This window comes from Alosa pseudoharengus, unplaced genomic scaffold (genome assembly GCF_046254945.1).
Source record: "Alosa pseudoharengus isolate Yale_2024_CS ecotype anadromous, Long Island Sound unplaced genomic scaffold, YU_APseudo_1.1 YU_APseudo_1.1_scf_14, whole genome shotgun sequence".
In the NCBI taxonomy this organism is placed as follows: domain Eukaryota; kingdom Metazoa; phylum Chordata; class Actinopteri; order Clupeiformes; family Clupeidae; genus Alosa; species Alosa pseudoharengus.
The window spans coordinates 34340116-34412204 of record NW_027468609.1 but is presented as its reverse complement, the minus strand read 5'-3'; the positions used below and the strand labels follow the sequence as shown (position 1 = coordinate 34412204).

General features: G+C 41.3%; 3 protein-coding genes across 4 annotated transcripts; all 3 read left to right on the top strand.

Moving 5' to 3' along the window:
* The first annotated feature begins 13176 nt into the window (after positions 1-13176).
* On the top strand, positions 13177-17544 carry clic3 (chloride intracellular channel 3). Its single transcript, XM_076284784.1, has 6 exons — positions 13177-13562; positions 15078-15187; positions 15478-15603; positions 15837-15943; positions 16159-16334; positions 16615-17544. The coding sequence occupies exons 1-6, from the start codon at positions 13527-13529 to the stop codon at positions 16777-16779; spliced, it is 720 nt and encodes a 239-aa protein (XP_076140899.1). The 5' UTR covers positions 13177-13526; the 3' UTR covers positions 16780-17544.
* Positions 17545-18446: 902 nt separating this feature from the next.
* Positions 18447-68833, top strand: pnpla7a (patatin-like phospholipase domain containing 7a). 2 transcript variants are annotated; one of them, XM_076284783.1, is made up of 35 exons: positions 18447-18539; positions 19242-19337; positions 19641-19728; positions 20008-20090; positions 20399-20487; positions 20794-20934; positions 21273-21432; positions 21736-21816; positions 25711-25839; positions 28099-28179; positions 29056-29197; positions 29376-29456; positions 29899-29984; positions 30227-30379; positions 31192-31269; positions 31494-31699; positions 34428-34559; positions 34862-34985; positions 46994-47107; positions 47566-47632; positions 47785-47934; positions 49171-49234; positions 50595-50763; positions 53252-53434; positions 57232-57350; positions 59214-59370; positions 59861-59977; positions 60300-60369; positions 61273-61389; positions 62091-62239; positions 63004-63156; positions 63937-64053; positions 65111-65195; positions 65894-66006; positions 66825-68833. In XM_076284783.1, exons 2-35 carry the CDS (start codon positions 19242-19244, stop codon positions 66972-66974), a joined length of 4044 nt encoding a protein of 1347 aa, XP_076140898.1. In that variant the 5' UTR covers positions 18447-18539; the 3' UTR covers positions 66975-68833. The 2 variants fall into 2 exon arrangements, with proteins under 2 accessions (XP_076140898.1, XP_076140897.1); XM_076284782.1 differs by having other exon boundaries at positions 65111-65207.
* Positions 41849-43549, top strand: LOC143123489 (uncharacterized). Its single transcript, XM_076284943.1, has 7 exons — positions 41849-41951; positions 42035-42126; positions 42250-42354; positions 42492-42679; positions 42776-42940; positions 43081-43325; positions 43450-43549. Exons 1-7 carry the CDS (start codon positions 41849-41851, stop codon positions 43482-43484), a joined length of 933 nt encoding a protein of 310 aa, XP_076141058.1. The 3' UTR covers positions 43485-43549.
* Positions 68834-72089: the final 3256 nt, after the last annotated feature.

The following is a 72089-nucleotide window of genomic DNA, read 5'->3' as shown; positions in this document are numbered from 1 at the left end:
CATGTCATTCTGACCATTTTAAGCCCGTTTTCCCCCCTTTAAAGCTGTATAAGAGGCATGTAAGATTATTTTCATGGGTTATCTTGCACATATTATTTGTTAACCATCTATATATATATTAAATGTAAAATAATAAAGTAGCAGAATAAACCATGATGCCCAACTATGTAATGTTTTATTATCCTTGGGTCGTTTTAGGTGGCTATCTTGGATTTTCCCTTAAAAAATGACCTAAATTAACCAGAAATTTTGGGCACCCCTTCTGAAATGATGAGATACATCATAAAGAGTGTCTGTACCAATTTTGGTGCTTCTATCCACCGCGTAACGATTAGGCCCTTTTTTGTTGATAATCCCCCCTACTAATAATAGTGGGAGGCCGATTATGGAGGGGGTTGAGGGAGGCATTCGGTCGGATTCTGGTGCTGTGGAAATGTGTAGCCTTTATGTGCAGGGTACAGTAATATGACATTCAATTCAACAAGTTTGTTAAAATGGTGATTTTTATTTATTAGGCCTACTGTAGGCTATGTCCGATTATTTTAGGCTATTCTTGCTCAGATGTTCAGCATACTGTAGGCCTATGTCCGATTTATTTTCGGACATACAGTATTCTTGCATCACCGATGGAATACATGAATGTCCACGTACGGGCATTGCTATGAGACGTCTTCCTAGATCATCTGACAAAGATAAAGAATTCCCTCGGCTGACAATCTATATCTTCATAGAGAATATCGTCCGGGTAGGCTATATATATTTTCTGGCGGTCTCTAAAACCCCTCGCCCTGCGAAGAGAGTCCCTCACGATTTGCGCTCCAATGTCGTATGGATCATCCAGGTACGCCGACATGTCTCGGGAGAAATTGTTAGTGGAGGGGTGGTACTTATAAAGGGTGTGGTTAACGGAAACCTCGGGTTAACCAAGAACATAACCTGCTCGGAGCAGGTTTGAGATGCAGCGTAAATTGCCATGGCAGCATACCTCGGTTAAAACCTATCCACCTTTCGTAGTACGGGGTAATCGGGAAGTTACGCCACACGTGATCAAGTTACTATCGAAGTTACCCAGATAAGCCAGTAACCCCGCTTCGTAGTACAGGCCCCAGGGCAAGGAAAGGCTGTGTGAGTTTTAGCCTAACTAACGACAATGGACGACAGAGTGGGCGATCTAGCCCTACTTGTCCTGTGAACTCCAAAGAGCTCCGCGATCTCCCTAATAGGAGAGGTAACCGTCTATTCCCTCCAGTGGTATCCACAGAAGTTCTCCCCACCGGCTAGCGCCCATTAGCTGTAAGGCCTCAGAAATCTTTGAACGGACCACGTTGACATCAAATCGGACAAGTAGGGCTAGATAGCCCACTCTGTCGTCCATTTTCAGTAATCTGTCCGTTGAGTCAGACTCGTTGACACGGTGGTGTTCTACATAATCAGCCAGAGACCTTAGTGCAGCTGCAAACTCCTCCATTGCAAGCGCTAACTGGGTAAGACGTAAACACGGAAGTGACGTAGCCTAGTTCCCGCCTTGACGAGAGACTTGACAGATTGCAATGCGTTTGGCATATTGAATGGCCATTTGAATTTTGCAACACAAAGAGCGTGACCAAAGTGCAATGCAATCACGGGGGGCGCTATTTCTTTTCTATTTGAATAAAATGCCTCAAAACGGGTAAGAAAAGAGAAAAAAGTGTTACCTGATTCCACAGTCAATGTTCAGTATTTGGCCTATAATTAAGCCTATAATTTTTGGCATTTTTGAATCCATGAAAATTAAACAAAATCTATCATTTCCTAAGAACAACAGACCCCAGTAACACATGGAATTGCTAAAAATGTTGAAGGATCGAAAATAATCCAATCATTGGCTAAAGAATCAATATTGTATCGAATCGTGATGAAACTTGTGATTTACACCCCTATTCATAAATATCAGCTGATGTCACAAAGGTGTCCTCCCCTGACGTCACTCTCATTTCAAACTTGTCTGCCGCTATTTTGAGTACCTGTTCGCGAATTCTGGTCGCAAAGGAACTAGGATACCTTTAAGCTATGCCTTCAATATGTTGTGCGGTGGGGTGCAACAACAAAAAAGGAGACCCCAATATATCATTTTACAGACTGCCTCAGGACGAACAAAGACGACATCAGTGGCTTGCAGCCATCAGGCGAGCAGACTGGACACCAACGGCAAACACTTGTCTGTGCAGTGCTCATTTTGTCTGTGGTAAGTGGATCTAAATATTATTGTTAGCGAGCTAACGCTAGCTAGCTGTTCGCTGTCGCTAATCGACAAATTTAATTAAATATGATACAAATCTTTCCAAACAGTATTAATTAAGCAATCGGTGTGAATCGGTTCATATACTGTGTCTAATACCAGCATGAGTCTAGCGTCAAATGTCAGGTTATTGTTTTATAAAAAACGTTTTACAATATCTGGTAGACACCACATCAGTCATTAACGTTAGCTGAGGATATTTGTTCAAGCTTAGAACCAGTTTAAGCTGTGGCTTTGTAGCTCAAAAACACCATCATCTCTTTTTGTGTGTGTGTGTGCTTTCAATGGTTTTATGGTATAAACGAGTTAATGTCATAGCCTCCCCTCTGCTCTGTAACGTTGTTTACAACATATATATCACGGATATTATTCAAGTGCTCCTGAGACTGGTGACATTAGCAAGTGGTTATTTTGTTTACACCATAACGTTGGCAGCCTGGAGCATTGTTTGTAGGCTAATTACTGTTTTGCAAAAACATAGCACATGAGTTCTTCAGTCCTTTTTAACTTCACATATTAATATTAACTTATTTATTTTACTGACATTGTAGATTTCTTTCCAATAACATATTGTTCACATGTTGACTTTTAAGTTAATCACAATCTAAATCCTACCATGAAATCTTTGTCTCTCCAGGTGTGAAGAGCCAGAACCCTTTGAGCCCTGACTTTGTGCCAACAATATTTCCGTACCTCAGCTCCCCCAACAAGAGGAAGAGGATTAATCAAATGACGCGATTTCAACAAACACAGGAACTGAAAAGAAAAAGACTAGTTAGTTCGGACAGAGGAGAGACTGGAAAAGAAGAAGAGGGAGTGGATATGGACAAAGATGACCGGCAAGAGTTTGATGGAGAAGACATACATGGGTTAGATGATGAAGATGGAAAGGAGATTGACAGGGGAGATGAAGAGGGGTTGGGTAGAGAAGACAGACATGAGTTGGATGGAGAAGAAGAGGGACAGGAGATTGACAGTGAGGAGCCTGAATTGGAGACTAGCAGTGATGTAGGCCTAGCTCTGGGCCGTTCCTGTGGAAATGCCTCTTGTGAAGCTACAATAAAACAATTAAATGAGTGTATAAGATTGCAGACATAAATTTCGAAGCTGAAGGGTCAAGTGAATTCATTGTCTTTCAACCAAGAAAGTTTGAAGGACAAAGATGATAAAGTACATAAATTAACTGGCCTGCCTTCATATGTTAAAGTAATTGTTGTTTTCTCTTTTATCTCATCATTCCTAAAATTGAAATCCTGTTTATCCCCTTTTCAGCAGTTTCTGTTGACATTAATGCGCCTGAGAATGAACTTGCCACTTTTCTTTTTAGCTCATGTGTTTCATGTATCAACGTCAACTGCTGGTCGGGTTTTCAACAACACATTGCATGTTATGAATATCAGGCTGTGTAATATCATAAAGTGGCCAAGCAGAGATCAGATCCTCTGTAGTCTCCCAATGTGTTATAGAAACAGCTTCAAAAATTGTACTAGTATAATTGATTGCTTTGAAATATTTATCGAAAGACCAAAGGAAATGAGAGCAAGAGCACAAACATATTCTCAATACAAGCATCATAACACAGTTAAATACCTCATCTCCATAACTCCACAAGGAGTCATCAGCTTTGTTTCGAAAGGTTGGGGCGGGAGGACAAGTGACAAGCATGTGACTGAGAACAGTGGATTTCTTGAGTTATTGTCCCCTGGGGATGTTGTTCTTGCAGACAGGGGGTTTAATGTGGCAGAATCTTTGGGTCTTGTTAATGCTCGACTCAAAATACCGGCATTTACAAAAGGAAAACAGCAGCTTCACCCAGCTGAAGTTGATTCATCGCGGGGACTGGCAGCAGTGCGCATCCATGTGGAGAGAGTTATAGGCCTAGTACGGAATAAATACACCATTTTACAAGGAACTATACCAATAACACTGTGCTACTCAACCCCAGATGGACTCACACCTCTGGACAAAATGGTGAAAGTGTGCTGTGCCCTCTGTAACCTTTGCCCTCCTGTTGTTCCACCAGAGTGAATAAATCTATTAATTGTATGAATTGTGTTTATGTGACATTAATAAGACACACAGGAAACTGTTTATGGCTGATACAGTACAAATATTTTATTTATTTAAATATCAAACTTCTAAAAAACAGAAGATCAAGACCAGTAAAACTGTTGCTGCTAATTTGCACCTGGTATCATCTTCCAGCTGCTCATCTAGGCCCCATCAAAGAATCAGTTCAACTGATTGCACCTGTATCAACTGCTTTCTACTGAACTAGACCAACTCTCTCTGTGTTTCTCCATTCTACAAGGATATAAGACACATTTCATCCAACTTTCTATCCATTCATCCTCTTCAAACCATTCACTCATCCACCCATTAAACTATCCATCAACATCCATTAAACAATCTGCCTATCAACATCCATTACACTATCTACATTTAACTTTTAAACTATATACTCTGTCTCAGGCTTTAAGCATACAATATGGCTCTATTAAGACTGCCGTTAAGCAATTAGAATCCTAGGCCAGGTGGCCAGGCCACCTGCACCCTATCAGTTTCTCAGGCTAACCTTTTACACTATCCACCTATTTGACTGTTCAGTCAGTCCAACTATATTAAACCTCATCTACCTAGTTCAGTCATTTCAACTATATTAAACCTCATCTACCTAGCAAATAATTTAACCTTTTACACTATCCACCTATTTAACCGTTCAGTCATTCCAACTATATTAAACCTCATCTACCTAGTTCAGTCATTCCAACTATATTAAACCTCATCTACCTAGCAAATAATTTAACCATTTGAATCCTATGGCAGGTGTTCAGGCCACCTGGATCTCAACTGCCAGTCTCAGGCTTTAAGCATACAAACTGGCCCTATTAAGACTACACATCCTGTTCAACTGCTTCCTCTGCCAAAAACTGTTTCAAAATAAAAGTCCTCACTACAATATTTCACTGTTAAACAATTTAACCCTTTAAACTACTGAACTTTTTAACTGTTTAGCCATTATAACTGTTACTTGTCATCAACTATGACTCCTACCCACTGTAGCTAGTTAGCATGGTTAGCATAGTTAGCATGCTAGCATGTTAGCATGCTAATTAACATTTTTAGCAAAATTGCTAAAAATGATTAGCTAATTCACATGGTTAGCATAGCATGTTAGCATTATAGTTAGCATTTTTAGCAAAACTGCTAAAAATAATTAGCTAAGTTAGCTAAGTCACATGGTTAGCATAGTTAGCATGCTAACATGTTAGTTAGCATAGCTAATCATTTTTAGCAGTTATGTTAACTAAGTTAGCTAAGTCACGTGGTTAGCATAATTAGCATGTTAACATATTAGTTAGCATAGTTAGCAGAACTAATAAAAATGATTAGCTAAGTTAGCTAAGTCATATGGTTAGCATTGTTAACATTTTAACATTGTTAGCATGCTAGTTAGCATAGTTAGCAGAACTAATAAAAATGATTAGCTAAGTTAGCTAAGTCATATGGTTAGCATAGTTAACATTTTAATATTGTTAGCATGCTAGTTAGCATAGTTACTTGGTTAACATTATTATCTTTGTTAACATAGTTAGCATAACTACTAGCAAACATTGGAGCCATTCCAACTGTTAGTTATCGTCAACTATCTGCCTAAAAAATTAACCATTTCAATTATCAACCTATTTAACTGTTCAGTCATTCCAACTATAGTAAACCTTATCTACCAAGCAAATAATTTAACCATATGAACTCATCATATTTTTGCATTTTCATGCACTATATTTCCTTCAGGAAATGCTTTTCTAGTTATTCTTCTTCTTCTAACGCAGTTAATGCAGCTTCAACCGTTTAACGTAGAAACTTCATTCAAACTGCGTTGCGTAGGTCTTACTTATGACATGTGGGCTTTGTATTTTTCATCTTTGTAACTTTTATACTTTTTAAACTATTAATTAAAAACTGCTCAAAATTTCCCCATAGACTTAACATGGGCTGATGACATCACAATGGACTAACTAGAAAAGCATTTCCTGAAGGAAATACAGTGCATGAAAATGCAAAAAATAAGATGTAAAATATCATACAGAATAAAAACAAACTATATTGGTTGCTAGGTAGATGAGGTTTAATATAGTTGGAGTGACTGAACAGTTAAATAGGTGGATAGTTTATATGGTTAAATGATTTGCTTGGTAGATAAGGTTTAATATAGTTGGAATGATTGAACGGTTAAATAGGTGGATAATACTTAACTTAGTTAACTTAGCTAATGTTTTCATTTTTAATAGTTATGCTAACTAGCATGTTAGCAATGCTAACATGCTAATTATGTTAACCCTCTAACCGCCACAGGCGACTATAGTCGACAAGATGCGGTACTGAATAAAACGGCCGATTTAGTCAAATAGGGTGTCATATTTCGTTCGACTTCCACTCCACTAGATGGCAGACATGTCATACGTCATCCCCGAGTCCGAAAAAGGTCACGCTTTGAACAAAACTTTTGAGCTACAGAGCATTGAATCAGTGCGTGAAATACCGGAGCTAGTGTGCGTGTGAGCCACTTTGTCAGAGCGATATTGTCAACGTCAGCGAGTATTTGCATTAGATTATCGTCTAATGGCATCAAAAAAGTTTACCTGAAATGAAGTGTTGGGTCTTCTATTCGCGGACCCTGATTCTGAAGGTGAATATCTGCCTTCAGAAAATGACGGTGAATTGTTTAGTGAGGCTTCAGATGCGTCCGTGCCTTGCAATGATGCAGCTGGACAAAGTGAGAGTTTACTCCATAGTTTAGCTTACACCAAGCACAAACGTTGAATCGTTTGCCCAATGTCACTGGTGGGAATAATGTTTCACGGGTTAGGAGTGTTCATCGGGAAGTTAGCTGGGTGTTAGTGGTGTGGCGAACGAGGCTGGAGGTAGCATAGTGGAGGTAGCATAATGTCCATAGCGCTAGCTTCTGTCTTCTGAACGTGTGCCTCTCCACACTCGCGGCGACAGTAACGTGGTGGAGCCTTTGTCTAATAATGCCACTGGGTATGTTAGACGAGGTCGAAGTGCTCATAGGACAGTTAGGGGGGAACGTAGTGGCAGTGTGGGGAGTCGCAATGAGAATGACAGTAGGCCTAGTCCGAGCTGCGCAAATTCTCTCCACTCGGCGCGCGCGAGGCAGATCTTGCCATGCTGCTCGCATGGTGGAGGTGGTGACACGCTCTCTCCCTCTCCCTCTCCCACACACACACACACACACACACACATTAGGTCATGCATAATCTATCACAAGATGATGGGAATGCCGGCCCTATAGGGATAGGGAGTCATTATCTCTACAGCAAAAGGCCTGCTACATATAAAAAAAAATGTCAGCCATTTATTAGTAATGATTTACACTGTTGATTTGCTATCTACTTCCCTGATCATTTAGGACATACAGTACACTATGTGTTCCTTTTTGTGTGTTCATGTCCTTGTGATGTGTGTGTCTTTGTCAGCTAAGAAAAAAAAAAAACATAAACAAAAAAAAATAAAAAAAAATACTAACATTGTCTCTTGTCTTGTCTCATCATATCACTCCTGATCTGTGCCTTGCCGTGGCAAATGAGCTTTTGAACTAAACAGATCTTGTCTAATTGTGTTTGTGTGTCATCTGAATAATATATATGTGCCCCATACATGGAATCAGAGTGCCTACTGTATGTAGTAAATGGAAAATCTCTACAGCAAAAGGCCAGTCTACCGCTACATGCATTTGGTTTGTTTCTGCCATTTATTAGTAATGATTTACACAGTTTGTTCACTACTTACTATTTACCTGAGCATTCAGTATTGTGCAATATAGCATACAGAAGGTGAGGGACATTTTGGGGGGAAAGAAGTGGTGCATTTTATCATTCAAACATGCGACTTTTCATGAAAATTCTATAATCCAAGATGGCCGCCACCATATGACGTCATAATATGCAAATTAGATATAAACATTTAATCTCTACATAAACTTTGGGTCATCCTTAATATTTCTCTAATTTACAGAAAGTCTCTATCTCTTATCACTTTTAAGATATAGCCTTTTGAAATGAAGATGCCAAAATTGATCGTTTCAGAAAAAAACCTCTGGCGCCTAAAGGGTTAACCATGTGACTTAGCTAACCTAGCTAATCATTTTTAGCAGTTTTGCTAACTATGCTAACTAACATGCTAACCATGTGACTTAGCTAACTTAGCTAATCATTTTTAACAGTTTTGCTAAAAATGCTAACTAGCATGCTAGCATGCTAACTATGCTAGCCAAGTTACTTAGCTAACTTAGCTAACTAGCTACAGTGGGTAGGAGTCATAGTTGATGACAAGTAACAGTTACAATGGCTGAACAGTTGAAAAGTTCAGTAGTTTAAAGGGTTAAATTGTTTAACAGTGAAATATTGTAGTGAGGACTTTTATTTTGAAACAGTTTTTGGCAGAGGAAGCAGTTGAACAGGATGTGTAGTCTTAATAGGGCCAGTTTGTATGCTTAAAGCCTGAGACTGGCAGTTGATGCTGGTGGCCTGGCCACCTGGCCTAGGATTCTAATTGCTTAACGGCAGTCTTAATAGAGCCATATTGTATGCTTAAAGCCTGAGACAGAGTATATAGTTTAAAAGTTAAATGTAGATAGTGTAATGGATGTTGATAGACAGAAAGTTGAATGGATGTTGATAGGCAGATTGTTTAATGGATGTTGATGGATAGTTTAATGGGTGGATGAGTGAATGGTTTGAAGAGGATGAATGGATAGAAAGTTGGATGAAATGTGTCTTATATCCTTGTAGAATGGAGAGACAGAGAGAGTTGGTCTAGTTCAGTAGAAAACAGTTGATACAGGTGCAATCAGTTGAACTGATTCTTTGATGGGGCCTAGATGAGCAGCTGGAAGATGATACCAGGTGCAAATCAAGTTAATTAGTCCATTGTGATGTCATCAGCCCATGTTAAGTCTATGGGGAAATTTTGAGTAGTTTTTAATTAATAGTTTAAAAAGTATAAAAGTTACAAAGATGAAAAATACAAAGCCCACATGTCATAAGTAAGACCTACGCAACGCAGTTTGAATGAAGTTTCTACGTTAAACGGTTGAAGCTGCATTAACTGCGTTAGAAGAAGAAGAATAATAAGAAGAAGAAGAAGAAGAAGCCTAGGAAGAACAGTAGAGTGCATTTTCATGCACTCTAATAAGAAGAAGCCTAGGAAGAACAGTACAGTGCATTTTCATGCACTGTAATAATAATAATAATAATAAAATGCCTTGGAATAACAGTACAGTGCATTTTCATGCACTGTAATAAAATGCCTTGGAATAACAGTACAGTGCATTTTCATGCACTGTAATAAGAAATTTTGGAAGAACAGTATAGTGCATTTTCATGCACTATAATAAAATGCCTTGGAATAACAGTACAGTGCATTTTCATGCACTGTAATAAGAAGAAGCCTAGGAAGAACAGTACAGTGCATTTTCATGCACTGTAATAAGAATCCTAGGAAGAACAGTATAGTGCATTTTCATGCACTATAATAAAAAGCCTAGGAAGAACAGTACAGTGCATTTTCATGCACTGTAACTAGAAAATGCAATTCCAGGGAATTACCATTGCATGTAAATGCAAAAAAGATGCTGTGTATAACATTAAATTACTTACAGTATGATTATTCAGATTACATAGACGTGTCCAGTATTCTTGAAAACCACTTACTTGATTAGATGTTAGCTTAGAGTATATGACAGTCAGTAAAAATAAATTGTTAATTCAATATTGATCAACATTCTTTGTTTTAATACAGCAGAATGATACTCAGAATACACTAATGAACACTTAACAACCAATGTAAGCTTGAAGTAAAAAAAAAAAAAATCACAGTTGTGTGTGTGTATATACAGAACTTGATAGTGCCAATCATATTATCCTAAGACAGATCTATTTATCAGAGGTAATTCTGAAATGGCAGCAAGAGCTAGAGGTCTCAGTTAATTGTAATAAATAGGTCACTTTTGATGGTGATATAGACTGAAGAACAAGATTCAGCCCTTCAGATGATCAGTTTTAGACAGAACTTAGGTTAAAATCTTACTTTTCACACAGCACAGCTCAGGTCTAAAAACAGAGGTCTAACAGCACAGCTAAGTTTCACAGATGTCACAGCACAGGTATGATTCAAATGTATGTATGCTTCATATAGTTGTCGGCATAGTCCTCCTGCAACAATATAATACTCAGAATGTCTCAGTGTAGATCTCAGATCTACATCTATAGTTCAAAGGTATGTGCAGATATGTTGAGATATGGTCGCATGTTTTTAGGAATTAATGTTAGTGTTAATGTCAGCGATGTATGGTTGGCAGGATGTGCACACAGACAGGCACACACGTAATGTAATACACGGTCATCACCACACTGGTCTGGTCTGGTCCCTAAAAGACAAAAGCAAACAAGTTAGAGTTATACCAAAAACATGGAATGTGTACAATTGTTCAATACAACTTAGCTATTTAAGTGAGGTTGTTGCACCCATAAATCTGTAATGGTAGTTAAATATACTAGCCTATAGTATTTCACTGCAAACAAAGCAACATTTTGTGTTTTATTAATTTCTGTTTAAGGATAGTTGATGAACAGTTTAAAGTAAACAGCTTAGAACACTTTGTAGGCAAAGGGTGTGTTGTTGCTGTTGATAATCATAAACTGAGTCTTAAGGATGGACCATTCTGATATTAAGCATCTTGATAACCAACTACACTATATCTTACAGCTTGCTAGGTCTGTTATCCACATTTTTTCTACAGATTACGATGTAGGCCTAGGCCTACTTTAGGATGTAGCCTACAACAACTGGGAAGCTTTAATTTATAGGCCAGAATAATGCAGAAATGAGTAGCCTAGGCCAAGTAAACATACTCTGTAGCTATGTTGACAGCACAAACGTTATACCTCAACTTCTGTAGTGTGTTTTAACAATACTTTGGTCATATGGTCCGTTTCCAAACAGTAAGGTTTTCATCAGGTCCCTTTCCACAGGTTATCAAGAGCCAGATAGTATAACGTTAGTTAAAACGCTACTGGTTAGTGAGCAAATGTAAAGTTAACGTCAGTGCTTAGCTGGGAGCGACGTTAGGTTTGATTGTCGTTAGCTAACGTTATCGAAACCTACAGCCGGTCAATTTAAAGTGACGACTTATTAACGTTGATTAGGTGGGTTTCATAACTTTCCTTACATAATAAATATCAACGGATAGGATAAGTGCTAACGTTAACTATTCCCCTATTAGAACTACCGATTTTGGCTACTTGTGACCTATCATTTCATACATAGCCTATAGTAGGCTATAGAATGCTACATAATGTTTGACGACATAAATGAGTCAAATACCAAAAATCGGACCACTTACCTTGTCTGTAGTTAGAGAAATGTGCCTCTGGAGGAGAGTTTTAAGAGCAAGTAAAGTATCACGGCAGGCCAATTGTCACGTTCAGAAGATTGCAGCAGACCAGCTGTTGATTGATTTCAGGTGAAGGTCACGTCATAATGCTAAAAGTTGCCGCCAAGGCGGTCAATGTTAACTCAATGGGAATGTATTGCTCTTTTATCGTAAATATCTTAAAAAGTATAAAGTTCACAAATGTAAAAAATACATTGTACAATTGTCCGTTACAAGACCTTTGTAGGAGTGTTTGAATGACGTCAAACGGTTCAGTGGTTTTAGTGTTATTAAACGTCAAATTTGGTCGGAAGAAGAATAATAAAAGACGATAAGAAGAACAGTGATAATAGTCCATTGCATTTACATGCAATGCAATAAGAAGAAATCGGATAACAGTAGATTGCATTTTCATGCACTCTAATAAGAAGAAATCGGATAACAGTAGATTGCATTTTCATGCACTCTAATGAGATGCATGAATGGGAGAATGATAGGCCTATGACAGTAACAATGGCAGAAATTAGCTGTGTAAAATGATAGGTATGTTTGCAGACTAGTGCTAGTTGACTAGTTTTATTTACTCATGGAAACAGTTGATAAGGAGGGAAAACGTAAACAGCTATTTTCTGGTTCAAGCTCCAAACCAAAGTGCTATACGTTCTGAACCGTTTTTGTTTGGTCGAAATGCTCTGACTGGTTCAAATGATGGTTCGCAATCGGGAACGGAGCTGTTCTCTGTCGGTGGAAAAAGGCTAAATGAGAACAACAATAGATGGATGGGTTTCTGAAGTTAAAGCTGGTTTGCAAAAAATAGACATTATTAGGCCTACATCGAAATATATTAACATTTACAGTGTCTACAATAGCTTTCTGATCAACTTTTTCTTCTTCTTATTTTTTTTTAATTTGTTTTAACAATAGGCTCTTGCTGGCCTGTCACCTATGGAAAATAATGTCACTCTAATGCTAACCAAATTCACCACTAGAGTGTGCTGTTGGATAACAGTTTCCAATGTTGAACGCTTCAAGAGATTTAGGTACAGTAGCCTATTCTTCACAGTTAAATGCCTAGGCTACAAGAAATCAAGAGCGATTTTCATTTTGGAGCAAAGTTTTAACAAAGGAAAGAAATGATTTACAGAAATAGTGTTGACAAGAGTTTAAAAGAAATTATATAAATAGTTTAGAAACTGTCATTAAGACAACAACTTGCATCTTAAGACAGTTTTAAATTGAAATGCAGCATCTTGTTTGGTCGCATGCCAACTGTTTTCTGTTTAAAGCATCTGATTAAAAGCTCACAACAATGTAAATGATACCGCATGACAGTGAAGAATGTGTGTGTGTGTGTGTGTGTGAGTGTGAGTGAGTGAGTGAGTGAAAGGTTGCACAAGTTGGACAGGTTTGCCCAGTGGATGCATGCTCAAACTGCTGAAGACAGCTGGGTGTGTCAAACAAGGAGGGAAGAGGACAGAAAGAACGATAGAGACAGAGAAGAGGACAGCCTGAAAAGCATTCATTGATCTCGACCACAGTGTAGAGAACAAAAGGAGAAAACACCATACAGTGACATTGACCTGCACGAACGTTTTGCTGTCCAGCTACAGGCTTGGCCTCAAAAGGACTCGGAGGAAGCCTCAACACCAACATCCTCACAGGCCACTGGTGTATGTATCAAATTGGATGAAAGACTTTCGTTCTTGGCGTATGGTGTCTCTCTGAAGTGGACAGCTCATAAGACAAGCAGAAGTGGAGTAAAACGAGAGGAAAGGAGGAGGAGGAACACATAACATGGCAGAGGCACCCAAGATCGAACTGTTCATCAAGGTAAAGAGTGAAGTGTGAAGAGTACAACAGAGAAAATGTATTGCGTCTTGGCTCTAATGATAGACTACTTATGCATTACTTTCAACCATTCTGATCAAACTTACTTTTAGCCTCTTTTTAACATAACACCAAAACAGTTTCTTATAGTGTACTGACAATCACTACCTTTTTCCCATACCACCCTGTATCACATTTAACCTTAGCTGAACAGGAGGAGCTTTGTGAGATTCTTGTCTTTAAACTAAAAAAACAGGTCAAACCACCTATTATTCTTTCTTATTGCCGTTTCAAATACTAGAGGGTTTTAGGGTTTACGCTGATCAGTATACGTTTTGCATTGGACAACTTTAAGAAACAAAACAAATTAACACATTATTGTTAATTAAAATGGAGGGGTTTCAATCATATAAAATGGCATGGTGTGTGATCAGTACATGACACAAATAAGAGGGGCAACTTATAGTTTAATAGTGAGAGGTACCATTTCACATGTGTCCCATTCGTGTTCCTTGTTAACTGTATATGGGACAATGCAAGCTGAATTGCCATCAAAATTGAATTGTCCAAAAGGGTGTGAGCCTGAAGAAAGAGAGAAATCAAAGAAATCAAACACAGGAAGAAACAAAAGAAAGAAGAGTGTACATCATTGTGAGTGAGTCAACTTGAAAAGGGATGGAGAATGTGAGTGTGTTATCAGTATTGCTCATTATGTAAGCAACTAGCCACCCAATGAGAACAGGCTTGATCCATTTGTGCTGATGTGACTTATGCTCTTGGTGGCGATGCCTGTGCTCATTTTCTGACACATGAATAGCTTTTGACAACTGCGATGAAGCTGACAGCTACAGAAATATATAGAAATATATACCCAGGTATATGCATGAACTTTGTTGATCTGTATGATGTGCAGTGTAGAGTACACATCTATTTTAGTAAGCCAGGTGCAAACACGTGATCAATATATATGTTATTGATGAGTGATGCTTCATGACATTTTGTTTCTTTCAACTAACAAAGAATGACATCACATCTATGGATTTCCTTGCTTAAAAGCTCAGTGAAAATATGTGAAAATATTCAATCAGATAAAGAAGAAGTAGAGCAGAGGAAAAGCTCAATCTGGCACACAATTCCTCCCTTGAAATACTTTATTCAGTTTCTCACCAATTCAAGCCATAAAGTACATCATCAGACACCAATGGCAGTTTGGACATCACTGGAGTTTATCTTACTGTACTGACACTTGAAGGCCTGAAGGAAAGCCTACTGTATATCTAAATGGGTTTTTATCCTCACACCAAACGTGGCAAGAAGAATGTAGAAACAGCTGTCATACCCTTCAAACATGCACGTTGTGGTTACATTCCAACTATGGACTAAAAAATGAAAGGATTGTTTTTACAAACCAACAGGGAGTAAATTCATTGCAAAGCAATATGTTTGCTATATTATCGGTGGTACATGTAAATGCCTTTAACTCCAGTTCTTTGGCCTGTCTGTCTGTCTCCTCTGTAGGCGAGCGATGATGGAGAGGGCGTGGGAAACTGCCCATTTTGCCAGAGACTCTTCATGATCCTCTGGCTGAAGGGTGTTCATTTCACTCTCACCACTGTTGACATGAAGAGGTACATGCTGCTTTTACTGAGCAAAACCCATACCAGTGAATGTCATCACTTCAGTCAATACCATTGTAATGTGAAGAGGAAAATGATTGACAAAGGACATTTTTACTCAAACTTGAGTTAGAACTAAGGTTATTCTTATTCTGTTGTCTGGAAAAAAATAGGAAGCACTTAGTTTATCAGCTGTGTCCTATCACTGATTTGAAATACCTGTTTTGCAATCTGTTTCATATCTAATCAGTACCAGTAGTTCAACATGGTGTTTATAATAAGCCTGATCTCATTCATCAAAGGGCTCCAGAGGTGCTCAAAGATTTGGCCCCAGGGTCACAGCCTCCTTTCCTTATCTACAAAGGAGAGGTACGCACTGACACCAACAAGATTGAAGAGTTTTTGGAGGAGACTCTGGCACCCCCCCAGTAAGTGATGACTGACAATGCTGCCTTCCACCCCTGGTCCACTGCACAACACATGGTAGATGTTTATCTAATAGGATGTCTGTGGCAGAGGCAGGGAAGCATTTTCATTTACTAAGGGAAAATACACAGACACAGGCCTTTCACTGTCCGGCAACTCTAAACTGAAAATATATTAATCTGATTTCTTTCATGTCCTTTACCACTCTGACATTGCATTGACTTCTAATGGCCAGGTTTCCCAAGATGAGCTGTCGCTACAAGGAATCCAATGGTGCTGGGGATGATATCTTTCACAAGTTCTCTGCATATATCAAGAACCCAAATCCTGGACTCAATGAAAGTAAGGATCTCTCCTGTTCTGTTGACTGATTTAAGATATTTTGAAAATGGTATAAGGGTGAAAAATGTTTGTAACTACAGAAAAACAAAAAACACTTGAGCACAACAACAGTGAGGTATTGTTACCTCACTGTCACAAAAAGAAAAAGAAAATGCTCTCTAAAATGCTGATGCATAAGTATTGTGATTCTGAGATATTTTTGTATTCTTTATCAGTGTTGGAGAAGAAGTTTCTGAAGAGTCTGATGAAACTGGATCAGTACCTTCTGACTCCGCTCCCATATGAGCTGGACAAGAACCCAGACTCGTCAGTGTCGACACGAGATTACCTGGATGGAAACGCTCTCAGTCTTGCTGATTGCAACCTGTTACCCAAGCTGCATATAGTCAAGGTTCGGCCACAATACCCACAGTTGTATCCTCTGAGAACATGCTAAGATTTAATCTCTCTTTAAGCGGGGGCACTGTGGCGTAACTGGCTACAGCGCCCATACCACACTCGGGTCCAGCCTGGGTCATTTCCCAATCACGATCTCCTAGGCTACTTGCTTCTTGTCACTATCTTCACTGTCCTCAGATTGAAAGCCCTCCAAAATATTAAAAAAGAATGTGCAAATGTGAATTGTTTTAACTGCTTTACCCAATGTGCTTCTCTTACACTCTCTTTTATAGGTGGTGTGTAAAAAGTACCGGAGCTTTGAGATTCCTGCTGCTCTGACTGGTCTGACCCGCTACCTGGCTAAGGCTAACGAGCAGGACGAGTTTCGCTGCACCTGCCCCAATGACTCAGAGATTTTGCTGGCCTATCACTCCGTGGCCAAATACCTCAACAAGTGATTTAGGATCAGGGCACAGCCAGGCAGGAACAGGAACACTGGAATGTACAGGAGATCATAAACATCGCCACAACAACAATATACTACTACTACTACTACTACTACTACTACTAATAGTATATATTCTAGATCAAAATTGTAATTTATAACTGTCATCATGAAATTTACCATCACTGTATAATTAGGTAAAAACCCTAAGCACTGATGATCACACTGTAGTAGGCTAGGCATTTGCTGTGCCTGGTAGACTTGTGGCACCAACATTATTCTGAAAACACATTGAAGACACCTCAATATCAATGGGTACCTGGACAAAATGCTAAATCATTTCTTGCCATTGTTCCTAAATACATTATCATTGCAGTTTACAAGTTTTTATTTCTTTGGCAACAAATTGCAGCTTTAGATATATTACACCTTAAAGTGAACATTGGAGATTTCATAGTTTTGGAAATAATTTCACTGTGGCAAAAGCAATTTCTAACTCCTATTTTGGCTGATAAAGAGACAGCTTTCTATGGGTGTGATTGTTAATGCAGGCGTTGTCATTTCTCAAAGGAAAGGAAGGAGGTGGTAAGGTCTGTTCTCTCATCTTTCTGACTGCTACCTATCCAGAAAATCTATTCCTCTGACTGAGAAACAGCCTTTGAACGCTAACATAAGAAATAAAGTGAGCCAACAGAAAATATTTGTGTCACCTTTACTGTATTATAGACCTACTTATAAATCAAGCATAATAAAGTTTTTCATTGGCAAAAAGAAAAAAGTGCGTAGCCTATATCTCATTATTAAACAAAACTTTGAGTCTGCTTTTATTCTGTAGTTTATAAGCCTAGTTGTATACAGAGCTTTTTTCTTTGGGGCGTAAGAATCTTTGAACGAAAAGATCACATAGCCTACAACAACAGCAATAATTTCCACTTAAACACAGACCCACACTATTCGGTAGACCTACCAGAACCAGATACATCTATCAACATGCCATATTTATGGGCAGACATATAGACTGTTCGACCTGTATCTGGCTGTCTAACCTAAAAGGCACACACCAGTTGGTCAGTGCCTTTTAAGGTAGACAGCCAATGCCAGTGGTCCCCGACCATGCATTATATATAATGTAGCCTAGTTTCATTGTGAAAATCCTTACTTGTTTCTTTTCTTTTTTTTTTCTTTCTTTTTTTAAATTCCAGAGTGGTTAAGTTTACGGTCCCTGGTTTTTTTTCTATTAGGCTATTTTCATCTGATGTTTTTTTTTTTATTCATATATGGACCCTTTCAACAAGGTAAACAAAAACAATGCTTGAACATTCTATTTGGGCCCCAATCTACTTCCTCTGCATTAAGATAACATATGGAATGTTAAAAAGGAAGTCTTGTGGGGCCAACTATGATGCTGATAATGAAAATTCCATGAAAGGGTCTATGAATATATTCAAAATCGTCAACAATCTACTAAATAAATTAATTAATCAATTCAACGTTTGAAATGATAAAGGATGTTGCAGAAAGAAATATAAAGAGGAAAGAAAAAAAAAACTGCTTCCATCGCAACAAGGATCCCAACAAGCTTGACTCTGATAGGATAAGGCGCACCGTGAGTAACCAATAGCCATGCGACGTGATTTGCTACGTTCCACACTGACAGTAGTCGACATCAACAATTGCACACCGAGGGAGGGAGGGTGAGAAAGTAACGCTAGCCATATGAAGTTCTTTAATATCTGAAGCCGTGGGAAGAACTCTTTAAAAGGGGGTTGTAAGGTAAGGCAGATGTGTCAATATGGGAAAATAAGTAGTTAGCTGTAATGTCATGATTTAAGGAAGCATGAAAATAGACACTATTTCACTTGGCGTGAGTGAGTTAACACAGTGGCTGGCTGGCTGGCTAGCTATCTTATTAGCTCCGAAGGTGTACCGCAAGAAGATGCGTCTATTAGCTTTTAACGACAACATTAAGTTCAAACTGCGACTGGCGTGTCTAGATAAGATAATGCAAAATGACGACTTCTATGCATGGATGTTAATAATGTAATTCTTAGACAATGTGTTGCCAACACCACAATGAATAAAGAAGTGGAATTAGGGCATTGCTAGCTAGCCACCCACACATAGGATACACGCATAACGTTAATATGAAGATGTTACCCAGAAGGTTCTTATAACTCAATGTAGCTATATTGCCCTGTTAACGTTTCTAGCCTAATAAACAATTGCCTCACTGTAACATAGTTAGTCCTGTGTAATGTTAGTGAACATTAGCTGGCAAGGACACTATTTCATTCGTCTTTTTACTCACTGGAAATGTGTTACAGTTGCATACATGTTGGGAGCCAATAGAGAAATAGTACTTTACTACGAGGTAATACAAAATAGCTCGACACTTCAGTAAAAAGGGTTTCTTGGCCATTTTTTCATTGGTTACATGGTGAAGGATTGTAACAGTGTTCTGAAAACTTTTGGCAGATGTTGGCAGAAATGGATGAATGGACGAGTTCCCCAGGGAAGGACTTCGGACAACGGCTGCAAAAGTTTGTGGAGGAAAGGATGCAAACCACCATGGTACTAGCTCTTTTTGCTCTGGGTACTTATGGGGAAAAGATATGTGTTAAATGTGAAACTGTAGGTAGGCCTATTATGAACGTGGAAACACCAGTCATCACAGATTACATCAGAATGTTTTGATGGTTGACAGTAAAATATCACTCATTGTTCATGAGTCAGTTTACCCACACCAAGTCTATGATCAATAATGTTATATAATCTGTTCTAGTCTGTAGAAAACTAAGGTCCTCTTAATGATGTGTTGATGTTTGTTTGTTTGTTTGTTTGTGTGTGTGTGTGTGTGTGTGTGTGTGTCCACAGCTGACGGGTGTGCTGATTGGTGCAGTGGTGGCAGTTTCACTGATTGGGATCGCTGTGCTCTTTCTCTACCGGAGATACAAACTGGCTAGTCAGTGTCTGAACACCCAATCCCCAGACAAGCTTGTAGCATCTCATCCAATACAAATAATGAATAGATAATAGGCTAATCCCCATCCTTTCAAAAAAGCACATTGATTTGAAATGTTTTTCATCACATCAATTCTTTGAAGTTTTCAACTGAGCCAAACAAAACATTTTGGATGAAATGTTGTGGATTACTTTGAGTAGTATTAGTAGGCCTATACCACGATTTAATGTGGTTTGATTGCTGCCTCTTGTTCATGTTCTCGCTTGTGTTCGCAAACAGGTGGGCAGCAACCTGGAACCCCTCGATATCGTTTTAGGAAAAGAGATAAGGTGATGTTTTACGGACGAAAGATCATGAGAAAAGTAAGTAAAGCCCCCACCTCTGAAATAACTCCTCCGTTTTCTGTACTTCTGCGCCTCCCGCAGTGATGGGAGTTGGCTGCTTTGAAATAGCCCCTCTTTGCCTACCCCCCTATTGTGCAATTGTAAACCATATCCTTTGCAGCTCAGCCGGCTCCAACACATAGCATATTTTTTCCAATGTTACGCAATTCACAATTATTCATAGTCTTTTCCTGTCCAGTGAATTTCCATCAGTCTTTTTCTTACATCTGTATTGATTTGTATTCTCTTTCCCTAATCTCTGCGTCCATCTTTTACACCTCACGCAGGTCCAGACTCTGTCCTCAACCCCAGGGCCAACATCCATGTCCAAACAGCGTCCACGCAAAAGGCCCAAAGTCATAAGCATCGCCCGCAGGTATCCAGCCTCGTCACTCCCCGCCTCTCTCCCTTTATCCTAACCTGAACCATAGGCCACCACATTCTGCACAAGAAGGAAGGAGTAATTTTCAGCATTATGCATGATTGTCAGTGTGCTGCAAAGCAATGTTTAAATTCTAATGACCATCTCACAGTTAAAGATTCTGTCCCTTCCAACAACAAGCCTATTTGCCACAATGTCTGTCTTTGTCTTTAAAGAGGATTGGAGTGTTTCATATGAAGGGCGGGGTGTCCATTTTGTGTTTCTCTTTGTAGTTAGTCGCGTGGTTTGTTTGTGTTTCAGGATCCTGCGCATCAGGAAGGAGCCCCCCACCCTGCAGCCCAAAGAGCCTCCTCCGTCTCTGCTGGAGGCGGACCTCACCGAGTTTGATGTGCAGAACTCCAACCTGCCCTCCGAGGTGCTCTACATGCTCAAAAATGTCAGGTCAGTACACACATCTCCCTCGTACTTCCCCTCTCACTACTGTTGAGCCTTATCGATGGACATATTTAGGTACTTACATATTTACATATTTTACATATTTAGACACAACAGAACACAACACAACGACATATAGATAACGACAACATGCTCATGGATTCATTTAAATTGTTCTTGATGTACCCGAGGTTGATTTTGAAAAGGATCCTTCTACTTTGCTTTAATAGTTAAGGTCAACATGCAGTGTTTTGTACATTGATGACTCATTCCATACATGCAAACATGAAGTACATTATTTATTTGTGTGTGTGTGTATGTGTGTGTGTGCATGTTTGCTATAGAGTGCTGGGTCACTTTGAGAAGCCACTGTTCCTGGAGCTGTGCAGGCACATGGTGTTTGTTGAGCTGCAGGAGGGCGAAGGGCTTTTCCGCCCAGGCGACGACGACGACAGCATCTTTGTGGTGCAGGATGGACGCCTCGAGCTGTGCATCCATGAAAATGTGATAACCCAAACACTAGTATAACCCGGACACATGGGACATGCACATCTTAACAACAGCATGCACAGAAAATAACTTGAAATGAAATGGAGCTTGTATATGATGATAAAATGTATTAGCTGGATTAGGATGTACAGTCGGGCATATAGATATCATCATCAACTGTCACAGCTGTCATTTCTCTCTCTCTCTCTCTCTCTTTTTCTTTCTCTCTCTCGCTTTCTTACTTTCTCTGTCTTTCCTTTTTTCTTTCTTTCTTTCTTTTCTCTCTCTCTCTCTCTCTCCCCTGCTCTGTGTTTACAGGACGGCACTGAGGCAGTGGTAAAGGATGTCCACCCTGGAGACAGTGTGCACAGTTTGCTTAGCATTCTGGACATCATCACTGTGAGGCCCTTTCTTTACTATGCAAGACCTTTCTGTGTCTTTGTCTTATTTTCATTTAAATAAAGAACAGTCAGGTGACTGGAGACCCCTTGTCCCTAACAAAAGTAAAACTGATTCATAATTACATTATCAAGTAGGAGGATTGAGAAATGGTGACCCTCTACTTAGAGAATTTGAAGTAAATTGCACCAATAGTGATTAAGTTATCTGCGTAGACACACACACACACACCCACACCCACACATACACACACACACACACAAAGAAGGACCCAGTTAACGTACCCTTCGCTGACGGTATCAACTCACATGATCCGTCCGTCACTCTTGTCCTTTGATATTTCAATTTCAATAGCCTTTATTGGAATTGGTTTTAATTTGTAAGGTTGTATGTGTCTGTATCTTTTGTTGTCTGTTTGGTTTGATATCGCTTCGTTTCAAACCAAACAGACAGATATTCTGATCTTAAACATGCCTTTCATTTGTCATTACAGTGCATGAAAATGCACTGTACTGTTCTTCCTAGGCAACTTCTTCTACTTCTTCTTCTTATTACAGTGCATGAAAATGCACTGTACTGTTCTTCCTAGGCAACTTCTTCTTCTACTTCTTCTTATTATTATTCCGCTTACCACTTTTTCCGTACGCAATTTCTCTTGAACAGTTTAACTTAGAAACTTCATTCAAACTTTGTAACGTAGGTCTTCAAACAGATCGGGTTGGTATGACTTTTCAACTTTGAAACTTTTATACTTTTTAAACTATTAAAGAAAAAGTTTTTAAAAATCCCCATAGACTTAACATTGCCGATTATGACATCATAATACGGCCGTTAAGCAATTAGAATCCTATGGCAGGTGTTCAGGCCACCTGCGGCCTCAGGCTTCTACATTCAACTTTTAAAATATATACATTCACTAGCTGTCTATCAACAACTTTTAACTTGTCATCAACTATGTCAACACTTTTCATCAACTATGACTCCTACCCACTGTAGCTAGTTAGAATGGTTAGCATAGTTAGCATGTTAGCATGCTAGTTAGCATTTTTAGCATAACTATTAAAAATGATTAGCTAGGTTAGCTAAGTAACATGGTTAACATAGTTAGCATGTTATCATGTTAGCATGCTAGTTAGCATAACTGTTAAAAATGATTAGCTAAGTAACATGGTTAACATAGTTAGCATGCTAACATTGTTAGCATAGTTAGCATGTTTAGCAAAACTGCTAGAAAATGTTAGTTAAGTTAGCTAAGTAACATGGTTAGCATGTTAGCATTGCTAGCACTGCTATAAAACATTAGCTAAGTAGCATGGTTAGCAGAATTAAAAATCTTAGCATAACTGCTAGCAAACATTAGAGCCGTTCCAACTTTCAGTTATCGTCAAATATCTACCTATACACAGCCATTAAACTATTTGAATATCAACATTCATTAAACTGCTAGAAAACGTTAGCTAAGGGACCGTTTGTTATTTATAAACGGGGTCACCGGAGGGATTTTGAGTGCTTCAATCAAAAGTTACATGACCCTCCCCTGCCTGCAAGAAAATTTCCAACGACCCTCCAACAGTCTTTTAAAAAAAAACATGACCCTCCCCGGCCAATCGTCGATAACTAGCGCTATGGAGCGCTATGAAAACACATCGACGTAAGCAATCGTTTTAAACTCACCCTCTGCTTTCTGATCTTACACATCACACTTCACCAAGATGGTGGCCATTTCTGTAGATTTACTCACTAACATTGTTGTGGAAACACAATAGGCATGGAAACTAAATGCACACTTCCTGCAACTGCATTAGCCTACTTGAAATAATTTACTCCTCTAGTAAGTATTCACATGAAATAAAACAATAAAACATTGAGACCATTCAACAAAGCACACTGGGTAATAACAAATTCAACACATGAACTTGTTGCTATGGACTCGTCTCTAGGCTTCCTCAGTCATTGTAAAGCTGCCGAAGCTGAACATTATCCAAAACTCAATTTCTCAGACGAGCGTCAATTTGGGAGCTTGCTACACTCCTTCCTTCTCAAATGACTTGAAAAGACCGTTTGCACAATTTCACAAATAATCACAGGGACCGAAAAAATACCTAACATGCCAACTTTTTCCAGGTTTAGGCCTATCATTTTAACTTTTCCCCGCTGTCTTGCCGTTTTAATATTTTCCCGTAGAATATCCCATATTACTGTAATACTCTCATAACATTAGTCCTGCATTCTGGCCTGTCTCTGTGTTGTCCTGTTGTTACCCCTTGCCCTTCCAGAGAAACAGATGTATTCAAATCATCGTTTTGCTTGCTTGAATGCGAACTCAGAGTGATGTTAACCTACAGTAGGCCTATTTAAGTTAACGACGTGGTTGTTGTGAGCGCACGATTCATTGGCGCTTGCAGTGTTCGGCCGTAGGCTATGTCTACGTGCGCACCTAGGCTAAAGAAATCCCCCTGTATATTCACTCCAAGTTGGCCTACCATAACTTACCAACTCTAGCCTACACTGTAGACCATAAACTGGCTATTTATATGACCAATGCATTTGTATTCTGTATTCTGCTTTATGAAGCAGAAATACGCACTGCTACTTGGAACGTAACACATTTTTGTTGGCAGGAGAGAGAATGACAGCGATTAACAAATTGCACTTGTTGCTGGTTACCAATAAATAGTGCCTACTATATATTTTTTTGCAAACTACAAAAACAGAAATGATGGAGACAGCAAAGCTAGAGATGGGCAGGAACAAGGTCAATTGGTAGAAAAGCTTGTCAAAACGTTAGGAGCTGGATGTGTGGATGAATGAAGCACAAGTATGCTTTATAAGCATGCACACTGTTTAAAGTTAGGCTAGGCTACACGGTAAACTACAAGTAAACCAAAGTTAGCTTTTTTAGGGCTGGATAAAGTTGACCAAATGGATATAGGCTGTTAGGCGTGAATAAAGTAGGCTACTTTGTTGCTCCAACCCTTCCAACGTTAATGGGGACGGATGTTGACATTTTCCCTATTTTTGCGTGAGAAACCCGGGAAATCTCCCTTATTTTTATTGTTCAATATTGACAGAGCTATGGAACGAAAGAGAACGTTATATGGCGACAGAAATCAACAATCAAACAAGCCACTTTGATTTTTTGCTGTTTTCATTAATACAAAAGATGGGTGACCCCCCCTCCTAGACAAAAAAAAGTTAGGTGACCCTCCCCTCAACAAAGAATAAAAAGACATGACCCTCCCCTATTTTCCTCCGGTGACCCCGTTTATAAATAACGAACGGTCCCTAAGTAGCATAGTTAGCAGGTTAGCATTGCTAGCACTGCTATAAAACATTAGCTAAGTAGCATGGTTAGCATAGTTAAAAATCTTAGCATAACTGCTAGCAAACATTAGAGCCATTCCAACTTTCAGTTATCATCAAATATCTACCTATACACAGCCATTAAACTATTTGAATATCAACATTCATTCAACTTCCAGTCTGTCAACAACTTTTAAACTACTTACCTTCAACTTTTAAACGGTCTACTTTTAAACTATCATTAAACTATCTATTAAACTAGCTGTCTATCAACAACTTTTAAACTATCTACTGTCTATCAACAACTTTTAAACTATCTACATTCAGCTTTTAAACAGTCTACTTTTAAACTATCAACTTTTATTAAGCTATGCAACCACCATGTCTATCCTAGCATCACCGTAGTAACCATCTCTGTATTATCTGTTTTAACTATACATGATATTTTACATCACAACTTTAGCATTTTCATGCACTGGTAATTCCTTGGAATTGCATTTCTAGTTTTCCTTGTTATTTTGACTGCCTTTTAATATTGTTCTTTTTAAAAATGGGATAAAATGAAATTAATTTAAATATGTTTGTTGCCAGGGTTACCCAGCGCCTTATAAAACGGTGTCAGCCCGTGCCGCCTCTCGCTCCACCATACTGCGCCTACCAGCCTCTGCCTTCCAGTCTGTCTTCAAGAAGTACCCCGAGACCCTTGTTCGGGTCATACAGGTACTGCAAAGATGTGCACAAACACAGTGTGTGTAATTGCCCTTTCCTCTCTTTCTTTCTCAGATACAATCAATAGCCAAGCCTATTTATAATCAAAAACAATATCACCAAGAAAGCAACCTTTGTGGGGAAAAACATCACCAACAGAACAGCCCTAGAGACCATATCACTGGGATTATCAAGCAGGCACCTTTCTTCATCTGTGTTTTTTTTTAAATTAGGCCCGCAACACCTCCAGAAGGCTCAACAGGATTTGGAGGGTTAGCTTCAGCCAATTAGCATGGCATTTGGCTGCCTACATTTATAAAAACATGGCGTTACGTGGTTGCCACTTCCGGCACCAGTTTTTACATGCTGATTGGTAGATGACAGCTCATACACGATTTTAGTGCTGGGCACGAGTGTCTTCGCGCGTCCATGTTGGTTAAGCATTTTACAAATAAGCACAAATAAAACGTCTCCCTACTTGGATTGAGCGGACGGATACTTGACTTAATGCCTACATAGTTTAGGCTGTATTATACCAGGCATTGTTGTAAATACAAGAAAAAAGTAAATGTTGTTATATTAGGTTACTATTATTGGTTACACTTTACTTGAAGGTATCTACATAGGAGTGATATGACATTGTCATGAGCGTGTCATAAACATTATAAACAAGTCATAAACATTTATGACATAACGCTTCTTCTGTCATTAAGTTTTTCTCATGACAGGTTAGGTTTAGGGTTAGAGGGTTACACTTTACTTGACAGTGTCGACAGAGTGACATGAAACTGTCATGAACGTTTATGACATAACGCTTCTGTTATTAAGTGACATTCGGTTTTTGTCTTAACAAGTTAATGTTAGGATTAGGGTTAGGTTTAGGGTTAGGGTTAGGTTTCAGGTGTCATGACAGTGTCATGTGTTCACGACAGTGTCATGTCACTCTTATGTCGATACTGTCAAGTAAAGTGTTTTATAGTCATTTTCGTTGGATAGCCTACATATTGCGCACTTAATAGCCTAATACAGCTAGTCCAAAGCATTTAGGTATCATTATTTGTATAGCCTAAAGTGGATCCTTACTCAATATGCTCTGTGTTTATTATATTATCACATATGAACATCGCATTATAGGTTTTCGAGACAAGGGGCAAACTTCTGCACCACCATCCCCAAAATGTTATCCCAACCAATGAAATACATTTGCGCCTATAACAAGGGTAGGTGAAGCGCGTTCCTGAACAACTTCTTTTCCTCTGAGGGAATATCCGATCTTCATCAACGACATACCGTTGTACCTTATGTTGTCTCCATCAGTAACGTGGAACCTGATTGGCTAATTCTAGCTGGTCCAGAAAGGAGCACCCATGAAACGCCATTTTCATAAAGATGGCTACGGTCAATTTCAAACTTTTTTGTCTGAAGTAGCTAGCCAAGCATGGGCCATTGAAATGAATGGGGGCGGGACTTAGTCACTCTCTCCCAGTTATATATAATACCTCCATGTTCTCTACCAGCAACTACTGACAAATTCTTTGGTCATTGCTCTTTGTTGCTGTGGCCGTTTATGATCTAATCAGCAACATAACCACCAGACAAACTGCTAGCCCCCATAAATACCAACAAATTCATCAGTCTATACTTTTCGTTGCTGTGGCTGTTTGTTGTTCATCAAACTCTGCATGGGGAGCAAAACATCTTTGAGGTGTTTAAGCTGCTTATTCAGGCTATCATGCTATGCAGGTATAAAGCACTGGCAGTGTTCCAGATATTGCTCTCTTGTTCTTCAAGCATGAAAGTGTTAAAAGCCTAATAATGTATGTTATAACCGGCATGAATCATGGTTTTATGATGATGTCACAGCACAAAGTATTTTTCCATGAGAGAGGTTTTTAAGATGAAGATGAAATGGGGGATTTTCCTCAACAACCTCTCCCTGGCCTCAAAGACATGTAGACCTCTTCAAAGAAAGTCATTTTTAATCCATTATGACACTTAGCCGGCAGCCATGTTAGATCTCACAAGCTAAATCGGTGCCCTGCACATTTCCTCATTCCTCAGAGGTTTTCCTCATATTTCCAATAGTTTGTTTTCTTTTTGGTAAAAGGCCTCAGCTCTGATGTGTTACGCATGCATACGAATATGTGTGAGACACAGGGTCTCAGAGGTGTGTGTGTGTGTGTGTGTGTGTGTGTGTGTGTGTGTGTGTGTGTGTGTGTGTGTGTGTGTGTGTGTGTGTGTGTGTGTGTGTGTGTGTTTTCCTGTGTGTAGATCATCATGGTGCGTCTGCAGAGGGTCACCTTCCTGGCACTGCACAACTACCTGGGCCTGACCACTGAGCTCTTTAATCCAGTGAGTTACAACACACCTATACGAACGGCCACACACACACAATCTTTCTGTGTCATTATATTCTTCTATCTTACAATTACAAATCTATATTCTGAATGTTTGTTTTATACTAAACTGCTTTTCATTTTTTTAAAATGACACTCAGCATAAAAACACAGCACACACACACACACACACACACAAAAGTCTGTCTTTTCCTCCCTCTCACTGTTTTCTCTGTCTTTCCCTCTTTCATGGTCATTCCCCTCTCCCTTTCTCTTGCTCTGACCCACTCTCCCACACATACACACAAACTGATTTCATGCAACATTAAGCTCTGCACTATAATCACTTCAAGGTAAGTGTGACAAAGGACACAAAAGTGTGTCTTTGTGTGTAGTGTGTGTGTTTGTGTGTGTGTGTGTGTGTGTGTGTGTGCGTGTGTGTGTGTGCCCCCTCATTTCATCAGTATGGTTTATGATGCTCACACAATCTTTAGAGGACTCCATCAGATCTAAAGCATTGCGCTTCCAGTCTGTCAAATGGCCCATGTACACACACACACACACACACACACACACACACACACACACACACACACACACACAGAGACATACACACAGCTGTAAACTGCCTGGCGCACATGCATTCACCGTCACTCAGTAGAAAACATTCAGCACTTAAAACCGGAAGGTTCACTGAACTAGCTTTCAGCTATGGTGAACAGATTCCATGCAGTGATAAATCAGTTGTGTGTACACTGTTTCACTGCTCTTTAAGGTGGATTTAAGTGCATGAACAGCCCATAGGTATGTATGACCTCATGCACCCCTTTTAAGGTCATGTAAGCGTCTGTGGGACTGCAAGACTGAGAGGGCTTTGCTTGTGGGTTGGCAGGAGAGACAGGCGGTCCCCCTGACGGCAGTGGCCAGTGTCCTTGGAGAGAGCAGTCCCGCCAGGATGCCACGTCGACCACATTTCCAAGCCAGTCAGGATGAGGAGAGTGTGGCAGGGCTGTCCGAGTCGCCATCAGACACGGGTTAGAAACACACACACACACACACACACACACAAGCTATTCATTACCATTATGTTAAACCATTAACATTAGATTAACTCACTCAAACTCCATCGAATACAAAGCTTATGTATAGTTTATGTTGCAAAGCTTTAATGTTTGTGTACATTTTTTCTTTTGGTGTGGATGCATGCTTCAGATTCAGGTAAAGTTGGAGGAATGGGAGATAACGCATCGAATAGCCTTCGCAAGGTCCGCTCACTATCCGCTGAAAGCGCAGGTATGCCACAGAGACAGACACACACACACACACACACACACACACACACACACAGACACAGACACACCTAAGACAATGACTGATTGATAGGCATTGGCATGCCCAGATGCACAGTGGGCTAGACATGAGAAATGTCCTTGTAATTCATGTTTTGGCCGTGCAGGCCGGCCCAGTTCAGCTGCCACTGCCCTGGAATGAAGTGCATTCTTTGAGCCGTGCAATGTTGTTGGGTGGGGTCCAGAAGATACTAGCCCATCATGCTCATTATGTCAAGAGAGCTTTCCATCTTTGCCTGTGCACTCAAAGTCGACTGTTCGCCGATATGCAATAAGCCTCGCACACACACTGTGCAAAAAGTTCATTGTTTATATGCAATGTAATCAGAACTGTTTTCTGTAAACTGTAAACTCCTTTGTCTCCATATGTCTTGCTCTTCCCATAGTGTCAGGGAATGACTTGAACATGGCCTACGAACGAGCTCGGGTCAACTTGGAGGAGGCCCCTTCAAGCCCAGTCATCATTCATAAGGTACAGCCAGGGCGTCTGCCACCCATACTGCCCCAAGACTTGGCTGTGGTGGAATCACTGGTCAAGTATCAAGTATTGGGCCACAGTTTAACATTTAGCCATCCTCTGCTGCTTGTTGTTGTTTGTATTTATGTATTTATTTCTTATTAGTTTCTTGACATATGAGACTATGATTTTTGTTTTGTTCTGATTCTCTCATTCTAAAGCTCTTTTATTTCTCTCTGTGCCCCCCCCCCCCCCAGTCCATCCTTAAGAAGAGTGTGACCATGCAGCACACTCCGTCAGCTGTGTACCACTACACGGAGAGTGGTAGACGCCCGGACGTCCACCCCAGCAAGGTGGGCGCCATCTTCCAGGCGGCCAAGAAGGACCTGCTGGGCATCATCCCGCTGCAGGTGAGTCTCAGAGGCCTCCGACCCAAACCTCACGTCGCTCTCCCAACTTCACTTCCACTCTGACTGTCTGTGTCGCTCCTCTCTACACCTCTGCCAAGCTGCTCTCATTTCTGCACTCTACACACCACAGTGACCACCCCCCCACACACCCCCTATGCTCACGGATCAGCCTCCAATGTCTTCCCATGTCCAAACTATATTACGCGCTTATTACTTTTCTGGATATCCCTGACAATAAAGAATAGGGAAAAAACACACCAGATGGAATGAAGCAGTTGATATTGTCAGTCAGGTGAAAGTGTAACATGCAGTATTTTGCATGGTTAAATGAGGGGCCTGTAAGTTCCTTTGCATTCAGATTCCAAGCATGTTTGGTTCCTTTGTTTATTTATATTCTGTCACCAAAAGCAAATTGTATGTGTTTTGAGGTTTACAGCATGGGTTGGGGATGATGTGATGTAACATCATTTTTGGAATGTTTTGAAAGCTACGTGGTTCATAAATGGCAAGGGAGTCAAGCCAAAAGCACTTTCACAGCATCTGTCACATTCCTCACTTTTACATTCTTTCCACACAGTGCACTCTAGTGGGCAGGTCCTATATTGTGTACCATGGAAGCATGCATAATACTTTCTCAGATACTTTTACAAATACAAATACAAATGATAAATGTTGAACTCATTTAATGCAGCCACAGTACCACAGTTGCCATGGAGAGACTAATCGTGTGTGTGTGTGTGTGTGTGTGTGTGTGTGTGTGTGTGTGTGGGTGTGTATGTGTGGGTGTGTGTGGGTGTGTGTGTGTGTGTTAGGACCCAAGTCTGCTAGAAGGCAGGGTCACTCTACACCAGGTCAAAGCGGGGTCTGTGGTCGCACGTCAGGGAGACCAGGTGAGGTGACAGTAAACAGCGTGGTTGTTGTTCCTTGTATTAAGTAATTAAGTACTGTTACAAAAACATTTTGTGGGCCAAGCAAAAAACAATGGGGTTTGGCACATTTGAATTAATGTATCACTAAATTACGGTAACACGGTCCTTCTTTCAAATTAATGACTTTTTTTAGTAGTTAGTAATTAAGTAAAATTTCCGTGTGTGTTTATGGGTGTGTCCTTCAGGACGTGAGTGTGCAGTTTGTCATCTCGGGGGTGCTGCATGTGTACCAGCGCATGATTGACCGCGAGGAGGACACGTGCCTGTTTGTGACCCACCCGGGCGAGCTGGTGGGCCAGCTGGCCGTGCTCACAGGGGAGCCCCTCATTTTCACTGTCAGGGCGCACCGCGACTGCAGCTTCCTCTCCATCTCCAAAACACACTTCTATGAGTGAGTGCACACACACACACACACACACACACACACACACACACACACACACACACACACATATATACTAGAGGTGTTGAAATTAATCAAATAATCGATGCATCACGATGTGGACATGAACGATGCTGCATCGATGCAGTGGCCGACCATAATCGATTATAACGTAATAATGTTGCTCGTTAATTTTCCGGTCGCGCTATAAACATTCAAATGAAAAATAACATTCTCAGTCTAGTTAGGCTACAGATAATGTTATTTTTTGTCCATATTTTTTGTCCATGTTTTGTCCGTCTAGATCAGGGGTCTCCAACACACTGCCGGCGGGCACCAGGTAGCCTATGAGGCGCCTGCAGTGCAACTAAAAATAGCCAAGTCGCCTACAGATCAAGCTCTAAAAACATCCTCCATTATGAAGTTTTTAATAGATATTAAATTGTAGACCAGAACCATTTTAAGAATGTATGTAGCCATATAGTACATCTGTAACATTAACTTGATATTGGTGATGGGCTACCTTACAAATTGTAGCTGGGTTAAATTGTAGCCTTTGGCTCCGAATCCTTTTCCCATTCAATCTTTAAACAACAACGGAAGCAGAGCGCATACACGCTGCTCACACGCATAGACAGTAAAAGAAAAAAAAGCTTGTTCGTCTGGTGTAACCAATAGAAGCTCTTCTTAAGTATATATATACTCTTTTGATCCCGTGAGGGAAATTCTTCTATTGGTTACACCAATTAGATATCTTTGCGAATGTTCGGTGGCATTCCGTGTTCGTCCCATACGGTTCGTGCATGATTGTTCAAGGACTGAAAAACTTTAGGTCACAGACTTGAACTTTAGGTCACTAATTGAATCGAATCGGGAGATCAGTGACTATTTACACCTCTAATACACACACACACACACACACACACACACACACACACACACACATATATACTGTACATACACTACCGTTCAAAAGTTTGGAGTCACTGAGAAATTGTTTTCATCATTAATGTTGTAAATGACTGTTGTAAATGAATGTTGAAATGGCTGTTGAAATGGCTGATCTTTAATGCCATATCTACATAAGTATACAGATGCCCATTATCAGCAACCATCCATCCAATGTTCCAAAGGCACATTCTGTTTACTAATCTGATATCATTTTAAAAGGCTAACTGAGAAAACATAGGAGAACCCTTTTGCAACTATGTAAGCACATAATGAAATCTGAAAACTGCTGCCCTGATAAAAAAAAAACAATGCAACTGATCTCAGCTGGTATTCTGTCTAATGGAGTGGAATAGACATTTCAAACTGACCCCAAACTTTTGAACGGCAGTGTACACACACACACACACACACACACACACACACACACACACACATCTCCCCATCCCCCATCCCATCTCTAAATCCAGTTCTGCAACCGAGTAGGTCTGTAGAACTTGCAGTACATGCACATAGGTATGTATGTCTACATAAACAAACACACACAGCTGTATGACCTGACCTGACCTTACAGACTGTTAAAAAGTATTGTTGAATATGGCATTATGTAGTTTATTTGACGTTATCTGAAAATTATATTCATGTACATTTTGGCTGAATATATTGGCAGATTATATACATCAGAATGGCCCAATGTATTGTCTTGCATGTCCTTAGTGTCCTTATCCGTTATTTTTTACTTTAATGTTAATTGTGGGTTGCTGTTTTCACTGAACATCTATTAAGATGATTAACTTAGAGTGACACCTTCCACAAAGCATATATCTTTCTGTACTGTAGTGTTGACGAGCTACATTTAGATCACAGAGGAGAGGCTTGTCTCATTTATCAGCCACTCTCCTGCCTGGATCAGCTTGAGTTATGAGCACTGCCACCTTTCGTTGATATTTCACTTGAACGTCACTTCGGTGCCATTGATATGAATTACACTGGGGGCCTATTAATGTTGCCTCATTTATTGGTTAAATATTGCTTTCATTTGTATCCTTCCCTCCGCTGAAGGAGAAGGACAACGAGAAAGTATGAGCTCTGTATTTAACTGTGGGTGGTGCTGTAGAGATTCCAGGTGCTATTCCCCCATGGTCACTACCAGGCTGATTTATTATCAGTGGCTCTGGAGGGGTAATATTGACTGTCTCTCTTGTGCATATTGAGCAGAACCAAGCAGCGTACCAAACACATGCATTGTTCCGAAGGTCATTAGATAACGTTCAGTGATTCATCTGTGTCAGTGGTGGCCAGAGAGCATGTTAGTGAAGCGTAAAGGCTGGAAAAGTGAACATGTGTGTGCCATACACAGATAAGCATATCTATCTGAAGGGTACACACACTGGAGATAGGACACAGGAAGGGGACAAAAATCAGATTTTTCATTATTTTGGATCCATTTTGTTAAAGTGCTTACCGTAATTTCCCAACTATTAGCCGAGGTTTATACATTGATTTTTGCTACATTTCTTTAGCTATGAGGTTAATACATGGGGGCAGTTAATATTGTATTAATATGTTTTTTTTAACTTGCATAAAACACTGTCCTGTGTGGTTTATACACAACGCGGTTAATACATAGGAAATTAATGTAGTGCATAAGCAAAATGACCCATGCATTTGTCTATCCCTCAGTCAAACATGAAATCACCCCCATTAAAAATGTTGAAATCACATGAGGTCTTAATGCACAAACTTCTGTCTATTTTTTAGTAATTAAAATGTAAGTGTGTGTGTTCAGGGTCATGCGTGCTGAGCCGACAGTGGTGCTGAATGTGGCTCATACAGTGGTGCGGCGGATGTCCTCGTTTGTGCGGCAGATCGACTTCGCCCTCGACTGGATGGCGGTGGAGGCCGGACGGGCTGTCTATAGGTCAGTCATCTCACTCCCTCCCATCAGAGTGTTCTTTCTTTCTCTTTTTCTTCTCTTTTTTTTTTTCTTCTTCTGTTCTTTTGTTTGTTTGTTTGTTTGTTTGTTTCTTTCTTTGTATTATTTGAGTATGTGTGTCTGTAATGTTTTTGTTTGTTTGAAGGAAGAATTAGTCCACAGGTTATTTAACACTTCTGATTTACACTCGTCCACTTAAATACTTTTTTCATTTGTTAACTACCACCTCTAATTTGTCCATCTCTCCTCCCTCTCTCCATCCCCCCCCCCCTCTCTCTCTCTAACAGACAGGATGATAAGTCTGACAGCACATTCATCGTGTTGAGCGGACGCCTGCGTTCCGTCATCCTGAAGGAGGACGGGAAGAAGGAGCTGACGGGAGAGTATGGCCGTGGTGACCTCATTGGCGTGGTGAGCTCTGCTGCCCCTTGCTGGTGGGCTCTGGGATAAGCCCACTGCATTCCTCATCTACATGTGGCTCTCTCTCTCTGTTCTGGCTGAGATGCTTGAAAAAAGGCACAAAAAAAAGGGAAAAGCGTCAGATCCTGTAAATCCTTTTGTGAAAACCAGAGGACAGCCAAATGATTGCTAGCCAGACAGTGTATGGATTTAAAAAACTGTTAGATTAAGTGCTGTTATCCCTCAGCATGCAAATACAAGTAACAAGACAAATACTTTGGTAATTACCACCATTTAAGAGACTGTTTGAGAAATGTGGCTTTCTCATTTTTTTGTGACTGCTTGCTTGAAATCTTTGCATTAGCCAAAGCTCCTGTCCACCTAGTAGCATTCCAAGAGTGACCTCATCTTAGCGTTGATATCATGACCTTGACAGTAACTTTGGGGCCCACTAACTTTTAACGGGAGCTGGATGTTCCATTGGAGCTCACCCTTGAGCGACTGTACAGAGGGAAGTTACGTAAAGCGCTTAGATTAAGCCCCTGCTCACTGAATGCCACTGCTTCACACAGATGTGGAGATGAAGGCATTGATTGGCTTGTTTATCTATCTATTTATCTCTCTATCTATTTGTGTGCCGGCTTGACTCTCTTGGTTACCTGATGGTCCTGTGATAAAACAGCAATCATGTGGGCAAGATGGAAACATGTCACACCCCAAGTTAGCTGTAATATGGAGATGGGATTAGAGGTAGACGCGAGGGACAGCTAGTATGCTGTATTAAGGTTCATGCTGGCTATTGACTATACACCATCCAAATATGCTCAGCAATATCTCTGAAAGAACATTCTAGTATAATGATGTGTCTATAAATTTAAACACAAATAGGCTAGTCAATATGAATGGTTAACCTGAGGCGTAGATCTGGAGTAAAAGTTGACCCAAATTAGTTTTTTTTTTTGGCTGAGGCCTATCTTTATAAATCTAAGTGATTGCAAAACTTTTTACACATATTACACAGCCTGATGCCTATTCCTGCTATACTGGGGACTACACAGGCCACTAACGATGACTTTATAGAGGCTACGTAGGACCCATAGACCATAAACATATTTAATGTGTCAAAAATGTAATCACTCTTTTGAGCGTTTAGTTTTCTCCGCCATCTTTACTAAGAGCAGAGGCTCTGTGTGTCTAAACAAGGTGCTGCTGCAGTGTGTGTGTGTGTGTGTGTGTGTGTGTGTGTGAGGGAGCCGCTCCGCTCCGCACACAGCCTCCGAGGGAGAGAAGTTCTCCAGAATCAAAAACGGAATTGATAGCGTCAGAGCTCATCAATACTGTGGTCTTTGATAATTTAACTCTGGGGCCTGTTCCTGGATTACGGTACCGTTGGTTGGTACAGTTGGTTGAAGGCTCGCTATCAATACAGTTCCAAAGTAGCTTATGGTTATTCACATTTTCTCTCCAAAAGTAACCTTTCATAGGGATTTGATAGATAAGAATTTAATCCTTGCCATTTTCTCGCAGTAGTTATGATGTTGTTCCCATCACTCTTCCTAAAGTTAGCCTGCACAGGGCAACATCCACTGGGATTTGCCGGTAGTGGCAATTGGCAATTTGATTGACACGAGGGGCGGTGCTAGACATGTTGCACAGCAACAACACCAGCGCCTACCTCTTAATCGGCTTAATATACCCGAGCATCAGCCGATGCCTCTATTCTGGAGAATGCATAACTTTTGAGGTCCAAAGAAAAGTCAAATAACTGTTCATGGAAAATCACCAGGAACAAAAGTCAGTGTGACGTTTTTTTGCAGACATAATCCATCTCCTCTTGATAGGTCATATTGGACATTTGGAGACCTTTGGAGAAGTTTGGTAGTGTTTTAAACCTAAATGACTTTACATTGCTCAGACTGGTATTGGTGATCTTTACTAGAGCCAGCATGGTTGTTGCGCACCCTTGAGTACACTAGTTCTGGAGGAGCTCTTGTCTCTGTGGTGAATGGCGCCAATGCCCAGCCCTCGTGTGGCGTGATGTCACAGTGGTTAGGTAATCGCCCGCTCCCACAGGGCTCAGCACCTGCTCCTCTTCGCCTAGGCTGACGTCTCCGGTGTCTCCACGGCGACACCCACACTACCAAGAAAAACTGTCTGTGCCGATGCCATGGTTACGGAGCTCAGGAGATGGGGAGATTTAAACACTGTGACTTTACCTTGTGTGCGTTTGTGTGTGTTGTGTCTGTGTGTGTTTGTGTGTGGGTAAGGCCTTGGGAATTGAGGGCTATTCTAATGCAGTGGCGGTGTTAAATTAGACCTGCTTGCGTCACTTCTGACAGTCATCCTGCTAGGAGGTTTCACTTGTAAAGCCCGCTACTCCCAAAGGCCATGACAAATGGAAATTAACCTGCCAATCAAAGTCTGCAAACAGTGTTGCAGTGTTGCGGTGTTTGTCCACAGAGGTATTCAGAAATCAGAATAGAATGTAATTGTACGTTTTATGTTCCATATGATGAGATGAAGGCTGAGTGGAAGGAATAGAGAATTTGATTGGAGTAAAGCTAAACTGAAAGAAGCTAATACACTTGTTATGAAGCTGGTGTCTTTTTGTGAGTTATTCCAGAGTTTATTTGCCTGACTTATTTGTATGTATTCTAATAGGGGTGTAAAGATTAACCGATACGTATCGGTATCCGTTTTTAACGTGTAAGGTACGGCTACATCGATATGTGAAGCCCCGTATCGGAATAAAACTGAAATGAACCGATCGTTATATCGATTTACTTGTTACGAATTGGTTCACAACCTTTTCTGCTCGCTCAGACTCTCATTTACGTTGCAAGCAGCGCGTTCATCCCGTTTTGGGCTACATTCATTGCCCAAAGTTGTCAAAGGACTTCATTACCCATACATCTACTGCAACTTAAGCACGTGACAACTCACACTTGGTCGTTTGTTTGACAGTTTTTACTCTTTTGTTTTTCAAAATCCAGAGCGAAATTAAACACTTACTATAGCATTCCTAAATGGCAACGATAGTCTGTAGAGTAGCCTTACGTTTGATGAAGGGATTTCCTTAATGTTAAAGAATAATTTGGCCCTTGCTGCTAAAACGATGCACGAATTATTATTAATTTGTTCATATTCACTCAGACTTGGAACAAAATAGGCCCAGTTCATTGATATGTAGGCCTATTTTATTATTGTAGGCTATATGAGAAAAGGCCAAGATTGTCTTAAGCACTGTTTTATTTTATTTCGGTATTGTCTTACCTCAACAATAGGCAGTCCCTCCAGGAATTCGCGATGTTGCGATCGCAACAATTAACGCAAATTCAGCAAATCCTCGTGAATTCTGGGCGACCTCGCAATTTTGTCCAAACACTGCAACTTTTTCGCAAATTTGACCAATCATCATGGTTTCCCCGTGAAATTTCACCTACCACAACAGCCCCTCGCGCAGAATATTGACCTAGGCCACACTCACTTCTGCAGACACCAGAGACTGCCCTATAACTTGTTCACTCCTCTGCAGTTTTGATGACAATAAATGAAGGCTAACGTTAATGATCTGCTTTACTTGCATCTGTCATCTCAACCTAGTGTTGCTAACCTGCCTAAGCTATGAAAGTAAGTTAATTAAGGCCTACTTGGTTTACTGACATTTGAGTAGGCTACAATATGCATGGCAAACGTTTACACCTGGAGATGTCCTTTTAGCTCGTGTCATGTTTGCTAGCTTGTGGGCTCAGTTTGTGTAGTGCAGTGCTACCAAAATCATAGAAATTAATAACATTGTAAGGCATTTACCTCTTCTATGATCCAGGAATGATTTCATACGAGTTATTTTTTAACATTTATTTTAACTAATGACATAGAAAACATCCCGAATTCTATCCACATATCGTGATGCACTATGCAAAAAGTTATTTCCAGTCGTAGCCGAACACAGTGAGATGCAAGCGTTCCAATCCACTTAAAGCTACATTGTGTATTTTTTTGAGTTAATTCTAAGCAAAAACCCTTTTGTTCTTTCAAAAATATGTGCTCATTCATGTGTAATTACTTCCACTTACTAATCAAAGTATTCTCGTAAGTGTAGAATCTGCTATTCCAAATACATACGCGCGAGTCGCGCGATGGCTGAATCCATGTTGCGCCTCCATCTTTGAAATACATTCGCCAACGAGGGACATTCCTGGAAATTCAAGCTTCGCCTTTCGCGCTTTTAGGCTACACTCAGCTGCACCGTGACGTATGGCAGGGGGAGATTAGTCTACTCCTGACTGCCGGCAGATTTGAAAGGTTGTTGAAGATGGAGGATCACACATATTCTCGAGGTCATGAAAAGGAGTCACCAAGGAAGCGAAAACGAGAATTAAAAAGACAACGCGACAGGAAAAACAACAAGACCAAAGTAAATATTGGAGTGGCTTTTCCAAGATGGAAAGAGCTCATGAGGAGCAAGGATTTCAAAAGGGACGCCGAAGTTGCCTGCTTTCTTCTCGACAGGTAATTCGGCCTATTCGTGTAAACCTATACAGTCTATGGTGTAAATTCGAAGTTTTACAGTTGCTTGGCTAACTATAGCATAACGCTAGAATGACGTCTAGGATACTTTTCGCGTTGATGAAAAAGGATTGTCTAGGCTATAACATAAATCTGTGTGCTGTGACGGATCAAAGGGAAAGGGCACTGTAAATTGTAGCCTAGTTATTTTTCATTGCTTTTGCTTTGTAGCCTACACAATGTATCCTAATCTGATAATGCTGGGGTAGCCAATTCCAAGGGTGACGTTTACCTCCTGAGGCCTGTCCTGTAGTCTTATTAATTTTAGACGTAGCCTACTAATTACTAGATTGTCTGAAGGGAAAGTTTTTCACCTGTAGCCTACACCTGGGAATGGGGGAAGGGTAGACTAGTCCATTACACTTATGAATGGAGGAAGGGTAGGTCATTACACCTAACGGGGGAAGGGTAGACCAGCCAGCCCAGAGACTGATCAGACTGAGGGTCAAAGTCATTATCATGCAGAACAATACAAAACTGAACTGACAGAACTGTTTTGATTGAACTTTAGTCAATTTACTATATGTATATGAGGTGCATCTACCAAAATACATTTTCTTCACTGTCATAAAATGAATGCACTTTGTTTGTGGTTTAGTGAGACATTCAAACATACTGCTCTTTTTTGTCCAGCTATGAGAGAGAACTTCGAGCAGTCACATCAACACCACTGAAAGGAAAGCCCTCTAAAGTATTAACTCCAGCAGTGTCCAGCATCTCTAGTGGGACAGACAGGTCAGTCACTGCATGAAAATTATATTTTTAATAATTTGGTGTTTACCATTTTATGTACTGTCATATGTTGTGAAACACTCTGCTTATTCATTTCAGAGATGAGCATCTTGGCGCAATTGCAGAAGCCCCTGAAATTGAGAGCCTTGAACAGAGGTAACCCATCAATGCTCATAATGTCTATATCCTAACCCTACATGTGTTCTCTATTGTATATTTTCATGATATAAGCATTTATATATATTTTTTACAAAGCCTACATGACATGAGCATCGCGGAGGAGGATGTGGATGAAAATGTGTTCAATGACCCCATGAACAGTGTGTAAGTAGTACACCCTATAGACATACCGGTATGTTACTATTTGTACTGTGTGGAAGTTCTTTTTTTCTAAATATGTTATTTCTTACAGAATCGACTGGACAGATGAAGGATCTGCATTCCATCAAAGAGATGATGGAGAGAGGGATGACGGCTCCGACGAAGAGTATCTTCCACCAATTTCTATACGGTGTGTGCTCATCTGTTGTTACTTGGCCATATTTTGTGTTGTGTTTTGTCATACATTTTTACATGGTGCCCGTGTGTTCTGCCTCCACAGAATGGGTGGAGCATTAAAGGCAGTGCAGACTGTTGACCATCTTCCTGTAATTGGGCTTGATGAAACTGTGCATGACCTTTCTGCTCATGAAGACCCTACTGACGAGCCCTTGCCCAGTGTTGAGTTGCCCAGTTACCCAGACCCTTTGAAGGTCCAATGTGTAGATGATATCATCTGTGTCCGAGCGGCAGTGTTGTATGAGACCTGCTTGAGGCAGCTTGTCACACTAATGAAGCTGCCGGTGGACAGATGTACAGGTGTTCTCAGGACTGGTCTGGTGTGTGATAGTGTTGCCCCCTTTCACATCAACATCACTTATAAGGGCACGGCAATGATTGCGGAATGGGTAAGTCCAGGCAGTAACAACATAATACAACTGGTACTGGTAGCAATACCAAGCACATTTCTTGTGACAGCCAGTGTTGTATAATTCAAATCCATTTATCAATCTTCTCTGACTTTTAGATATGTCCCAATGGACATAGCCTGTGGAGATGGAATTCGCAGCCTGTGATGAAGTTTGGGATGCAAGCTGGGGATTTCCTTCTATCCACCAACATTTTGTTGTCGGGGAACAACTATGGGAAGGTTTCCCTATTGTTTAAATTCATGAACATGGGCATGGTGAACCCAAACACATTTTGCACAATCCAAGACACATACTGTGTTGACGCAGTCAAGGAATACTGGGAAGAAAAAGGAATACCGAGGCCATCCGTCGCCTTCAAGGGAAAGACGTTGTGGTGCTAGGTATGTTGAAATGGTGCATGTATAAATTACTTGCAGCAATGACATATGTTTATTATATAACCTTACTACGAAATATGCCTGGGTTTTTACAGGGGATGGCAGAAATGATTCACCAGGGCATTGTGCCCAGTACTGCAGCTACACCACGATGGAGCTTGACACCAAGGAAATCATTCATGTAGCAACAATAGACAAGCGGCATACATCGTGGAACTCCAACATCATGGAGAAGGAGGGATTTATCCAGACTGTGGACAAGCTTTCCAGAGAGATAAAGCTGGTGGAGATCTGCACAGATGCTCATATCCAGATTGGAGCCCTTATGAGTAAGTGCTCCTCTGATAACATATATGAATACAAATATTGCAAAAAGAGATGTTGTGAAATGCTATGATTTCCCACTTCACAGACCCAGACAAAGGCAAATACAAGGACCTTGGAATTCATCACAGTCTGGACATGTGGCACGGTGCCAAGAATCTGGCCAAGAAACTTGCTGCTGTAAGTTTCAAGACTCATGGGAATCATTGGCTGTAGTTTACTGTTGGGATGAAATATGCATTTTCTTAGCTCTCCATGGACAATTTCTGAAATACCTCAGTATTTTGTTTTTATTTCCCAAAGGCAGGGAAGGTGAAAGGACAGTCCATTCTCCTCCACTGGTTGAAGGACATCGTCAACCATTTTTGGTGGTGTTGCAAGACTGCTGACACCAAAGAGCAGTTCCTTGTAAGCAGGATTGTTATTGTACTGATTGTAGCTGGTAGCTCCCACTATATCTATATATATATTTGTACTATGGGGACCCTTTTCTGTATAACAATTTGTTTTATATATTATGTATTATATTTGTATTTTTTGCACAGGCACTTTGGATTGGCATTTGTCACCATGTCTGCAACATCCACACGTGGCAAATGGGAAGCTGCCAACACAGCGATCTGGGAGAAGGGAAGGAGTGGATCGAGAGAGATTCTAAGTCTCACAAAGCCTTAGTGGACATTGTTTTCAACAAGCGTTGGCTGAAGGATGTCCACAAATATCTGCGTTTCAGGTAAAGCATGTAACATTGTACACAAATTGTGTGTGAGTATGTATGTATGCACACACTAATGTGGATGTGTGTGTGATTTCTTTTCTATTCGAACAGATCAACAGCAGACCTGGAGTCATTCCAGAACCATGTTCTGATGTATGCCAGTAAGCGCTTTGCTTTCACTCCCCCGGTTTATGAGGCAAGAGTTCTGCTGGCAGCTCTTGACTACAATTTCCACTGCAACAGACCAACAAGAACTACATCTGAGGGCAAACAAATGTAAGTTTAATACATACAGTATTGTCTTGTAAAGTAAACCCACAGGCACACAGTGGTTTGGGATTGGTATGTGCTCTCCAGTTTGTCAGTTGTTGTAATGAGTAATTGACCTGTAATAGTTTACCTTTGTGCCATTACAGTTTCCGAAGACTGTACAACAAACATGCAAGACGATACAGCTTGTACGCCCTGAAATCTGAGAAAACATATGAATACATCTCAGAACTGCAGGGGAAAATTATAAACAAGAGACTCACGAGTGGAGTTGGGATGCCTCGAAGGAGGAGCCTTCGGCCCAATGACCCAAGAAGACTTGGTGTCGTCCCCCCTATACCTCCACCCCCTATATCAGAGCTGATGCGGACACAAGTCAGCAGAGGTCTTGGTATGTGATGCACTTGCCTTTGCCTGTAACTCAGTCTAGGCGAAATAGCACTGTACAGATTAATAACAATATGTTGAACTATAAAATGGTGTGTATGTCTAATGGCACCTCATGTCTTCCACAGGAGCAGCTTTCCAGGAGGCTGCGCATTTAGAATGATCCCTATTGCTGGTCCATGTTGCTTCAAAGGCACCATGAAAAAGGAAGGATTAGTAAATGGGTGTAAATACCATAATTTGTTACTTTCTGTAAATAAATATATATTGCAAATAACATTATTGACCATGTTACTGTCATTTGGTGTTTCAAAAGGTAAATTACTACAGCTCCTTTTTTATTATAAGTTTGTGGATGTAATGTATAAGAAATACAGCATGAATGGTCTCATAACAAAAATATTTTATTTTCATAAAAGCAAAATACACAGCAACTTGGGATCACTCTTTTTATATTACCCTGTCCTAGAGACCCATGCAGCCAGAAAATGAAATGTCTGTAGGCAGCATATCTGAACACTCTTGTCATCTGGCTCTCTTACATAGCCTAATACTGTGATGTCCTCCCTGTGAATCCGGAGAAAACCTTCATCTAGGCAGTACTGTGTGAAGTGAGGCAGAAGGCTCACACAGGTTTTCTCTCGATCGGTTGGCATGTTTCTGCAGTGTGTACAGGTACACCAAGGCATCCCTGGCACAGGTTGGGGGATGACATGTCTGCGCTGATGCATCATCAATGCATCAAACACCAGACCAGGCTGCCTCGCTAGCAACTGTGTGGTGAGGTCCCTGTGCTCTTGCAGGCTCATTCCATCCACAAATCTCTAAAGAAATAAGACACAAAAAATAAGATCAGATAGGCTTGTTTAGGTAGCAAAGTTAGATGGTTAGCAAAGTAGTAACAGTACTCTTGTCATTTTTCAAGTGTTTACACAAAATGAAGAATACTATGTGTATGGACAATGAAAAGGTGAAAACATTTTCTATAGACCATAACGTAATCATATGTGTCATGATTTCACTGGCAGACAACACATCATGCAGTTGACTGGCAACAGCTAGAAATTGCTACATATAAACAATGGAGATACAAACAGGGAAGCTACACCAAGCGCGTAACTGAAGCGTTCCGTTCGCAACGCGTAAAATCAATTTTAGAAGAATGGTCTATTTTTTTCTGGTGTATGCTAGTTGCAGCAGACGCAACGAAAACGAACGTGCCTGGTGCAGCTTCCGAGCTAATTTCGGTGTCATTGAATTGATACTGTTCAGAGAAATATATTAAAAACACAAATCTCCGTTGCTTCTCTCCTTTGTCTTTGAAGTTCTTCCACTCTCTCCTAGTCATCTTTGGAGAGTCTTCTTCTTTGCCTAGGAGGTCTCACCGATCCTCTGCCACCGGCTCTGTCTTTTGGCTTGTCTTTACCTTTCCCTCTTCCTTTTACCTTTCCCTCGCACCTCCGTAGCATCGACTGATCTCTGACTCTGCTCACTGAGAAAAATAGTAGGCTACGCTGTAAACATTGCCTTACACTATTAATCTCGTACATACAGAATAAAGATAGCACTGATACTGTACTAACATTAGCATGCATTCGTTTGGGAATAGCTGATGCTAGCAATGAAATAGTAGCCTACCAAAATAACGATAACGTAAAACTATTATTCACTTTACATAGAGGTCATAACCAACATGTTTACTGGCTATATAATTAAATGCAATGTGTATTGTTTTCTAAAGTAACCTCATCGCTGGAAGGAACACTGGACGAAGTCGTAGTAGGCTACTGGAAGCCATGTTAACCTTGGCATGAAACGGCCACCGTAGGAGTTAAAATGCGCTCGGAATGGGAGGGGCTAGAAAGTAATATTCAGTTGGTTGTCATATAGAATTTCACCGCTAGATGGGAGAAGTTCTTACACAAGGTAGCTTTAAATATGTTATTACGCTACTCTCACGTCCTTAAAGTGGCAGGCAGTCAATTAGACTTACACACCACCAATGTAATAACATTAAAGAAAAGTGTAGTCTAATAGTTTAAATCAATATGAAATTACTAGATACTTAGTTGCCTATTAGTAATTATGCAAGTCACAGAATATGAATTATTAAAAAGATATGAACTTAATATGAATTACAACATATATGAATGTATTGAAACATATGGCATTATGCCATCTATTTAGGGGGCTGTCTTTTTTGGACAGTTCTACTAAAGGTTATACTGCTTTGTGAATTACCCCAGTCAAAGTATTTACACAAATAAAGAAAAGTTTGATTTTCTGTAACCCCCTACTATTTACCTTTACTTATCCTTTTTAATAAGCATCAAGATAATCCGTGTAATTTTGGTCTTACTAACCTTAATTACCCCTCAATTAAAAAATAATAATAAAAAAAAAAATCGCAACTATTTTTGCAATTTTCACTTCCTCTCGCAATTTCTTCGCAACAAACAGCTAAAAACACCGCAACTTCCATCGCAATTTTTTAGAAAAGTTGTCGCGAAATCAGGCATTTTAGATCGCAACCATCTCAAAAAATCCTCGCGAAATCCTGGAGGGACTGAATAGGCTACAGCTCCTTGAAAACAATCAGATATAACTCTATAAAATCTATAAAGTCTATAAAAATGTATTTTTATGTTGTATTTGGCTGCTGTGTTTGACTGAAATGTAGACTATTCTTTTTTCATTTCAATACAGTATATGATACAAACCTCAGTTTAGATAATCATATTCACACATTTGTTTTTGCCTAATCGACATGACCATGATAATTGATAATATAAAATGAATGTGCACCTTAAGCAAATGATAAAAAATCTTTCAGAATGCTTTCCATTCTTCAACTGCATCGAATCGCATCGCATCGTACTGAATCGTTTTTTATGAACATGTATCTTTTCTTGTATCGAATCGTGCCCATGTATCTAGATGTGAATCGTATCGTCTTTTACATGAGATATTCACACCCCTATATTCTAACGTAATTGTGCTAGAAATGGAATTTAATTGAATTAAATTGAGTCCGAATAACAGTGAAACTGTGCAGATGGTGAATGGAGTATTGTCCTTGATTCTTGTGAAGATGGCTTTGATGTGTGTAGACTGTTTGTCCTTGTACTGTGTGTGGGTCATTGAGAATTAAGGCTTTTAAAATGTGTTTTTAAAAACATCTTTTAAAAATGGACAAAATGCATTTTTTAAGTTGGAAGACTTTTTAAACAAATTTTAATGGATGTAATACATTTTTAGACTGCAATTTTTGCAATTTCACCACACAAAAAATGTCAGGTGGCACAACCAAAAGCTTCTTAAAAAAAACACTGCTTTCTTTTTTTTCTAAATGTTTTTTTTTTTATTTGTATACCTGAGAGTGTCTACAGTGATTAACACATTATTATTTTGTAGTAGACCTTGGTATTAAAAATAATACTTTATTAAAATGTGAATAAATTCTTTTAAAAAGTATATTGTTTAACAGAATAATTAGGTACAATGCATTTTTACCTGGTTGCACCACCTGACGATGCGCAATGTCATGTCATTGACCTGAGTATGTTCATGTGCCTGACTATGCACCTGTGTGAGGATGCTTTCATTGTATCGTGACCATACTGTCTGTGTGTGTGTGTGTGTGTGTGTCTGTGTGTGTGTGTGTGTGTGCAGGTAGAGGCCCTGACTCATCAGAACAGAGCCACCACGGTGCATGCTGTGCGGGACTCAGAGCTGGCCAAGCTACCAGAAGGAGCCCTGAGCTCCATCAAGAGAAAGTTTCCTCAGGTAGTGTCACCTCTAAAGCCCCTCTGCACCCAACCTCGCAGTCACTGCTGCACAGTGCTGAAGAAGCGATTTGTATCAGTCAACGGCTGTGGTGTACACATTATACCTTTAACAACCCAAACATGCCTAACTTGCACTCTACTACTTTCTCTGTTAAATATGAATTGTTACTCATTGTAGGTTAAATGTTATTCCTCTAACTGCATGCTTGTGTCTGACTGTTGTGTAGCATTGAATGTTCTCTGTCCACACTGTAGCCATTAAATATGGCATTTATTGCGGCATGTGTCTCGTTCAATATAGCAGAACAACACACGTGGCAAAAAGAAAAAAAAAAAAAACAGGGTATCAGACAAAAGTTATTTTCAAAAACGTTGTAACCGATTGAATAGCTGCACTGTTTGACTTTTGTAAGTAAGCATATTGGCTGAAACTGTTTTGACCTACTTGTGTTTCAGGTGGTTACCCGCCTCATTCATCTTTTAGGGCAGAAGATCCTTCAGCAAGTTAATGGTCCCTTATCAGGTATGTGTGTGTGAATTTGTCCTCACATTCATGGGAGCGTATTTTTGAGATGGTTTGAATACTGCTGTCGCAGTTTAGGTTTTTAGGGTGACTAAAAATAGCATCAGCTATCTAATGGTGACCTGGAATGTCCTCCTCTGCTCTCCCTCCAGCTCGCAGCCTGGCTCTGCACACGCCCGGGAGCAAGTGGGATGCTGGGAACCCGGCGTCCAATCTGTCCACCGTGACGGTGCTGCCGGTGTCCGAGGAGGTGCCACTCACTGCCTTTACTCTGGAGTTGCAGCACGCCCTCATCTCTATCGGTGGGTACACACACACACACACACACACACACACACACACACAGTCTTTTCCACATTTACACTCAGCCACGCTCATGTAGCTCATACCACAGTGGGGAAGTTTGAGTTGCTTGTTTTTTTTCTTTGACTAAAAAGGCAGGTAAATTGCCATCGTAGTATCAGTGGTTTGGATTTGATCTACTGTCTACTATTGCATAAATCTTCCATATAAATAGCTACACAGCTGCATGATTTGCTGAACAGTTTCACATGACTTTCTGGCTGCATATACAAAAGCCCCTAACCTAAAGGCTGATAAAATATCAGTAAAAGGCACAAGAGGGTGCTCTAGCTGCTCTTAAAGATGAAAGAAGATGCTGTATGTAATCACTTAATCACACAATCACATCACAGAATGTGTTTCAGAACTACGTCTTTCTATGGATTATAGTAATCTGTGAGTTTGGTCACCCTTTTCTGCTGTTTGAAGAGCACTGGTGTGATTGCCTCATTTCTTGGCGTGTTCTTACAGTAATGTGCGCATCTCTATCCAGAAGCACACACGCTCTGATATCCTGACTGTCTGACTGATATTTCGCTCAGTACCACATTGCTAAAGCACTCACGTCTGCTCAGGATGAGATGGAAGGACTGGCAAGCTTGAAGAAAGACAAGTTGGGGCACAAGTTGACGTCACTCAGGTTTAATTTTTTTTTTGTGAGGCTCAAGAGGTGTCGGGGAAACAATGCACAGGGGTGGGTTCTGTTCTCAGTACTCTCAATGCACTCCCTGCACAGTCCGTCATTTGGACTCTGGACTTAGCGGTCACGCCTGGGAAACAAATACTTTTGTTTTCCAAAAGAAGCATCATTACTAATGAATGCATAGCCTTGCCCAAAGCCATTAAAGGCATGAGCTAGCCTCTAGCGTCTTTTAGCTTGCTGGCGGTCAGCTGCTATATAGAGGCTCATCGTCTCATCATTTCATGCTGATGTGCTCAAATGAGTGTGTGTGTGTGTACACTCTCCATTCCTCTCCATCGTTATGGGGGATTGCATAATTAATGCATGGTAATTAGACAGAAATCAAACAAGCTGCGGTTATTTTTAGCTTTGAAAGAAGAGCTTTGAATGTTGGTGTTTTTGAGAAGACTCAAAAATATGTAGTCCGGCATCCCTCTATCCAGACACAGACACAGACACACACTCGTGAGAATGTTTTTCTATTGTGTAATATGATGCTGGTGTTTGTTTACAGGACCGACACTCCTCTTGACAAGTAACATCATCAAACAGCGCCTTGGGTCTGCAGCTCTGGACAGGTGTGTACTTTAAAATGTTTCTTTTTCTTGTCTGTGTGTGTGTGCGTGTGTTTACAAACTTTCTATTCAACATGCAAATGTTTTCTTTAAGTATGTAAATGTCTTCATATTTACTTAATTCTTTACTGTGTACATCCAAAAATAATGAACAACAACAAATACTGGGACTGAGACCACCACACACACACACACACACACATATACACACACATTAAAGTATCCGTTTGAAGCAGGGAGATGAAAGCTGATTTTCTGAGTGATGTGGGAAATTAACAACACCATCAACCACACATGCGCACACACACACACACACACACACACACACACACTCACACACACACACACACACACTCACTCACACATGCACACTCACTCATACACACACACACTCACACACACACTCACACTCCACCAAGAGCCCCTTCATGCTGTGCTCTGTCATCCCCATCCCCAATCACCATGAACAGCCTGTCTCTCTTATGATGATTATTCAGCCAAAATGCATGGTGTCAGAATGAAACATGCAACTGATAATGAAACAACTCCAGTGCGTCTCCTTACTGAAGGTGACCCTCCGCGGTTCACTGTCCGTCATAGAGAGAAAAAAAACATAATCATCTTTTAAACAGTAATTGGTTCCAGTAAAGCAAGACAGTGGAATTAATCAAGAACATCAAGCATGCTCAGTTGGCATGTCCTTCAGCACGCAATCCAGCACTGGTGCTCTCCAACAACCCGGTCATGAGCCACGACAGATTGGCTCATTGACAGAACCCAAAGTTATTGTGTAGTGATATAAACTGTGGATTATAGTAGTATAGTTATTTATTAAAGTGTGAGGCATTGTGACAGATACAAACTAATATGTAAATGTGTGTGTTGTGGCTGTTTGTGTTGGAGGTACCCTTGTGCTGTGGTCTTTAAGTTCCTGCACTTTGCACCGGTGTCTGGGCTCTGTCCATTTGAGTCTTCTTTTGTCTGGGTAATTAGTGGAGGACAGTACAAAAAAGGGCCTTGGCTTTAGAATTGAAAGTCTTTAATTTTTGTTAAGCTTTCATTATAATGACATACCAGAACAAGAATTATAAGGTGATTAACTAAAGCTGTGTTGGCTGTTGGCTATACTGCTTCAGCACCAGCCAAGCAGTCTCTGCACGTCCGCCTTAGATGGAAAAATACTCGGTCTGTTAATCGTCACCTTCATCATCATCATCACCACCACCATCCACCCTTAATCCCCATCATTCTCATTTCATCCCTAATATGTATATTAAGGATCTTTGCTAATACCGTCATCAAGGACCTAGTTCATGATGGCCATTTGCCCTTTGACCCCCTCTTCCCTGTGCCTGTTCCTCAGTGTGCACGAGTACCGGCTGTCCAGCTGGCTGGGACAGCAGGAGGACATCCACCGCATCGTGCTCTACCAGACGGACTCCACCCTCACGCCCTGGACGCAGCGCTGCATCCGGCAGGCCGACTGCATCATCATCGTGGGCCTGGGGGAGCAAGAGCCCACTGTGGGAGAGGTAAGGTCTAAGGTCATGAGCCTACCAAGGTTCCGTGGAGTTTTTGATGAGCATGCTGCACCCCTTTTGATTGTTTTGGTATTCTGTTGGATTTTCAACTCTTTCTGGCCGAAATTCACAATGTGTTATTCTTTGTCTACTAGCCCTTTGTGTAACCTAAAGCACAGTTTCTGAACTTTCTGAAGCAAAATGGAATACACAGTACAATCTGTGCTCCAGTGGCAATACATGTGCCCAGTTTTTTTTCTTCTTTTTTTTAAAGTACAACATTTTTGACCAATTTTGATCTTTAGTAAATAGATATTTATGTTATCTTCAAGTGCGGTCCTCTTCACCCCTTGACTTAAAGGAATTATCCGGAGTAAAATGCACTTTAGATCAATTTACGGATGATTGGGAGTACATACGTTGAGTTGACACCCAAATCATGTAATTTGGATGTGTTTTGAGAAAGTTCGATGTTACCGCTTTTAGTCAAAGCTCGTTAGCCTGGACGTGACGCGGGCATGTCATTTCGCCGCTACAAAACGCTATTTTTATACCTCTTCTACAGTTCCAAACAACATTACACTTACGTGGTAGTGAGTAGAGGGTCCCTAAAGCCAAACCGAAGTATCCCGAGGTCTTTATGTGGTCGGATAGAGAGTCCAGAATGAATTTCATCAAGCCAGTACCTTTCCGGAAATGTTGGCATCTTTGCTGGCATCTTTGCTGCCATCTTCAGGGGAAAGTCCGTATGAGTGTGTGGAGTAACATGCTCTGGAAATTCACGATTTCGTCGCCGTTCTTTTTTTTTTTTTTTTTTTAAACATAGTCCAGTCCATACAACTTCATTTCAATTTCGAAAGAAATACTGGACTATGTTTTTAAAAAAAAAAAAACGGCGACGAAATTGTGAATTTCCAGAGCGTGTTACCCCACACTCAAAGATGGCAACATTTCCGGAAAGGTACTGGCTTGATGAAATTCATTCTGGACTCTATCCGACCACATAAAGACCTTGGGATACTTCGGTTTGGCTTTAGGGACCCTCTACTCACTACCACGTAAGTGTAATGTTGTTTGGAACTGTAGAAGAGGTATAAAAATAGCGTTTTGTAGCGGCGAAATGACATGCCCGCGTCACGTCCAGGCTAACGAGCTTTGACATGATTTGGGTGTCAACTCAACATATGTACTCCCAATCAACCGTAAATTGATCTGAAGTGCATTTTACACCGGATAATTCCTTTAAGCTCACAGGTAAAAGAAAGCATTGAATTTGACCGATATTTCATCCTCCCTGATGTATATAGATAGTGTTTGGTGAAGACAAGCCATGTGCATGTGGAGAGCACCACGGGAGGGAGCCCAGTGTGTTTGAGGGGAAATTAGGATGTGAGGGGGTGGGGGTGAGGGGTTCGTTTGTCTTCACTTGGCGTGTTTGCAATGGGCTAGAGGGGGCCTAGTGCCCAGAGCTCTTACCTCTGCGCCTTAACAGCAGAAACCATGAATCACACCGGCCATGAGCTTAATGATTGAGAACTGAAGTGATTTTGTGTGTGTGTGTGTGTGTGTGTGTGCATGTGCGTGTGTGTGAGAGAGAGAGAGAGAGAGAGTGTGAGAGTGAGTGAAGTCTAAAACCACACTGAAGATGCAACTTCAGGCCAGATCGATGAGTATGCTGTCTAAAACCACACTGAAGATGCAACTTCAGGCCAGATCGATGAGTGTGCACTCTAAAACCACACTGAAGATGCAACTTCAGGCCAGATTGATGCATGTTCCAATCCCCAAATGAGCTCGTACTGGATTTTCTCTCCTCTTTGCATCACTTTCATAAAAACACCCAACTGATGCATTTTGTTTGGGCACAGCTGTTGCCCTGTTTGTTATAGCTGAAGCCTCTATGGTGTTTGTCTAGTCAACTTAAGCTGTATGCCTCCTGTTCAGATGCTGCATGTGTGGTATATTCAGGCACAGGTAATGATTAACGAGTTATGCCTTCCGAATGAGTGAAGGACCTACAGTATACATGCAGTCGTGGTTGGGATTGAACTTTTTTTCTGAAGGGCAGTGTCTTCTGTATCCTGGTAAAGTGTCCCAGTAGTAGGTCATCTTTTTAAGTAGGGAGTTTGAATGAAGCATTTTAATTTAGTTTTTTGGCTGCTCGTCACTTGTCACGTCTGCCCTTGTCGTCTGTGAAGTCAGCAGAAACAAATGAACCTGTCTGTCTCCCCACCTGTCTGACTAGCTCTTACCACACTTACGGTATGGTGTTCCCCTTTCTCTCTGACCGTCCCATCTCCGCCCTTTGTTTTTCTTTCTCCTTTCCCCTTCCATCTCTCTCTCTCTCCCTGCACAATTTTTGTCTCACCCTTTCTTGTTTCTTCCATGCATTTTATATTCATTGATTGCATAGTGTTGTAACGTACGATTGTAAAAAAAATGTCACCTTCCCTCTCTCTCTCTCTCTCCCTCTCTTTCTGTCTCTGTCCCTGGTCCTTAGCTGGAGCGGATGCTGGAGGGGAGTGCGGTACGGGCCCAGAAGCAGCTGGTGTTGCTGCACAGGGAGGATGGTCCTCCCCCCAATGGCACCGTGGAGTGGCTCAACATGAGGAGCTGGATCTCCAGACACCTACACCTCTCGTGCCCGCGCCGCGTCTTCTCCAAGAGAAGCCTGCCCAAACTGGTATGGGCAAAGACATATACACACACACACACTTACTTACTCACTCACACTCTCTCTTTCTCTTTTTCTTTCTTTCTTTCTTTCTTTCTTTCTTTCACTCTCTCACTCCTCTCTCACCCACACACTTTCACTCTCTCTCTGTTTCTGTCTCTTGCTTTTTCTGTCCTTTTTGTGTATACAGTATACACACAGACACACACCAGACTTTTTGTGCCTTATTTCTGGTACATCTGTGATGCATTCTGCTCCAGAAACATGTGCTGGTTATGCATTATAGGGGTTCGTGTGACTGCAAGTGCAGTGTGTGAATAATGGGTGCATTCGAAAATTGCTGAATTAATATGCCTGTATATTAATGAATATGCTGAATATGCGCATTTAAGCAAAACAAGTAGAACATACTGTGGTTGTGGTTGGTTACAAGTTCTGTAGAATTTGCAGTCAAGCAAATCTTACTTTTCTGCCAGTCAGAAGAGCCAGTGGAAAGAAAATGCAGCATACGGCATAAATGGGTGCACCCGCCTTGAACACTGAGATTTTTTCAATCATCAATACCTAAAATAATGAAGTTTGGCAAGGGTTCGCAAAAAATGATTACAGCCTCGATTTAAATTCTGCAAATATGTAGTGCTAAGTATGTCTTCCATTACTTTCAAGTAATGCGTTGTTGACCCTTCTTAGCAGTGAGTGTTCAAGTTCAAATTCCACTCCTGGAGGATGCCCTTCTTGAGTGCCTTTGATGTTTTGATAGAGACTGCTATGAATTTATAGTGTTATCAATGAAGTACAGTCCCCGCACACCTTCACTACTGCCATAGCCACTGATGTTTGCCTCATTGTTTAGCCTTTGGTTGCTGGAGTCAGTCAGTTTTGGATGATGTATATCCAAAAAGATATCCACAAAGATCGTTTTTGGTCTCATCAGGCCAGAGTAGGGAATCTTCACCTCTGTCACTATCGGCCTTGTTGAAGTCTAAATCAGGCTTGTGCTGTGCTTCAGCAGTGGCTGCCTGCGTGGATCACCACCATGCACACTACTTCCACATAGTGCACACCTTACTGTGTTAGGAAAGCTCTTGCTCCAGATTGACTTCCCGCAGCCTTGGGCACTTCTGACACACTTTCCTTTGTGATTCTCTTCTACGTTTCCTAGCAAATATTGATCATCAGGTGAAAGCTTGTGACAATGACCTGAACATTTCAGGGAGCAAGGTCATAACTCATTGCATCACTTCCTCTTTTAACCTCTGTAGCACTTTTGCTGTGGCACTCTGACTGACAAGCAGGGATTTATTTATTTTTCTAATACTTTTGCACCTCGTCCTCTTTTATGCTAAGAAACCACTTTCTTCCTCAACTCTCCAGACGACTCTTTCCTGCTGACTGTGTGACCTCTCCTCCGTGGGACTTTGTGTCCGTCTGTCACTCTATTTTGGTTCTGGTTCCCACTTTCCCACTTCTTCTTTTTAACGTCCCTCTGTCTCTGTGTTCATCTGTCGCCATCGCTGACCTATATAGGTCACTGGTTACCGTTCCTCTCCCTCTGTCTTTGTCTCCATTGACACCATTTGCTGTCAGCTCTAAATCTGAGAGTTATTCAGTTAAAAGAACCGTATGTAGGATTTTGGCCAAAACTGGTACTACTGTACAATCACTTTCAAAATACTGTAGAGCGGTGTACACCGCAGATGTGGTAACTAGAGCAGAGCTGGCAACCCAGATGCCGAAACACTACTGACTTTGTGATTACTAGATAGGTGGAGGGTGGCGGATCAGGCTAAAACACAAATATGTAAACATCAACATCAGTTGAGGGCTGCAACTTCACTTTTTTAAATGACGATATCCTGGCCGGACTACTGTTGTCAGTGATATAAGTATTTGAAATTAGCATGATTTCCTAATGTCTAGTGACAAATCAGGGCCATTTTATGATTAATTGAATTACATTTCTTACATACGGTTCCTTTAAATTGATGGTGTTAATATGATGGTTAATCAGATTATAATCTATGGATCAACTGCCCTCATTTAGCCTCAGAAATTGTATTACCATTGATTTGTGACTCTGAAGGATGGACTTGTATTTGCAACATGCTCTTTTGGTAGGAGAATCATCAGGTAGTTGAACCTCCAAAGATATTTGTATAAAAGGTGTCATATGAATTGTATTTATTTATTATATTGTAGGTTTCACATTGGAAACCTGGGACAATGTTTAAAGCAGCCCAATTAAGCTTTATAATACAGGAATAGGGTGTTTTTGCAACTACAATCAGACAACTTCTTCTCACAAGATCTGGAGGTATACTGACTTGATCGTTATTTCCTCACGGATCAAATTCCGATTTTAGATGTTACTTAAACCAATGCATCAATCAGTGAACCATACTGTATCAGATAAAGACGTTAATGTTCCATTGTTGTGAGCTAACCGTCATACCAGCCACAAAGCTAAATAGCGCAGTATGATATTTGGGCTCTGTCTATGACAGATTGATTCTTAAAGCAACACCAAAGAACTTTCCCTCTGTTGCACGCACGCTATTTGTTTATCCAGCACCGGCTTTGCAAATAACAATGTCCACAGATAAGGTAGAATATGTTGCATGATTTTTGAAAGTACGATGTATTGCGACATCAGATGCAAGTCAAAATTGTAGTTTTTTATGTCTCATTCCATTGAACTACAGATCCGCTACCCGATCTGGCAAACTTACATAGTGTGGTTATAACCGATAGAGGGCCGCGAAGCGAATGCAGAAGTGCCGTTCACCCTGTTATGAGTTGATGAACCACTGAAACGATTTTGGAAACCTTATTTTAAGGTACAAAAAACTCTTTGGTGTTGCTTTAATGGTACTTAAAATTACTACAATACTGATTGTGTTATGTTTTCTGTTTCATAAGTAGATGAATATTCTGTGATGGTGCATTTAATTGGAACCCTCAAAATCAGTACATGTAATTATTGTCACTGAAGATTACAGCCTTATAATCTTCAACCACGTGGTATGCATACTGTAGCTAAACGTTCCATGCATCCACTTTGATGTGCATGGAAGGTTTAGCTTTAGCAAAGGCAGTCATCTATTGATTTGTTTATTTGTTTAGTAATTTATTATCAATTGACATTAATGACTTCAACAATTTCATATTTACTATGCCAGCCTGGCAAGTGCAAAAGACACTTGAGGGGGGAAGGGGGAGAGGAGAAGGGAAGATACAGACTAAACAAAAACAGAATTAGCCTAACTAAGCAGAGCAGACAGAGGTCTACACATCTACAGGTATTCTTACGAGTGGAAAGAAATAAATCATGCTTACAAATGTGTCCGCTAAAGCTCTTAGTCAGCCTAATTAGCCTTTTAACAAGGAGTGCTGCTAATAGCGCACCTCCTGCGTCACACGGACTCCACGCTGGTATCTCGTCACGCCTCTAACCTTAAACCACAAGTCCACCACACTAATTACTACCCACCGCCGCACCTATAAAAAGGCCATGTGGCCAAATGACAGACTCCTCTGTCTGTCTGTATTAAATGATTTGCGTGCCTGATTAAAATGTTCTCAGTCCATCGACCTCTGACCGTGAGAGTTTATTTCACAGATACGGGGGAAGCATGGGGGCAAGCCTCAGCACATCCTCGGCTCTCACCTGACCGCTTTACTGCCCAAATGGACTCTTTTATTGGATTAATGCTGAATTAGATGCTTGTGCTGATTTTCACAAGATGCATTGTGTGTGTGTGTGTGTGTGTGTGTGTGTGTGTGTGTGTGTGATACTCACTCACCAGAGGGAGATGTACCAGCGCGTGTTCCAGAAGCCGGCGGACCGTCACTCTGATTTCTCCCGTCTGGCTCGTGTGCTCACAGGCAATGCCATTGCACTGATACTGGGCGGAGGTGGAGCCAGGTACACAGACACACACACACACACACACAGTCATACATATTTCCTGATGTTGACCATTATTCCGTCACACATACACACACACACACACACACACACATTCACACTCATACACATTCCCTGATGTTAACCATTAGTCCGACACACACACACACACACACACACACACACACACACACACACACACACACACACACACACACACTGCAATATGCCCACCTACACTTCTGCATTTAATAATGCTATATTTGTGCAACCTTATGTTTTGCCATATGTACATACTCACACCCATAATTATACACAGCCTGACTCACCAACAGCACACCCGGCTGAACCCGGTGGAAAAGAATAATAATCTAAGGCTGATATGATGTTGAGATGACGAATGTCTTTTCTGAGTCACTACTGTTCTGCTGCAGGCCCCCCTCCCACACAGACTGTCATGGCTCCTTCTCACCTTCTCTTCAGTCATCCTCTCTGCCTCCTCTCCTCACCCCTCTTTCTCTCTCTCGGTCCTGCTCATCCCTTCTTCCTCCCGCACTCATCTTTCTCTGACAGCATTCTATCTGTCTGTCTCACCTTTATCATGTTCAGGAGGTGCTGAAAGGTTGGTTTCAGATTTTCCTCTCTCCTCCTCTGTGCTGTTCACCCATGGTGCTATTTTGTTTCAGTCCACTCAACTCTCAACTTTTACATTTCATTTCTCTTTATTTTTTCCTCTCCAATCTGTCTGTAATTCTCTCCTCTTTCACTATCTTTCTATGCCTTTTTCATGTCTAGATGTGTTACCCTGCTTAGGAAACGTGCCCCAGTCTTACTTTGGCAGTAGCTCCCGTGTAAGTGACTAGAGTCTTAAGAAAAGTGGAGTTCAATCAGTAGGTTCAATATTAAATATTGTCTCCCTCACATTTTCATCTGTTCTTACGACTAGTAAACAAAACCATATGATTTACTTAATGTTATACAAGAACAGAATAGAATTGAACAGAATTGAGTTCAGACTTGAGTTCGGTATTTTGGGTCCGGCCCTCCTCAACAATCCCAGTTTGTCATGTGGCCCCTTGGGGAAATTAGTTGCCCACCCCGTCTTAGACGCTGTGAGACCTTTAGGCCCTGTGCCCAGCAATCGCATTTTTTTTTGTGCCGACAGCGCCCTCAACCTCATTTTCAGAACACTTTGGTCAAGTGTTTATTGGTCAAGTGTTGCTAGGTTACCAAAAAGCAAGAGAGAAGTGACATTTACGAGCACGTAGCTGTTCTAAAAGTTGAAAGGATTTCAACTTTCAGCGCTCTGAGCGATGCGGAAAAAAACGGTCAGTGCCAAAGGCTTTTTTTTCCACCGAGGGCGCTGACCGCTGTGAACACTGAACTTCTTCATAGGATTTGTATAGAAAATAGCTGTCGTCGGCGCAAAAAACGCAATTGGTGGACACACAGGCCCTTATCCAGTAGACGTCTTAGACCACTGACCCGGATTTACGTCAGGTCCGGCTGCGTGCCGCTGCAGCTTTGACATGGTTGCCAGAGATGACCGCTTGCCAAAAACACCAGTCAGTTTGTGACTCTACCAAGTGTCCAGCGGCATCATGTTTCAGAAGCATCAAAGACGTAGCTCGTGCCTTGCCTATTTTAGCATGGAGAATGTTTCTGGGACGCTTCTGAAAGCAATGTCGCAGTCGGAATGGAATGCGGCTGGACCTGCTTTAAATCCGGAGTAAGGCATGTCCAACTACCTCAGAAGTCCCTGAAAGGCTTCAGAGTGTTCAAATGTTTATCGGTGAGTGAGCACCCACCCATGCATATTCCTCTGTCATTTCTCTGTCCCTAATCTTTTTTCTTGATCTCCCTGTTGTCTGCCTGTCTTAGGGGATGCTCTCAGGTGGGTATCCTCCGTGCCCTGATTGAGGCGGGCATCCCAGTGGACCTGGTGGGCGGCACCTCCATCGGTTCCATGATGGGGGCGCTGTATGCCGAGGACCGCAGCCACAGCCGCATGCGCATACGGGCACGGGAGTGGGCCGTGGTGAGACACCTCACACACACACACTATACACACACACACACTATACACACACACACACACTATACACACACACACACACACACACACACACACTATACACATGAAAATACATACATCCACACAAACCCATACACACTTGGCACAAACAAACAAAAAATTTAAATATTACGAAGATTATATTTGATGTGTCTTCCATGATACAAACAGATGTACACGTGTGCCATACCAAAAACTACTCAGTACATCATTTCAAAGGAAAAAAAGCCATGCACATGTTGGCTGTTTCAAAATGAGAATGCCCACCCAAGGACTTTTTCTGACAGGATTGGAGTAATTTTATCATCTTCTCAGAATTAATCACCCACTAGGTTTCTCGGTAAAACCTGCGGCCTTTGAGGCGTTTAGAGGTCATTTTGAAATTGCCTCCCCTGCGGCTCGTCAGCCTCCATGCCGACGGTGACCCGTGTGTCTGACCCATGTCTCTGTCCAGGAAATGACTTCCGTGTTCAAGAAAGTGCTGGACCTGACCTACCCCATCACCTCCATGTTCTCTGGAGCAGCCTTCAACTCCAGCATCAGCAACATCTTCAAAGGCAAGCAGATCGAGGTCAGTCCCCTCCACTCCACACACACACATTATTCTCCCAATCTTCCTCCCTTATCTTTCCAGAGAGGAAAGAGAAGGCACAGAGTGATATGACCCCCCCCCCCCCCCAAAACGCATGCACACACACACACACACACACACACACACACACATACGCACCTTATTCTCCCAATGGAAAGACAGAGCGCTGTTTCCTCCTGTATGATTTCCTCTGTGAGGACTGAGGGTTGTGGTTGTATGAGGTGTTGATAACGATAGCGGTGGTGTGAGGTCAGGTGGAAAATGTGTCAGTGTGGTCAATGTGTCTTTGCTTGTTGAACAGGACCTGTGGATCCCCTACTTCAACATCACCACTGACATCACTAACTCCACCATGAGGGTACACACAGACGGTGAGCTTCACACTCATAACGTTCCTGTCTGTCAGACATGTCATTTAACACTCACCTTTTCCTTTGTGCGCTAGCTTTAATCTTTCAGCTCTGCATTTGATGACTGAGTATAACTACGATACGATACGATACGATACGATACGATACGATACGATACGATACGATACGATACGATACGATACGATACGATACGATACGATACGATACGATACGATACGGTACAGTACGGTACTGTACTGTACTATATGATACCATGCTACTGTATACTATACTATACTATATTCTAAAACTGACAGTTCCGGTCCTTATTTGTGATTGGCTGAATCGCGTTCGATGCCGTTGTAAAATCCAGCACAAACATACACCTTGACCGCATTCCGTTCTATATTACTGCGCTACCATAACTTGATACAAAAGTTAAAGTAGCTGCGTCTTGACGTTGCTTGGCAACCATTTAGATAGAGGAAATATATTTCTTGGCGGAAGAATGATTATCTATGAATAAATCGTTACATTTCTCGTTGCTTTGCCTTTACTTTATGAAACTTTGCCAGGTATTTATAGCAACAGTTTTAGAAAAGCAATAGCAACACCCCTTAGCTGTTGTAGAATCAGCGTAACCTACGGCCTCTCGGGGCTTATTGCTTAACTATACTATACTATACTATACTATACTATACTATACTATACTATACTATACTATGACTGAGTATAAGAGTAAGAGTACTCAGTGTAACTATTTATTGCCTCTCTCTAGCAATACATTTATTATTGCCTCTCTCTTCTGTTTTGCCCTTTTACTCCTGTCTTAATTTTATCTTTCTCTCTCTCTCCCTCTCTCTCTCTCTCTCTCTCTCTCCCTCCCTCTCTCTCTTTCCCTCCCTCCCTACCTGTCTCTCTCAGGCTCTCTGTGGAGATACGTGCGTGCCAGCATGTCCCTGTCTGGCTATCTGCCCCCGCTGTGCGACCCTAAAGACGGGCACCTGCTGATGGACGGTGGCTATATCAACAACCTGCCAGGTGCCTTATAGAGCCAATAACCCCTCCACCGCTAGCACCACATCGGTTATTGCTTTAGCCATAATACAATAGCAATGCATAGCTATGTTAATAATATCCATAACACACACACACACACACACACACACCACACACACACACACACACACATATTCTGACACCTGCATTACACAGATAAAGCAGCTTTGGTTTTGGAAATGCAATATCGTAAAGTGATGTTTAGTGAGGGCTATGAAAAGTAAATGGGTTTCATGAACGTGTAGTGCTCCATATTTATTCATTTTGGTCTTGTGACTGAGACTAACTCAAAGTCAAATCAGTGATCTTCCATTATGTGCGGCCATTGTTCACAGGCTTTACTGTAACAGTGGAAAGACCTGAAAGGTCTTTTCAGCTAGATTTGTTGTACTCCTGTACATTGTTTTTGTGATTTTGAAAATTATGATGTATTACAAAATGTACAAAAAACTTGTCGGTATACCTAATAAAAAGTAAGTCTGATTTGAGAAGTATATTTTAATTTCAGAGATGATCCAGTCATATTAAGATCTGTGCTGTGTGTGTTACCAAAATAATATTGAGATATCTTTGAACCATGTCTCTAAACTGTAAATCCGCATACATTGCCATTTTCCCATAATCCTTGCGTTTGATATCTAGGTCTTTGTTTCACTTGGATCCTCTATTTCCCCCACTAACAGCTGACGTGGCACGTTCCATGGGGGCTAAGGTAGTGATTGCCATAGACGTGGGCAGCCAGGATGAAACCAACCTCACCAACTACGGGGATGCGCTCTCAGGGTGGTGGCTGCTATGGAAACGCCTCAATCCCCTTGCAGAGAAAGTCAAGGTGATAAACGTGTGGGTTTGCATACGTGTGTGTGGGTTTGCGCGCATACGTGTGTATGTGTGTGGGTATGTATTATGCACCTACATAATACATCAGCCACTGTTACGTTTAGAATTGAGTTAATTAAGCCAATGGAAAAGTAAGTGTAGTTCATTAGTGATCTACACGCATTCAATTAAAGATCGCTGCACACCAGGAAAAATAATGAGCTGCCTGTGACCTGTACCATCTCATAAAGAGAACTGTCATGTATGGTACTCGGTTTGCAATGCATATGCAGTTTTTAGGACACTATGTACAGTAACTATGTGGCTGAATACAACTGGATACCAAAGTTCCATTCATGTTCCAGGGTATTGTCATTAGGCAGTGTCAGCAAAAGGCCCTTGTCTATCTCCCAAATGAATTAAAATGTAACCAAACAGACCTTGCAAATTAGTGAAGCTTTAACATTTGAGTTAGTGAAATGAAATAGCGAAATAATCTACTCCTACTGGTTGCACCCCATTTTATTAATGTTCCATGTCTGTTGGTGCTTTTTTCTGTAACATTTTGGACATTTTATCAGCTGCAGCAATTTGTGGAGACGCGAAGACAATTAGTGAGACAAATGTGCTGTAAGGCAGGTGTTGCCAAGATGTTCATGCATGTGGTTTGTGCACGTGTACTGCACATGTGTCGCGTATGTCCGCTAAAAAGGGCATGCTGTGTCTTTGAGCTTCCGTGTGTGTGTGTGTGTGTGTGTGTGTGTGTATGCGTCGCAGGTGCTTAACATGGGAGAGATCCAGACGCGGCTGGCGTACGTGTGCTGTGTGCGGCAGCTCGAGTCTGTGAAGAACAGCGACTACTGCGAGTACATCCGCCCCCCCATCGACCGCTACCGCACGCTGGAGTTTGGGAAGTTCGATGAGATCGCGGTGAGTCTGTCCCCATTCTCCCTGTGTCCCGGACAGTCCCCTTATGATGAACCCCTTCATTCTGAAACAGTGGTCCATTGGTCCATTGATTACAGATCTGTAAGGAATGTAAATTTGAAGTGAAATCGATTAGAAGCCATGAGAATTAATGCGTTACGGAGCCCATTCACATGAAACATGTGTGTGTGTCAAGCTTAAAGTTTGGTATGTAATAAAGTAAAGCAAAACGTTTGATAAATTATTGGATTATACTGATGTTTCAAATGAACTGTTTCACTTTAATTAGTGTTACGGATGTAGGCCTATTATATCTTGTGTTCAGGGCTCAGGCAGCCTATTCCAATGGAGAAAAGTAGTCACTCTGCAGTGTGGTATTATAATGAACATGGACCAGAGAAATGAAAGGAAAGAGTTGCCTGAGGGGATCAGAAAGAACATTATAGACAAGCATGTTGGAAGTTAAGCATATCAGACCAACTCCAAGAAGATAGCTGTTCCAGTGCACATTGGTTTCACATATTATTAACCAGTTTTTTAAGGCCTATTTCACACCTCGTTCGAAAACTGGAGTTTTTTGGATAGTCATATCAGCTCTATCTTCAGAGATGAAAAATGAACAACGTGTCTAAGAAAAGAACACAATACGTATCTTGAAAAATGGAGGCTGTACACCAACACACCTCTAGACCCATCCAAGAATGTTAAGGAACTAACAGTGGACTATTACATATTACCTAAATGTCACCTCTGCAAAGCTCTGAAAAGTGTGTGTGTTCTCAGGAGGTGGGCTACCAGCATGGGAAGACAGTGTTTGACGTGTGGTCTCGCAGCGGTGTGGTGGAGAAGATGCTGAGGGACCGGCACCAGGAGGAGTTCCACAACACCCAGAGCAACAACGTGAGACGCCACACACACCATGGACGCCACACACACACACACACTTATTTTCATTTGGTAGCTCAGTGTGTCCCACAGAATTGGATTCAATTTGTGGCGGTAGCTGACTTGGACAGGGGGGGGGGGGGGGGTTGGGCATCGTCTTGGTAGTGTATAGGTCTAATTGAGTGCCTGTCACTTTAAACGTTCGTGAGGGAACCCTTGCAAATTGCAATTGTAACACAGTTTAAAGGCTGCTGTTGTGTGGATGCAATTCATAACGTTTCTACATAGTTAAAATAAAGGTTCGTACTTCTCCTTGGGACAAGCACTTTTACATTTTGGAAAACACTTTTCCACTTACATCGGGATTTTGCAAACATTCAGTGTCAGAGTCAATAAAATGAGCCCTTCAACGAAATTGACAAGCAGCTGTAAGTAGGCTAAGCATGCTAAATTCGACATCCAAACAGTATTCTAACGTTAGCTTTGATATACTGCTTGATTGCATAACTTAACTTAGTTTAGTCTCTTCAATGTAGCCTACTATGTTGTGATAAGATCTTAGCAGAGTTATCTTCAATGCAGCAGTTTTGAACAAATTTGCGCAGCATGGTCACGATGCTAAGCGGATTTAATAGCAATTTAGCCAGACGTCTTCTATGCAATGCTTCTATGTGGCAACAACAATCCTTCAACAATCGTGAATTTTGTTAAATGCATATGCAGAGGAGGGGCAGCAGGCTACGAGAGAGAGCAGGGCGGGGCAAGGAAATGCTGCGTGCATAAAATGCGCAGCTCAATGGGAATGCAAGGACTTGATCTTATATTTAATTTAAATTAAATTAAAAATGAATATTTATGTGTGGCGGCCGATTTGTATTTTGTGGCTCCCCCCCCGCCACAGATTAGTCAATGTATGGGAAACACTGTAGCTGGACAGTTCATTTCAATAGACGGGACTAACAAATGATTTCATACCTTTAACCTCAGAGAGAGACGGAAAATAAAAGCAAGTGTCTGGGTGAAACTGTTATGTCTAAGTCAGGCTGGTTGTTTTTGTCTTGTGTATGCACAGGTGGTCACCTGTCCTAATGCCTCCTTCACTGACCTGGCTGAGATCGTCTCGCGCATTGAGCCTGTCAAATCAACTGTAGTGGACGGTAAGAACAAAGGTCAGCTAAAGGTCCTTCCCTTAGTTTAGATGTGATGCCCTAATGGTCTTTTGCTGCCACTTCTCCCAGACTGTTGCTTATTGCCCTGAGAGATCTACTGGATACAGTTTTATTTTCCTCCTGGAATCTTACTGTTTTTTCAGGGTCATGCAACTAATGTTGATTGAAATAGTTTTCACATAAAAATAAATTGTTGTGATTTTAGCAAGTATTTCTGTTAAAGTTGCTCTGACAACGTTTGTTTTCCACGGCAATGCACAGCTCCTCGCTTGATAAGGAGCATGTCCTTTTTTTTAATTTGCCTTAAATTACAAATTACTCACTACTGTGATTGTCTTATAGACCGCAACATAATAAGAGGAGGCAGACAACAAAAACTCAATCTGGATTTTAAGTCATTTATTAAACCTAGAGTGAAATGAAATAAATGTCTGGGGTTCAAATGAATGAATGTGTGCAGATGGCATGTTATTTGAGTGCAAATGTGTGTGCCTTCAAAAAGGGTGTCATTCAAAAATGAGAAACGAGCATAGGCTGGAGCAAAAGGTGTTGAGGTGCTTTCAGAGACCCGCACCTGGTGCCAGGTGTGGGTGATCACCACTTGCACAATGCACACTGATTCACATGTTATTAAGTTGAATTGAAACCCAACCATTCACGTGTGCTCTGGTTTCTTCTCCCTCCAGAAGAGTCTGACTACCACACGGACTATGAGGAGGAGCTGGTGGAGAGCGCTCTCTCAGACCTGGAGCTCACTGGTCGCTACGGAGACCACACCGAAGAGGAAATTGCGGATACAGTAAGACAACACCACCCCCCCCCCCCAATCCTCCTCCTCCTCCTCCTCCTCCTCCATCCATGCCATGGCCTAAATAACTGACCGTAACTTTTCCTTTGGACGTAGTTATAGTTGGGATAATGAAGTAGCATTTCCATGCACCCACAGTCTGGATGGAGTCTGTATTTGTCCTGTGGTGGGTGTGCGGCTGCATGTTAAGTAATTAGCCAGGGGCAGGTGTTTTTATCTCCTCTTTCTCTCATAATCTATGAAGAGCTCAACTCGGTTTCATTCCACTTGAGGCCAATTAGTAGAGGAGCAAGAAAGGAGGCGAGTTGATTACACGCCAGGTGTATATATTTTGCCTCGTCAGGGCTGGAGAAAGATAAGTTAAGGCTAACAATTCATGGGTTTCATCAGGTCCCTTTACACAGGTGTATTAATCAAGCACCATGCAGGATGCATTCATAATCAAGGTGCATGATTGTATACACCTGTGGAAAGGGACCTGATGAAACCCATGAATAGCATGATTACATGATCAGTAATATTGCTTTGTAGTGTAAGGACACATCTACCTGTTTTAAAGGCAGGGCTACACCGTCGCATTCTTTGGAGATATCCAAACTCTCAATGTGTTACATACTGTAGATGTCTGGCTACTGAGCTGATTTTTAAAGGGCTGATTTGACAGGGCCTTGCACTACCCAGTGAGGGCAGAATGAATCTCAAGCCAGCAGCATTGCACTGAGGTTGCGCCATCTGACATGCACTTCTTTGACACTGGACTGAGCTCATTTTCCATTAACAGCCCACTACCTCTGTATCCTCTTCCTCAGGACGAAGAGTTGGAGCTGCTCGGCCAAAACAACTCTTCACCCCCCGTGGAGAACGTGGGGCCTTCCTCTCCCCTCCTCAGCCCTGACACCGACACCTCCTCCAGCCTCAGGGCCAGGAAGGGCCACAGCTCCGCACCAGCCAGTCCCTGACCTAAGCTGACCTGACACACACACACGCACTTACACACACTCACACACACACACTCACACACAGACGAACATACACACACAGAGTCGGATTGAATTATTCACCTTCCTCATCCTCTGGGCCAGGAAGGGCCATGGCTCCACACCAGCCAGCCCTTGACCACACACACACACACACACACACACACACACACACAAAACAAGCAAACAACTTACTAAGAATACATTTATATGTATGTTGTCAGGAATACTTTTAGCCTGAGCCTTAGACACAGACACACACACATATACAGTGAATTGGATTGAACTCTTTTGAGTTACTACCCCAACTCCTGTATCCCAGATGCACTTGAGAATACTCAGCACAATCATGGACATTATAACACAATAGCATTAGCCTTCCCGTGCAGCTTCCCAAGTCCAGATGAGAAGGGAAGGCTCATTTGCCTATGCTAACCCCTTAGGCTAGCATCAGGCTAAAGTCCAATCATTTGGGGCTGGAGGTGTTTTTGATGTTATTGGTCTTCCATCGGAGGATAGTTCTAGCCTCGATTTTCCTCCATTAGTTAGGACGTGTTATTTTCCATACTGTCTTTTGGATAGGGTTAAGTGTAGATGTATTGTTTTTATTTGTTTACTGGTTGGCTCTTTTGTAGGATTTTTTTTTCAATCCAGTGTCTGAAGAAATCTCCCACATGATGGTAAAGTGTTGATTTTCCCAAACAGCTAATAATTATGGGAAATAATAATTATGATTTTTCTCAAATCACTTAATAATGCGACTAGATCGTCCAGATGCCTTCTCAGATTGTCTTTTTTATATACTGTACAAAAAGCTTGAACATTTTTTCATGTATGCAACGAATATATGCAAAGATCATCCAGTAGAGCTGGACAGTACATTTCAATGGACAGTCCATAAACGTGACTAACGAAGAATGATTTCATACCTCTAACCTCTGACACACAGACACATACAGTACTAACACACACACATACACACTATTCTCACATAAGCCTATCAATGCAATAATTGTTTGACCAAGGATACCATGTGTTCTTCGGGCCTCAGAAACAATGCAGTCTAGCTAGCGCAGAGAAGTGCCTTCGCATTTATTCATCAATCATGATAATGTGATTACTCCTAACATTGATGCATCGTAGGTGCTCTAGGGTTCAGATGTCTCACGTATCCACTATTTAGTAAAAATGAATATTATGATTGACTGGAAGGTTTATTGATGTGAACGATTCAAGCCTGAATCAAGCATGTAAGTGAACTGCCATCGAGCTTTGGCTAGCAAAACCAAAGAGTGGTTTAAAAGGTCTGTTTTGGAAATCGGCCATGTAGTGTTGCCGAGAAAGTTGCCACGGCCCTCCCTTCAGCACCCGTGTCCATTCCAGCCAAGACTAAATGATTCTTTGTCTCTGCACACTCAGGGACTTCCGTCTCGAGTGTCCCTGGACTTGAATCACGCCTTCTACTGAGCAATCACTATTCTCCCCCCATTGTTAATGGATGTGACCTTGTCTGGTGTAGAAACACATTCAGCATTGGTGGTCTGGACACAAGGCTTGAAAGAGCTTGAAAGAAAATAATATTGTGTGTTAGGGTTACGGTCCTGACAGTTTCCATTGTTTGGGGAAAAAGGCTTGGTGATTGTGCAAGAAGTGTAACGTGAATACGGAATGCCATGGAGAGTTTGTTTGTGAAGAACTTGTTATATAAAGGAGAAGGGTATTTGAGTTGTAAAAAATAAGACATAATGTGATGTTTCGTATTATTGTTTACTACCTAACAGATGAGGTGCAATGACATCACCTCTGTTCAACATTTATTAATAAAACCTGTTACATATGCACCTGGTTATTTGTACTTGACTTCCTTAATACTGGCTGTATTTTGAGTTGGCTGAAAGGCTGAATGTGTCACATCTGTTTTTCTCGACAAGTGATGACCTTTGTCATTGTGACAGAGCTGCATACTCATGTGGTCACTCTGATCTTTGAGTCACCGGGAAGTGTATTGAATAGATGGCCTCATGAATAGCCACAGTGGCCGCAGACGTATCTTGTTGGAATGGTGCCATTTGGACACTCAACACACTCAAGGTCCTGAATTTCATACTACTGAACACTGACTGGGAGCTACTGAACATTGTGTGATACTGAAAACTGATTGACTGTGAACACCGGAACAATGTTTGGTTTCAATGTTTCATGTTTTGTTTTTCTTCCTTCCGAGTGGCTGCATCTTACTGGGGCCCAATTTCTGACAGGATATCTGATTTGTTGGAGCGGTGCCACTTCAAGACGGGATAAATGACCTTCCTATCATCTCAGCTTTTTCAATCACCGCAGTGGATAGAAGGACATTTTATTTTTTTTGATCTCCGACTGAGTGGTAGCCTGACTAACCAGACCCACATCAAGATGTAGGGTCTGGGAACTCACCATTTGCAGTGTTCAATCCAAGGGGCGGGATAAACGGTTGTATTACAAATTCCCTCTGCACACAATAGGATAGCGCTACAACTCATGAGTCCCATGCGTTTTCCCACCAGCGGAACTAGTTGGCTTGTTGATCAAACTTTTGCCAACTTAAAAAAAGCTTAACTCGTGACCCGCTATTTGCCAGCAGCAGCCATCTTCTTTTTTTTCAAGTAGCAGGGAATTCACACGGAACCGTCGCAACTCTGCCATTAAGACCGCCTACCGACTCCATAAACGTTGTGATTGGCCTGATTGAAGTTTAATTTTTCTAGCTCGCAAGCCAACGGAGAGTTGCTAGACTACCCTGGCTGCAAATTACATTTGCTGCCGCTAGGGTGCGTCTAGATTTCTAGGCTAGCTGAGTGGCTTTCCTGTGTTCACACAAATCTCACAGCCAGCCGCTGCCACGGCCACTCCTCCACTACACTGCAGTCTGACCTGAGGGCTAATATAAGCTAATGGCTAATTATGAAGATGAATGGAAAGCGAAGGGGACCGAGTAGCACTGAAGTCTAATGCAACCAACAGTCCTCAATCAGTGTCAGCTTCTTGCACCTACTGGGTCTATCATGTGCCAACTGCCTGTCTGAGCTCTGAGGCCGTGCCTCATGTCTGTAGAAGTACGTTCGAGCGGCAGGTTTTATCTAGGCTAAATCCACTGGAGTAGATAAAGACTGACGAGAGATAACTGAAGCGGAGGCTGATCTAGTCTGCTGTCTTTAAGATGGGACACTGGGTAATTTAGCACCACTTTGCTGGCCTATCTCTCCTCAATCGAGTCACTGTCTCTCTTCCTCCACCGCTATGGGATGCGTCCAGTGTGTGTGTACTGTATGAGAGAAAGCGAAAGAACATCTGTCTTGCCCACACAGCATGGCATTGTTTCTCCAGTCAACGCTGTTGTGGCTCAGTAGCCAGTATGTGCAAACAGATGCAGTAGAGGCATTTGCCTCATCTCCAGTCCTGACTGTATTACTGACATGCCATGTTTCATATGTGTGATAATATCTCAGGCAGTGTGTGCTGTGTCACAGTGTTTTTTGTTCCGTGACACACACACACACACACTGTGTGTAGAGGACTTTTAATCTCATCCATCATTCTCTAGGCATACAATACGTTGAGTGATTCTTCATCTTTCATTTCCCTGTCTTTAAATGATAAATGGTCACAGATGACACATCAGTCGCATCTAAACAAAATGCTGCAGTCTCTTGCATTGCCAGAGCTCACGCACCCACAAAGAAACTAGGCCAAATCCCAAACCTCAGGGCAGAGTTAAGAGGTCTACTTACACATGTGAGCACCCCTCCCTTCCTCTCCTCCGTCCCAAAAAATATTCCATCTCTTCCCATCCCCAGCATGTTTCTGGACCCCTTTGCCATATGCTCTAAAAGCACCGTTAAGTGCTGATTTAAGACCAATTTTGTAGGTTGTCTTACCAAGAGCACTTTACCTGAAACAAAATGGCAGAGGCAGTTTGCAATTTTAATAGGGCCCAGACTATTTTCAGTGCTCTTGAGTGCTCTTCTGCTTAGCTCTTAATATCTGATAATCCCAGAAGATGGCCTGTATATTATCTTAATTTGTCGATCCTGTTCAAGACTCAAGACGTAGGTGCTTCTGTGCACTATCAATGTTTCACAAGAAGTTATTATGTTCAGCATACTGTCACTTTTTCTGAACTGGAAACTGAACTTCTTTTCAGCTCATCACTGAGATTCACATGTTAAGATATTGTGCCATGACTATAAATGTTTATCACCTATTTTTGTAAGATTTCACAGTGAAGCCTGCCAGAGGATATATATATTCTCTGGTCTTCTAAATATATAGGGATTATCCCACACGCGGCATGCCTGTTTTAGCAGATCCAGGTTAAAGTGGCATGTCCCATCCTCCCACCCTCTCTGCGTACTCCCTGCAGTGCCTTGCTTACTACCCCCACAACCCACCCCCTCAGCCACTCCCTCCCTCTGTGAGGTGGCCAAAGGAGCCTGGGAGACCCCCACCACCACCACCCTCCCCTATTTGTGGAGGAGGAGAGGTATATATGTGGAGGGGGGATTTAAAGATGAGGCGGCAGGAGTAGTTTTTTTGTTGTTGTTGTGAAGCCTGGCTTGGAGCTGGTGCCAGGGCTTTATTGCTATTTGCTCAGGGATGCTGTGCTTGTGGTTGTGCTGAGCTAAGCCCACCGCCACTCTTGAGGTGTAGGGAAGGGGGGCGTTAGCAGCAGGAGCATTTAAAGCGCTGGCAAACAAACAGGCTTATGGGATGTGGGTTGTTTGCTGTACGTGTTTGCGTGAGTGGCTATCCCAGTTTCTAAGGATTGCTGAACAACATTCCACTTTTAGCTTAAGGTTTTCTGGAATTAAGTGTTGGGTGTAAATTGAAGAGACATGGATTCTCCAAACACAATATTTAAGGGCCAACATTTGAGCCTTCTCAAATCAAATCAAATCATGACATCCATTAACATGATTGAGAAAAACAAGGACCAGTTTCCAAAAAGACCAAAAAACGTTCTGTGCCTCTCTGTTCATATCCTCTAAATATTTCATTTTGCAGATTTCTTGAATGTGGTTCTCCTCCCCTTGGATGAGACAGCGGGAGTTTGGGCGAAGG

Coding starts and splice junctions, on each gene's coding strand:
- clic3 (XM_076284784.1), top strand. CDS start 13,527: ATGGCAGAGGCACCCAAGATCGAACTGTTCATCAAG. Junction 15,604..15,836: donor GAGACTCTGGCACCCCCCCA/GTAAGTGATGAC, acceptor TCTAATGGCCAG/GTTTCCCAAGATGAGCTGTC. Junction 16,335..16,614: donor CCAAGCTGCATATAGTCAAG/GTTCGGCCACAA, acceptor TCTCTTTTATAG/GTGGTGTGTAAAAAGTACCG.
- pnpla7a (XM_076284782.1), top strand. CDS start 19,242: ATGTTGGCAGAAATGGATGAATGGACGAGTTCCCCAGGGAAGGACTTC. Junction 31,270..31,493: donor TCGCACGTCAGGGAGACCAG/GTGAGGTGACAG, acceptor TGTGTCCTTCAG/GACGTGAGTGTGCAGTTTGT. Junction 49,235..50,594: donor GGGTCTGCAGCTCTGGACAG/GTGTGTACTTTA, acceptor CCTGTTCCTCAG/TGTGCACGAGTACCGGCTGT.
- LOC143123489 (XM_076284943.1), top strand. CDS start 41,849: ATGGAGAAGGAGGGATTTATCCAGACTGTGGACAAGCTTTCCAGAGAG. Junction 42,127..42,249: donor TGGCCAAGAAACTTGCTGCT/GTAAGTTTCAAG, acceptor TATTTCCCAAAG/GCAGGGAAGGTGAAAGGACA. Junction 42,355..42,491: donor ACACCAAAGAGCAGTTCCTT/GTAAGCAGGATT, acceptor TTTTTTGCACAG/GCACTTTGGATTGGCATTTG.